Raw genomic sequence first — 71004 nt, 5'->3', positions numbered from 1 at the left:
CCTGATTACCCCTACAAAAGTGATTTTTCCTCCTGCTGATAATAGCCCACTTTAATTGAATTGTCCCATTAGAATTTGTAAGGCAACCCCCATCTTTTTATGTACTCTGTATATATTTCTTCCTACTGTATTTTCCACTCCACGCATCTGATGAAGTGGGTTTTAGCCCACAAAAGTTTATGTCCAAATAAATGTGTTAGTCTCTAAGGTGCCACAAGAACTCCTCATTGTTTTTTCTCTTCCTCCTGCTTCTCATCATCTGCATTGTGACCGTGGCTGGGAACGTCCTCATCGTTGTGCTAGTTGTGGCTGATCAGCAGCTTCACGCCCCCATGTACTTCTTCCTGGCAAATTGTCCTGCTTGGAGACCTGCTACACCCTGGGCAGGAGGGTTGAGATGCTGGCCAGTCTCCTGACTGGGGACAGGACCATTTCTGTTAGCGGCTGCCTCACACAATATTATTTCTTTGGTTTCCTGGCAGTTGCAGAGTGTTCTCTCCTGGCAGTGATATCCTACGATTGGTATTTAGCGATATGCAAACCACAGCATTATGAAGCCCTTATGAATGGCAGATCCTGCCTCCAGCTAGCAGTTGGCACTTGGATAAGTCATTCTCTGGCTGCTGACATTAACTTTATGTGGCCCTAATGAAATTGACCATTTCTTCTGTGACTTCATCCCAGTAATAAAACTCTCCTGCAGTGACACACGTATGATGGAGCTTGTCACTACCATGCTGGCTGCTATATGCACTCTCTCGCCATTTCTATGAAGGCTGGCAACACACATCTGTATCCTCACCACCATCCTGCAAATGCCTTCCACCACTGAGTGGCAAAAGGCCTTTTCTACCTGCTCCTCTCACCTTATCGTGGTGTCAATTTTCTATGGGACCATAATGATTGTCTACATGCTACCAAAAACTGATACACTGAGAGACCTGAACAAAGTGTTCTCCGTTTTCTACACAGTCCTGACTCCCATGGTCAACCCCCTCATATACAACCTGGGGAACAGAGAGGTCAAAGAGATCCTGGGAAAGGCTGTCACTAAATTCTCTGCTGTCAAAAGGGTTCAGATTGTCCTACCGTAGTTTGTTCAGTGCCTGTGAAAGGGAAATAAGCTGGTTTGCTGTAATGAGTCTGAGTCACTTCTCTCACTGGCCATCTGGCTTTTTAGGTGAGGTCAGCGGCTGCTATAGCTTGCACTCAATGTTGGGACAGATACTTCCGCTGTTTTGGCTTAGGGATGCAGGTCTTTGTGGTTTGATTAGTCTGATATTTATCACTGCTGTGGTGGGTTGCTCTAAAACACCTCATCAATGAGGCACCAAGGCCGAGAGATGCCATTCTCTGTGTCTCCATTACGATAGTCTGTAATTACGTGAGCACACGCTGTGTTTTGTACCAGGCCCCTTTACCGTGGATTGCACCAGATACTAAATATTTCTTTTCGTCTAACTCCTTCAATGTGCAATGGTAATGTAAGATGTGAATCAGGTCTCAGGGCCCCATAACTCTGTAAGAACAGGAGCCCTGAGGTGGGACAGTGAAGAAAGGTCAGTACTGTGATAGTGGCACAGAGACACCGGACTTCTATTCCCTGTTTTGTTTCTGGCCGACTTCACCTCTCTGGATCTGTTTCCTCATTTGTACAATGGCGTTTCTTGGGACCCCTGTGTGAATGGCTGCTTTGATCCCTTATTGCTTGGGGTACCCTTGTTTTGCAGATTTCCAAATACCAGCACTCTGAAGTCTGATTTCTCAATTATAGAAAGCAGAGAAAGCATATAGTGTCCACTCCTACAGGGTGCTGGGCATTTCCTGTGAAATGCTGAGTGCCCAGTGGAACAGGTGCTGGACTCTCCATGGAGATGCTCGGAGGGCTCAAGGGTTGGAGTGTGCCTATCGCTAACCAGTAGATTGACAGCAGGGCCTGCATAGGCCTAGAAGGAGTGCTTATATTAACCATGGCCGGCGGAGTTGGGAAGCTGACCCCCAATAGACACAGACGAGACTTCCTCTCTAGGCAGGTGGTAATGGGGGTGCTGCACTGCCCTGGGTACCCCCGGGAAGCATCACTGCTATTGAGGGTTAACTTAGGAACTCCAGGTCAGTGCAGCAGTAAAGCAGGCCCAAGAGAGTGAAATATGCATGGGCAGCAAGACGAAGGGTCTGTTGACAGCCAGACGTTTGTGAGCAATCTGCTGTCCCAGGAAGCAATGGCTGAAGGTGACACACGACGGTCGTTGAACCGAAGTTACACCCACACACTGAGTTTGAGCCCTGTTGTCCTTGGCAGTTCTCGGAGAATGGGCCCTGGGCAAGGTCCCTGCATTCTGAAGGGTTCCTTCAGGAAGTTCTGCCCTGAAACCAAAATTTCTGGTTTTACAGCATTATTTCAAAGAGCTCTAGAATCCACATACAGGCTCTGATTTTACTTTAGCAGCATTGTCAAGTATGTTAGCCTTGATTAAACAGATGGAAATTGAATAACTTTATTAACCAGTTAGTAATTCAACCATGCTGAGCAATGGAACCAAGTGTAAACTGACAAACCAGTTGCAGGGTCATTTGGTGAAGGGGTTTCTGACGTACCCTGCCTCTAAGGTGAGCTGCTCTTTGCATTTCCAGATCCTTATTTTGGGTGCAGAGCTAGGAAATATGGGAGGGCGAAGAATGAGGGAGACTATGTGGTGGGAGGGGGAATAGGAGAGGGGTTTGGGGCTGCGGCAAGGGGAGGGGGAATGAGGGAGATAATGTTGTGCCAATAGTCTAAAAAGGCAAGCAGGGTGATTGAATAACTATAGGCCGGTTGTCCTGACATCAATCCCGGGCAAAACACTAGAAAAGTTGTTACAGGGTTCAGCTGCTAAAGAATGAAAGGATAGGAACATACTTAATGCCAGTCAGCCTGGTTTTATGGAAAACAGATCCTGTCAAACTAAGCTGATTTCATTCCTTGAGATTACAAGTCTGGTTGGTAAAGGTAACTGCATAGACGTGATCAACTTAGACTTGTGCAAGGCGTTTGATTTTAGTACCGAGTGACATTCTGATTAAACCAAAAAGGACGCTAGTCAGTATCGGTGAAGAATATCTGCTGAGAATGGCAGAACAAGAACCAATGGCTGGAAGTTGAAGCCAGAGAAATTCAAAGTAGAAATAAGGCCCACATGTTTTTAACAATGGGGGGTAATTTACCATTAGAACAAAATCCCCAAGACAGTGTGGGATTCTCCATCTCTTGATGTCTTCAGACCCAGCCTGGCTGCCATTCTGAAAGCTGTATTAGCCAGACATGAGTGATTGGGTTCAAAACACAGGTAACCGGGTGAAATGTAAGGGCTATGCAGGAGTCAGACTGGAGGACCTGATGGTCTCTTCTGTCCTTAAACTCTGTGAATTGCTGATAATTGGGGATGGGTGGTAGGGGAGAGGATTGAGGGTGGGAAGAGTGTTCCGGGGGGTGGGGCGTGTCAGGCCAGGGGGAGGGGAGAAACACTGGAAGGGGATCATGGGTATGGATGGAAGGGGGAGTGGGGGCTAAGGAGGTGGGGATTGTCAGCTCCACATTCCCCTCTCGTTTGAAGACACCACCCCTTTCCCTTCCCTTCCCCTACTCCTGTCTAGCCTGGGTGGTAGTCGGGGCGGGGGGGAGGAGAGCTGCCTCTTATTCACAGCCCCATTGCTCAGGGCAATGGCTGGGAGACAGAGAGGGACACACCTCAGACAAAGGCGGGAAGGGGGTGTCAGCAGCCCCAGCCCCAGTCAGGATCTGGGGGACCCTGCTCCTCTGGGGGGTTTTCTGCCCTCCCCCCCCCCATGCATGAGCCTGGTCCGCACACTTTCACTGACACCACCGACAGGACTCGGTGCTGAAATGCGGTGTCCTTGATCTCTTAAAGTGCAGCTGCACCTATCCTTCTATCACAGCGACAGCTCTGATCAAACTGTTCCAGCTAATCCCCTACCATAAACAGAGGTGGATCAGATTGCGAGTTTAGTAGGTTAAAAAAAAAATCTGTAGGGTTATTATTTAAATTAGAAATGGAGAGAAAGCTGGCAGGGAGAGAAGTCAATCAATGCATGTTAGAAAGGGTGAAGATAGCTGATAAGTGGCTGAGCTGCTAACAAAATATATAGTCTATATTGCACTATATGACTGGAGAGGAGCAAATAGAGACAGCTGCTTGGGAATTTTCCATCAACATGTTTTTTGACAGAAAATGCAGTTTTGTCAGAATCAATTTTTCACAGGAGTTTCAGCCAAACATTTTCAATTTTTTTCCTGATGGAAAATTGGAATGAAATATTTTGTCCTGGATCAGGATGATTTGAAATGAAAATATCAGCTTGTCAAATCCAGTCAAAATATTCAATTTCAGGGCAGTTGGATGCACCCAACTGAACAGCCATGATACTTCGTGGGAGCTGTGGGCTGGACTACATCTCCCTTGATGCACTGAGGACTCCCTTCTGCTTGAACCATTCAAAAATTCATAGATTTGAAGGCCAGAAGGGACCACTAATCCTCTAGTCTGACCTCCTGTATAACACAGGCCATAAAACTTCCCTGAAATAATTCCTATTTGAATTAGAGCAGATCTTTTTTAATAAAAATATCAATCTTGATTTAAAAACGTCAGTGATGGAGAATCCACCACGACGCTTGATTACTTGTTCCAATGGTTAATTACCCTCACTGTTAAAAATGTATGCATTATTTCCAGTCTGAATTTCTTCAGCTTCAATTTTCAGCCATTTGATCTTGTTATACCTTTCTTTGCTAGGTTGAAGAGTCCATTATCAAATATTTGTTCCCAATGTAGGTACTCATAGACTGTAATCAAGTCACCCATTAACCTTCGTTGTTAAGCTAAATAGATTGGGCTCTTTGAATCTATCACTATAAGACGTGCTTTCTAATCCTTTGGTCATTCTTGTGTCTCTTCTCTGAGCCCTCTCCAATTTATCAACATCCTTCATGAATTGTGGTCACCAGAACTGGACACAGGATTCCAGCAGCTGATGCACCAGTTCCAAATATAGAGGTAAAATAACCTCTCTACGCCTAGTCGATATTCCCCTGTTTATGCCTCCATTGCAGTCCATCAGATGAGATGTAATCCAGCCAGGGAGTCCAGCTCAGAGAGGAAAACAGGACCATGAAGCACCCACACTGCAACACCCATGGATCGCTGAAGCAGCTCAGGGGGAGAGAGTTTAACGTCTAACCTACCCCAAATGAAATGTTTCAGTTTGGTTAAAAACAAAAACCAAAATGTATCAATCTGAGAATTTTCATCATTAGGGGAATTCTCTGATGGACTTTTGATTTCCCTATTCTGCATCTGCCATGGCTTGTATCGAGTGGAACCAAACAAACTCTGCCGTGTAATGAGCAGAACACAGAATTAAATGTTAATACATTGGCACCACTTAATTCTAGACTTGTTCTAAAACCTGCCTCCTCCTTTTGGCCAGCAGTGTAAGGACTAGCTGGAGAATCCAGACCAGGGCTTCAAACTGGATTTGATATTTTGGAAAGTGGATTAGATTCTACTTCAGGTAAAATGATAATCATAGAACCATGCACTCCAGCCTAAACCCTAAGAAATATTGAAATCCTAGGCATGAAATAAAACCAGTATAAACCTCTCTTCTCCGCCATCTTTTCATGCACAGTTTGGGACATTGCAATCCTAATCCGCATCCCCATCCTCCGCCACCCTAGATTGCCCTGCAAGTTAAGCATGTGCTCAAGTATTGTGGGGAATTGGGGTCTAAATTGCTAGCAGTCTCCTGGGGGCAGCTACCATTTTGTGCTCACTTCTAAAACAAAATTACTGAGGCGATACACACACTGTGCTCTCTGTCATGGATACTTTATTTTTATTCCTTCTGTTGCTGTTTGCCTTTAATATAAAATAAAAAAAGTCATTGAGGCTGAGATTTTCAAAGCTGTCTAAGGAATTCAGTCATCCAATTCACAATAAAACTAGTGGGAACGGTGTGTTCAAATCCCCTAGACAGCTTTAAAAGGCTCAGCTGGAAAGTATATGCTTACTCTTTGTGTATGGGAAACAAAAGAAGTCAAAGTCTTAGACAGAACTTCAAGATCACAGGTCAAGGCAGGGGAATTAGGGGCAGGATTGCTGCTGTGGTTGGTGAGCTTTGGGAAATGTTTTTAATTATGATTTTAGTTTTGTCTTTTATATATCTTTACAACAGACAGTAGCTTCATGGAGCAGTGGAACATGTTCTGCTTTGTGGACAAGTAGTTGATAAATTGAAGAGGTTCAGAGAAGAGCCACAAGAATGATTAAAGGATTAGAAAACCTGCCTTATAGTGATAGACTCAAGGAGCTCAATCGATTTATCTTAACAAAGAGAAGGTGAAGGGGTGACTTCCATACAGTCTGAGTACCTATATGGGAACCAATATTTAATAATGGGCTCTTCAATCTGGCAGAGAAAGGTACAACATGGTCCAATGGCTGGAAGTTGAAGCTAGACAAATTCAGACTGGAAATAAGGCATACATTTGTAACAGTGAGGGTGATTACCCATAGAACAATTTACCAAGGGTCATGGTGGATTCTCCCTCACTGACAATTTATAAATCAAGATTCAATATTTTTCTAAAAGTTCTGCTGTAGGAATTATTTTGGGGGAAGTTCTCTGGCTTGTGTTATACAGGAGGTCAGACTAGATGATCACCATGGTCCCTTCCGACCTTGGAATCTATGAAACCTGAGAGGTGGCAGATCTCTGTTCAAATCCTTTCTCCCCCTGAGCCAGAAGGGGGACTTGAACCAGTCTTATCCTACACCCCAACTACATAGCCTAACCACTGGGTTAAAAGTTATGAGGGAGGTCCTCCTCTTGCCCCAATTCCAGCCATCCTTGCTTTGCATAAGATCGCCTAAAAGGGCCCAATCTGGTAGGTGAGCTCTGACCATGTTTACCAAATTGGGCCCCATAGACAAATGAGGCAGAGGACTGGTTATCTCCTCCCAGCTCGTACATCGCTCTGGGGCTCAGGTGTCTGGTTGGCGTTGGGCTGCGGAGCACATGCCCAGAGGCACCTTGGGAACTTTTACTGCAAAAAAGCAGGAGCCCAGACAGCGTCTGACAGCAGCTCAGCAGCAGTTTTGTGAATCCCAGAGGGGGCCTGACTCTGGGATCTTCAGGGGCCTAAAGTGGTAGTTAGGTACCCAAGTTCCTTTGTGGATCTGGGCCTTTTGGATTTTGGCCCTTCCCTGTTTAGGCGATTTTGAAATTCCACATGGGACCTCTCTGCATCTTTAGGCTCTGAAATACCTTTGAAAAGCTGCCCCCTGTCTCTGGGTGTGTCTGCTCCCTGTTTGCAATATGGGGATCACAGCGCTGCCTACATCACAGGGGAGTTGTGAGGCTAAAGAAATTGTGTGAGGCGCTTACTCCAATGTAGGCCATAGAAGTACCTCAGAGAGAGCGAAATAATGAGGTTCCTCATGGGTAATAAGTTCAAAATCAGCGATTTAAGGACTTTAGTCCCATTTTCAAAAAGTTTTGGGGATTCCTGTCTTCCAAAGCAGACACTTCTGTCTTCCATTGGAAACCCAGTTTTTTAGTGAAAAAAGTTTTGATGGAAAATTTTCCACCATCCCTTGTTCAAAACAGCTGTCCCTGGAAACTTTGACCCTGACTATCAAGCTGTATATTCTCCACCCCAAAGAGAGAAGAAAAAGTCTTTGTCTCATCTATGAGTCCCTTACATTGCAAGGATTCAATGCATCAGGGAACCTGTCTCAATGGAGGCATAAAAGAACTTAAATACTCAGACTCCTCAAGGTGTGGCTTCTTCAGAGTTGCTCAACACGCTGCTCGCAAGCTTTAAAGCACATGATTATATTAGATTAAAATATTTTTTTTAAAGTCAATGTTTTTTCTACACGTTATTGCTTTTTAACCAAGCACATCGGTGCATATCTTTAGCTTGGTCCTTTTTCTCCACTGCTTTGTACCTTTGTGTAGTCATTTCTATGTGAGCAATGTGAGTGGTGACTGGGTATGGAAACACTCCTGCTAGTACAAGTGGGTAATTCTGATATGGAGTCATTTTGCACTCACCTTGCATCGGTATAAATGACTACACATGGTACAAGGGAGCAGGGAGTCAGCCGCTGGTGTGTTGTTCCTCTCCCCTTACCATTTTGCTATACTAAGGAATAATTTATAATTTATAGCTGGAATTTCCAGTGGAACCTAAGGGAGTTACCCACCCAACTCCCCTGAACTTCGAGTTCTGTGCCTGAAAAAAATGTAATCAGGATCTTGGCTGCTAAGTACAGTCTTACTGGGTCTCTAGGAAAGTGATTCATAGATACTAAGGTCAGAAGGGACCATTATGATCATCTAGTCCGACCTCCTGCACAAGGCAGGCCACAGAATCTCACCCCCCACTCCTGCGAAAAACCTCTCACCTGTGTCTGCGCTATTGAAGTCCTCAAATCATAGATGGATGGATGGATGGATGCAGTGTTTGTCGAAGCCATGTCAGTCCCAGGATATGAGAGAGTCAAGGCGGGTGAGGTAATATTTTTTATTGGACCAACTTCTGTGGCAAGAGAGACAAGCTTCTGAGCGTCCACGGAGCTGCTCTTGATGGCTGGGAAATGAACGGAGGCTGGGTCTGCGCTACGGACCTCACAGCGGCGCAGCCGTGCCGCTAAAGCTGTGCCGCAGCAAGGTCTCCCGCCCAGCCGCTCTTCTGCCGGCAAAATCAAACCACCCGAACAAGCGGCGGCCGCTTCGGCGGCAGGAGAGTGTCTCCCGCCGACATAGCGCTGTTCACACGGGCGCTCCGTAAAACTTTTGTCCGTCAGGCCTGGATATTGTTTTCACACCCCGACCGACAAAAGTGCTAATGTAGACAAAGCCAGAGAGTGTCACAGATAAATACAAAGGGGAACAGATTGTTCGGCATAAGCAGTTAACACACATTTCAAGGGACCATTCAAAGTGAAGTGGCTCGTTACTACCCCTCCAGTCACAGGGAGGAAAGGAATGGGGTGGAAAAAAGCAGCTGGGGGGGTGGTGGTTAGTGGGGGTCACAGATTGTTGTAATAAGCCATAAATCTAGTGTCTCTGTTCAGTCCATGATTTTTAGTGTCTAGTAAAGTTATGAATTTAAGCTCCCAGGATTGTCTTTTGAAAGTGTTGTGCAGGTTTCCTTTGAGGATGAGGACTGATAGCTTAGACACAGAGTGATCACTTTGTGAAAAGTGTTCTCCCACAGGGGATGGGGTGGTTTTGTCTTTGATCATTTTTGTCTTGACTTCATTAAATCACTAAATGCTCCATAGCGATCACTGTGCTCTCAGATGAGCTCTCACAGGAAAATGGTAGCAGGTGCGGCTGGAGCTCAGGATATGAAGTCTAGTGAGGTGGGTGGGCTAAGTCTGCTGACCCGGGCTGGGAGACTCACTCCTGCTTGCTCCAAAATGCTGTGTAGACACATCCAATGTGGTCTGGCTGGTATCAGAGCCAGGGATATCAACCTCTGTAACCTGACCTGGGGAACAGGAAATAAAGCCTAGTCTACTTGGTGAGACAGAGCAATCCTCTCCTCGTTTTACAGAGCAGGGAGATTCAGGCTGACGTTCTCAAAACGGGCCACGTGCTTTAGATGCCTCCTGTTTTGGATGTCCAAGTTGTGACACATTGAGCCTGGCTTTCCAACTGAAGTCACTGGGAGCTGTGGGATCTTAGTGCCACTGCACATAAAGTACGAGATGTCCTACACTGGGCATCCACAAATGAAAACACCACTGAAAATTTGTTGTATCAGAGATTATGTATATATGCATATAAATTTCTTATACGATTCACCAATGTCACAGTGCGGGACTCACCCTGTGTCATTTCCTGCTGGTTGTCCTTGGGAATTAGCTCTTCCAGCCTCCGGAGCGCCCTCTGCAGGCCAGGGTCCTGCTTGCCGCTGGCCCCCGTGTCCCTCCCGGACCACGGTGCCCCTTTACCCGGGGTGCTGCCCCCTGCAGTACCCTGCAGATTTGGGTCTCCCCTCCCCAGGGAACCCCCACCCTCTATCCCCACCTCACCTCCCCAGCTCCTCTGGCCTTTCCCCAGCCCTGCTCCACCTCAGGTACTGTGGTATGCTCCCCAGCAGCCAGGCCCGTCTCTCTCTACAGCTAGAGGAGACTCTCTGCTCCTGGCCTACTGCCCTCTTATAAGGGCCAGCTGAGCCCTGATTGGGGTGTGGCCACAGCTGAGCCTGCTTCCCCCAATCAGCCTGGGAACTGCTTGCTCCCAGCCACAGTCCTGGGCTGTTTTAAGCCCTTTAAGGCTGGAGCAGGTGACCACCCCGCTACAACCCAACTTAACCAGTTAATGAACCAACCTGATAGCTTTCTTTGACAGGGTAACAAGCCTTGTGGATAGGGGGGAAGCGATAGCTGTGGTATATCTTGGATTTTGTAAGGCTTTTGATACTGTCTCACGTGACCTTCTCATAAACAAACTAGGGAAATACAATCTAGATGGAGCTACTATAAGGTGGGTGCATAACTAGTTGAAAGACCATTCCCAGAGAGTAGTTATCCGTGGTTCACAGTCATGCTGGAGGTGCATAATGAGTGGGGTCCCACAGGGATTGGTTCTGGGTTGGGTTCTGTTCAATATCTTCATCAGTGATTTAGATAACGGTATAGAGAGTACTCTTATAAAGTTTGCGGACCACACCAAGATGAGAGTGGTTGCAAGTGCTTTGGAGGATAGGATTAAAATTCAAAATGATCTGGACAAACTGGAGAAATGATCTGAAGTAAATAGAATGAAATTCAATAATGACAAATGCAAAGTACTCCACTTAGGAAGGAACAATCAGTTGCACACATACAAAATGGGAAATGACTGCCTAGGAAGGAGCACTACGGAAAGGGATCTGGGGGCTCATAGTGGATCACAAACTAGATATGAGTCAACAGTGTAACACTGTTCCAAAAAAAAGCAAACCTCATTCTAGGATGTCTTAGCAGAAGTGTTGTAAGCAAGACATGAGAAGTAATTCTTCCACTCTACTCCCAACTGATCAGACCTCAACTGGAGTATTCTGTTCAGTTCTGGGCGCCACATTTCAGGAAAGAAGTGGACAAATTGGAGAAAGTCCAGCGAAGAGCAAGAAAAATGATCAACGGTCTAGAAAACATGACCTATGAGGGAAGATTAAAAAAAATTGGGTTTGTTTAGTCTGGAGAAGAGAAGACTGATAGGGGACATAAAAGGTTGTTAAAAGGAGGAGGGAGGAAAACTGTTCTCCTTAACCTCTGAGGATAGGACAAGAAGCAATGAGCTTAAATTGCAGCAAGGGTGGTTTAGGCTGGACATTAGGAAAAACTTCCTAACTGTCAGGGTGCTTAAGCATGGAATAAATTGCCTAGGGAGTTATGGAATCTCCATCATTGGAGATTTTTAAGAGCAGGTTAGACAAACACCTGTCAGGGATGGTCTAGATAATATTTAGTCCTGCCATGAGTGCAGGGGACTGGACTAGATGACCTCTCGAGGTCCCTTCCAGTCCTATGCCTCTGTGATTTTATTATCTCCACAGATAGAAAACAACTGTAGGACATGGCTAGCAGGAACCACACAGTTGTGATACAGTTCTTCTTTGTGGCTTTTTCCAACATCCTGGAGCTCCAAGTTTCACTTTTTTTTTCTGGTGCTGCTGTTGTACCTCATCACCATGGTGGGCAACATCCTCCTCATTATGATCACGGTGGTGGACCCTGCCCTTCAGTCCCCCATGTATTTCTTCCTTTGGAATTTGTCCTTTCTGGAAATGGGTTATACTTCGTCCACTACCCCCAAGATGCTGGTGAACTTATTCTCCGAGGACAAGAGTATTTCCTTCCTGGGCTGTGCCACACAGATGTATTTCTTCTCCTTCCTGGGGATCACTGAGTGTTGCCTGCTGGCTGCCATGGCATATGACTGTTACACGGCCATATGTCACCCACTGCGCTACACGACCATGATGATCAGAGGTGTGTGTCTCCAGCTCTCAAGTGTGTCCTGGCTCATCAGGGTGCTGGTGGGAGTCGGGCAGACAACTTTCATATTCCCTCTGCCCTACTGTGGACCTATTAGCATCAACCACTTCTTCTGCAACCTGCCCCCGCTGCTGAAGTTGGCCTGCACGGATACCTACAGGAATGAAATAGCTGTTTACACCATCTCTGCCACCTTCATCATGGTCCCCTTCCTGCTCATCCTTGTATCCTACATCCGTATCCTCCACGCTATCCTCACTATTCCGTCAGTCGCGGGCAGGAGCAAAACTTTCTCCACCTGCTCCTCCCACCTCATCGTGGTGACCTTGTTTTTTGGGTCTGGCATCGTGAATATCTGAAGCCCAAATCCAGCTACTCACTCGGCAGCGACAAACTGCTTTCCCTGTTCTACTCAGTGGTGTCTCCAATGCTGAACCCTTTGATCTACAGCCTGAGGAACAAGGAGGTAAAGGAAGCCCTGAGAAGGGTGATGGCCAGAAAAATATTTATTTGAAAAGTGGGGGGAAAAATATTATTTTAATAGTCTTGTGATGGATTTGGAGTTGCCTGTTGTAGCCTGATCTATGAATCGTATATTAATTATATTGATTACTTAAGAATTCCCAGTTTTCACTCTGAGGTATTGAAGGTTCTTGTCCCAGTATCAGGCCCAGTGTTATTAAAGTTACTGTTCAGTTGGGAACCCCGATGTCCACGGTTGCAACACTCACACTTTAGGAACCCTTCTGTCTTTGTAATCATTTATTAATACGTTCAGCAAAGTCACAAACACTCTAACCCAGCAAGGTAGACTGAAATAATACATACTGTACATGTGAACATCCATATACTCCCACCATCCCTTGCAGAACAACCAGAAATGTTAGCCATTATCTTCCTCATCACCATCACCTTTCTCATTAGCACCAGTGGCCATCATCCTGGCACCTCCCAAGGGCTACATCTCTCTCTCCCCCTGCACACAGTCTGGGATACAACTTTTATAATATGTTATGTCAGGGGTAGTCAATAGGTGGACTGTGGGCCAAATCCGGACTGCCAGATGTTTTTGAATGGACTTCAAAATCTTTTAAATTACTTGTTGTTTTTATTATTGTTACTATGGTGTGAAAAATGTTTCTCTGAAGTCTGGACCTTGACTATACCTTGACTAAGAAATTTGGACCTTGACAAAAAATAATTAACAACCCCAGTCTTACAGGATACAGGCCTGTAGGTTCATTGCATTACTGCTGAATAAAATAAATGCTAAAGCGAGCTCTATGGGCTACACTGTAGAAGTCTGTGAATACTGTATGATGCTTGTCTGAATATTGTACAGATGTTTTTGTATGCACCTATTGGGTTAATTCAACAGCCGGGTGTCCAGGAAACGACCTAGGAAGATGGACAATAGCTCAGAGAAGAGCTCCTCTGCAAACACCAAGGACAATTAACCGTGACATGCTACCTCTGCCCACCCATGGTGGGCCTGCTAGCCCAGCTTTCCCAGGACTGCATCCCTCCTGAATAGAGGAGAGCCTGGTTTGTTGAGATGGTTTAGAGGGTGCAATTGCCTCCTGACCTCCAGAGGCTGGGGGGTTCTTCGAGGAAGCATAGCCTGCCTTGTCTCTTGCTGTGCTGTGTTCCTACTGTTAAGATTAAACAACACTGTTTTAAGAAGGCTGTTTTGGGTCACTGTTATCACCGCAGGTCACGGGTCCCCAGGTGGACATGCACTTGTACCGAGTGCAGTCAGACCTGCTGAGTAATGCTGGATGATTTTAAATTTGGTTTAGAAAGAGCTCAGCAGACCATGGCTTGCCAGACCTCACCCACTGATTGTCAAATTTCTCAGATTTACTGTAAAAGAAAAATAATAATGCAGCCAGCTCTTGGGGCGGGGGAGGGGGAGTGGGGAGAGCAGCTTTGGGGGATGCCACAAAATGAGAGAATGATTTTGCAAGGTTTTGAGAAAGACGTGGCTGAACAGAGATCAGCTTTCAGAAGAGCAAGGGAACCTGCCAAGGAGCGAGGGCTCAAATATTTGATAAAGTTTCCAGCTCAGTTTCATGTCAGGGCTCGTGAGGAAGTGCATCAGTTCCAAAAGCCACAAGGCTCGGAACATTTTGTAACTAGCCTAAAATGAATCAAGTCCCTGTTCTGTTCTAAACCACGTTTACTTGGCCTCCGTTGATGATATTGCAATCTTCAGAAATGCATGGGCAGGGCATAAGGCTCACAGAGAAATTGTGCTGAAGAGACTCAAAGGGTTTGTCCACTGCAAAGAAAAACCCACGGCTGGCCCATGCCAGCTGACTCAGGCTCGCAGGGCTCGGCTTGTGGGGCTGTTTCATTGCAGTGTAGACTTCTGGGCTCGGGCTGGAGTCCAAGCTCTGGGACCCTCCAATCTTGCCGGGTCCTAGAGCCTGTGTTCTAGCCTGAGCCTGGAAGTCTACACTGCAATGAAACAGCCTCACAAGCCCGAGTCGGCTGGCATGGGCCAGCTGCGGGTGTCTAATTGCTGTATAGACATACCCAAAGGTGCCGGTCTCACAGTAAAAGTGTCAAAATGCAAGATAGGGCGAAAGTCCCTTATCCAGGCCATTGGCAGGATGGGGCCAGATTTGCCAGAAACCCTTACAAGTGGACTCCATTGTTAACTGGCCTGTACCCTGAACCAAAAAGCAAATTCAGTCTTTTAGAGGCTTGCCGAATTATTACCAAAGACTCGTGGAAGGTTTCAGCAACATTGCGACTGTGATGACAATGTCTGCAAAAAGACACAGCCTGCCAAGGTGGTTTTGACTACAGCCTGTCAGGAGGGCTTTGCTCAAGTGAAAAGACTTCTGTCAGTGACACTGGCTCCAGCCGGTCCAAATTTCGATAAAATGTTTGAACTCTGCACAGATTCATCAAGTATAGGCCTGGGAGCCGCACTGATGCAAGCAGGCAAGGGCAATAAGAAGCGTCCTATTGCTTTTTTTAAGTAAACAACTGACCCATCACTGAACAAAATTACTCAGTCATCAAAAGGAAATATGCAGTTGTGGGGCAACTAAGGCTATAGCTACTGCCCAGGAAGTTCAGAGTCCTAACAGACCATTCTCCACTGGCAGGGCTTCACGGAACAGAAGGTACCAGCTCCAGACTGCAACGCTGGAGTCCAGACATTCATGAGTACAGTATGGAAACTGCACACGTGAAGGGCAAGGAAAATGTGTGACAGAAGCACTGTCCAGGCACGAGGGTTCTGAGGCAACGCATGTGGATTAGCCAGTGGCTAACCCTACTGCCTCAGTGAGAGTGGGGGAGGTGTGAGCCAGGAATCCCATGGTGCCAAGCGGCAGAGGGGTTGCCTAGGGTTTTATGGGAAGCCCCTGAGTTGGATATCTGCATAACTCTTCACTCAATGGTGGCATGTGAGGTCTCTACCAAGAGCCGGCAGCCCACTAGGCATCCTAATCGGTGTGAAATGTGGGTGTGGATAATATTGAAGGAGTCGTGTGTCCATACTCAAAACAATGTCTTTAAGGTCTTGGCCTTAAGGCAGGTCATGTGGGTTGGAGGTGTTCCTACCAGGCAGGGGGTAACTGTGACCTTAAGAGCCCCTGAGTCAGCAAAGGGCCCTCTAGACTGTAACTCGCAACAGGCCTGACACACTCACTACACCCAACACACTGTTGACGTCATGTGTATCTAAGCGGTGTCACGTTAGGTATCGTATGCAAAACGGTGACGCTGCTCCTGAAAATCCTTGTGTTCTGTGTGTACGGGTTGTGTATAGCAAATTATGTATATGTGCGGGAAATATGTTCTTAAAATGGCATTTGGAGGCCGTACATTATCCAGGTCTGCCCTAGACAAAGGAATATGGATTTACCTGTCTGATCAGCTTAATTACAGGGAGAGGACAATAAAAGGACATTTCCATATAAGGTAAACAAAGCAATCAAGCTAATAAGTGATGGAGGAAACAATGTAGTGAGCACACTGGGGGTCCGAATCTGCACCTCAAGGAAATCTTTCTAACTTGTGAGACAGACAATGGACTTTGGAAAATACAAGCAGGAGCAAAAAGCCATTCTAGTTATCCCTCAGTCTGGGGACAAAGATAACAGCACCCTCTGATTCTGTGGAAGTTGGATCCCTGGCCTGGAGGGCTAAAGATGCTGGTAACTTGATGTGAGTGAGAAAACTGCTTAGGCAAAGATTGTAACTTATTAAGATTTAAGTTTTAGTCACTAGAAAGCATGGTTTGGTTTGGTTTGTTTGTAACCAGACCTGTATCTTTTTCTCTTGCTTAGTATCATTTACATTTCTGTTCTTTGTTAATAAACTTATCCTTAGTTTTACTATAAACCAATTCAGTGCTGTGATCTTGAAGTGAAGTGCGAGTCTTCAGCTAAACTAACAGTCTGGTGTGTGCGCTGCCTCTTTGGAATCAGTGAACTCCATAATTTCTGAGTGTGCAGTGACAGGGACTAGACACTGCAGGGATATGTCTTTGGGGAACTCAGGAACTGGAGGTCAGTGATGGCTACCTGCAAGGCAAGGTTAAGATTGGCAGAATCTCGAGGAGTTTACTATGAAGCAGTCAGATGGGTGTGGGAGGGAGCAACACACAGTCTAACCTCCAGCAAAGCTCACTCTTGCTAAAGCGGAGGGGTGACACAGTGGCTTATGGTTCTGAGTTCCCTGAGCAGACCCTTATCTCCCTGTCTGGACAGGCAGGCATTGTGTATTGTACGCCTCTTGGTGTAGGCCTATTTGCATACTGAGCCAGATGCAAATTGAGAGAGTGCAAAATCTACAAAGTAAATCTGCAGGGTGAAACAAAGAGTGGAGGGGGTGTCCTGTTTGTGAATAGGATCAAAGGATTGGGCTGGTGTATCAGGGAGTGCAAAGAAACTCACTGAGTCCTTCCCCTGGGAGAAAAAGTGACCGCTCATTTATTTCATGAAAGCAGGGTCCCAGCCAGCCTGACTGTAAAGCGCTGCAAGGATCCAGGGTGAGAAATACTCTACAAGACACAAGAGTATCTTGGGAATTAAGTCTAGGCTCTAGAATGTATGTTATGTATATAACCCTTTATTTCCATTACTTCTACTTTCTGCTATTTGGATCTCTGTGCTTTGTTCAATTAACATCTACTTGTTTAAACTATAAACGTATCTAAGTGCTGTGTGTTAAGCGGAGCGGTGCTCTAAGGTAGAACTGATAACCTGGGCTTCACTGATCCTTTGGGAGCAGCCAATCTGTGACTACCGCAAGTGTCCAGTGGACAAGGGGCTGGATGCTCCAGGGAGATGCTCGGGGGTTGGAGAGTGTCTATCACTAACCTGCAGAGTGACAGTGGGGCCTGCATAGGCCTAGGGGGAGTGCATGTGTTGCCCTTGGTCGGTGGAGATGGGGCGTTGACCCCCGGCAGGCACAGTCAGGGTCAAGAGGTTGTGTCAGTTTTATTACGGTAGCACCTTGAAACTCTATTCACCCAAAATGACTTGCCCAAATTGTGGGAGTTGTGAAAAGAACTCAGTGCTGTACAGTGCAAGGTACCATCAGCAAGGATACTGGACGGTAGCACACTTTTTTTCTCCCCAACATTCTTCTCAAGGCCGCCTGCACCTCTTTGTTCCTCAGGCTGTAGATAACGGGGTTCAGCACAGGCATGAGGACAATGTACACCAGGCCGAATGGCCTGTCTCTGCCCCCTCCATAACTTGACTTGGGTCAGAAATTGATAACACTCACGGATCCATAGAATACAGTCACCACCACGAGGTGTGAGGAGCAGGTGGAGAAGGCTTTGCGCCTTCCCTCAGCAGAAGACATCTTGAGGATGATGTGGGCATAAGACACAAGGATCAGCAGGCCAGGGGCCATGACCGCCAACACGACCACCACAAATATCTCCACCTTGTTCTGGTAGATGTCGGCGCAGGCCAGCTTCAGAAGAGGGGAGATGCACCACAAGAAGTGATGAATCTCAAATCACTAACATCTGGGTCAGAGGAGCAATGGGTCAGAGGAGACTTAAGTGTATAAAATAATGACTGGTGTAGAGGCGGTAGATTAGGTTCTTCTGTTCTCCCTGTCTCATAACACAAGAACAAGGGGACTGTGACCCAGGAACCCCCTTGGTGCCAAGTGGCAGAGGGCATAGGTTTTTACAGCGATCCATTGGGTTGGATATCTGCATAATGCCAAAGGGTGACATGTGAGATTACGAAGAGCCAGCTGCCCACTGGTCATCATAATCACTGCAAAATGTATGTACGGATAATATTTAAGGAGTTATGGTATCTATACTAGGCAAAGAAAAAACACTAAATCCTTCACTTGGGAGGCAACTGACAGTGTATTTGCTTCAGGAAACCTGGGTCATGGCCAAGGCTAGCTGTAATGCTCTGCAAGCATTTTAGGGTGAGCAATATTCTGCAAGACGTGAGAGTCTCCTGTTAATCAAGTCTGGGCTCCAGAACGCAGGGTATGATTTTGTTTTATATGTAACCATTTGTTCCCAATACTTTTACTTGCTGCTACTTGACTCTCTGTGGTTTGGTAAATAACGTCAGACTTCTTTTGACTGTAACCATATCTTAGTGCTGTGTGTCAAGCAGAGCCATGATCTGAGGTGGACCTGGCTCGGGTGTTGGAGCGAGCCTGTCGCTAACCTGTACAGTAACAGTGGGGCCTGCATAGGCCTAGAAGGGAGTGCTTGTGTCACCCATGACCAGTGGATTTGGGGAGCTGACCCCCGGCAGGCACAGACTTGGCTTCCCCACGCTAAGGGCAGGTGGCAGTGGGTACCGCACAACCCCAGGCACCCACAAGAAACATCACAGGGACATACAATAAAATTAAAAGATGGCAAATTCTGAACCAATAAATACCTTTTCCTACGATGTGTGATTAGACTGTAATCATGAAAGCGGGACTGGACATTTGTATGGCTAACAAGAATAGCCAGAGTTATCATATGTAATGATGATAATTCCTATTACTCTAAGCAGCAGGTTGTTTTTCTCTAGGGCCCAGACAGAGACTCTCAGCTCTTCTGCTGCAAAAACAAGACAACCCTGAGTAGAGGCTGAGGACATTAGGTTTGAAACCGCTCCACACACAATGTGTATCCCCAAATCGGGTAAAGACTGTGTATCGTTACCCCTTTTTGACCAGAGTGGCAAGGCAAAGTTTGGAGCCATGGGGATGTCCCCACTGGAAGTAGAAATTGATGGAGTCTGGTATTTTCTTTGATCTCATTTATTGACAAGGAATGTACAAAGTCCAACTTCTCTGAATGCATGAGAAACCAAGAACAAAAGGAGCAGCTTCTTTGCTTACTGCCCCAAGTCTCGTTAGCCACCTCATTAGATCCAAACACTCACTTTTTCCAGGCTCGCCCTGGGCTACTGCTTGGCTTTTTTCCCCTCTTGCTCTCTCTCTCTCTCTCTCTCTCTTTCAGCAAAGCCCTTCTGCCCACTCAGTCCAAATTCCTGGGCAGGTTCACACACCTCTTTATCTTAGGCGGGGGAGGGGGCTTCTGCTTAACTCATCCTGACAGGTATGTGACTAGAAGGGTGTGTTCACACATCAGTTAGAATACGTTTTTTAACTCAACCATAACGAGGTTTCGTCCAGCTCATTAGAACATCCCCCACCTCAGCGGAGGCTCAGGCTAGTCACCCAGGCTTGGCCCCACCCTACAATGTTCACCCAGCTATTTTTAGCACGCTAGCACAAGCCCTGCTAGGACGAGTCTGCCTGCCTAGGCTGGGAGGCTCACCTTCAGCTGCCGTGTAGACGTACCCTCAATGGTTCAACTACTGTCATGCCTTCAATTAGTTCCTGTGTATTAATTTGAATCGGAGTCCTAAGAATTCAAGTACTACTCAATGGGTAGAATTTTCAAAAGCGCCCAAGTGACCTCAGAGCCTGCGTTCCCCTTTCAGAAGGCCCTAAGGACTGGGGAATCTGTGTCTCATTGAAAGTCAATGTGATTTATGCTTCTAAGTCAGCTAGGCACTTTTGGAAATTTTACCCCATGTGCTTCAGGATGAAAGATGCTGGCACTTGTCAGATATGTCATGACTAGCATTTCCTCCACGCCTAACTGCTGTTTTTTTTACTTGACATTGGTTTTGTTGTTTGTTGCTGCTGCTGTAGCAAAGAGGTTGTGTCAACAAAAATCATTCACATAATTTATTTTACTTTGTTAGCCATTAATCTGTTTAGGGTCTGATGCACTGGGTCTTAGGGAATGTCTACACTGCAAAGTAAGCCCAAACTCAGACTCAGGCTTGAGGATTTCAGTCTGACAAACGCACATTCAACCGCCATTCTACACCTACTGAGAATATAATTAAACCTTCTTTTGCCAGGGCCTCTGTGATCAGGATCCTGTTTCATAAGCCCAGGCAAAAGGGGGTACATGGGATCCCCTAGAATAACCGTGGGAACAATGACTCCATTTATGACATTGTCATTTGGAAAAGTGTTTCGGCCTGTCCGTGAAGGTAGACACCTGGCTGACGGAAAACCCTGGCATCATGAACTTTTCCCGTGCAGCCCACGTTGGCGTCCATAAATTGCCCTCTGTGGTCCCCAAGGGCCTGCATGCCCATGGAGTAGTACCCTTTGCAGTGTATGTACTCCTGCTCCTTGAGGAGGGCAAGCAGTGGGCTCATGAGTCCCATCAGTGGCCCCAGTGCAGTGGGGAAACCCCATTCTCTCCAAGCCTGCAGTTTATGCCCCCACCTTTGGATAACCCACACACCTGATCGCCTCAGAAACCTCGGCCACCACTTTACCGTCCAGTCAACTTTCCAACCCCAAACTGGTTAGCAACGGACCTGTAGGACTCTGGGGTGTAGAAACCCACTTTTGAACAGGAATGGCTTCCTTCGCATATATGTCATGGTGCTGAAGGGTCTGGGCAAGCTGCTCACAAGGCTCCAGAAATCTAGCTTTCTTCATGAGCAAGTTCTAATCATCCCAGATCCGCATGACTATGGGGTCCCACTGGTCTGTGCTTGTGGCCCTGCTCCAGAAGCGCCGGTCTACACAGGGGGCATCAGCAGCTCTCCCGAGAGCTGTGAGCACCATCAGCCAGTTTGAGTCTGACAGGTCTGTTTCACCCCCCCGTCCCCGACAGATGCCTTCTTCAGCAGGTCAGAAAATGCCCCCGAAACGTCCACCAGCACTTCATGGACTCTCTGCCCATTGCATGAAACAGGAGTGAAAGCACAAGCAAGACAAGTGCTTCAAACGCTAACTCCTCCCTGTTGCTGGCTCCAGCCGTCGGGCACGTGTAGACTCAAAAGACAACTCGGCCAGATGCCTTGGCAGGATGCAACAGCTTCCGGTAAAGTGCCACGGGATGGACAGTCAAGTTTTCCCACAGGGCATCACAAAGGGCTAGAACGGCTACCGCTGGGGAGGGTGCTAGGAAACCTGGCACAGGCTGGTTTGACTTAGGTTTGCGTAGTGCAGCACAGATGCCTGAGCATTGGCGTGAGGCCCGGGTCCAGAAATTCTAAACCTAAGCTTAATATGCAGTGTGACGAAGTGGGACTGTTCTCAGTGTTTCCTCTGAATAGTGTGGGGTGCCTCAGTTTCCCCTATGCAGTTCTTAAGTATCTAGATGGCGGGATAAGGGTGTATGATCGTTGCAGAGCCCTAGAGGGCAGGTGTGTGCAGGGGTCTGGACACGGAGAATGGCCAACACCCTGTTTCCTGGCAACTGATGGACGGGCCCTTCCCGCCCCCCCCCCCAAGGTGAGAGCTAAAGGGTTGGAGAACAAAGGAATCAGGTGACCTCCTGGCCCAGGAAAGGAACAAAGCCCAGAGGAGGAGGGGCTGGAGGGAGTTTCAGTTTGGGGCTGCTGGGGAGTGGAGTGAAGTGCAGACGTGGTTGTCTGGCTCACTGACCCCCAGAATGGACCCAGCTGAGGGGTCCTGTTCTCTGCACCTACAAGCTCTGTTTTGGACCATGTTCCTGTCATCTAATAAACCTTCTGTTTTACTGGCTGGCTGAGAGTCATGTCTGACTGCGGAGTTGGGATGCAGGACCCTCTGGCTTCCCCAGGACAACGCCTGGGCGGACTCGCTGTGAGAAGCGCACGGAGGGGCAGGGGATGCTGAATGCTCCGAGGTCAGACCCAGGAAGGTGGAAGCTGTGTGAGCTGCGTGTCCTGCAGACAGTCTGCTCCCAGAAAGGAGACTTCCCCAGAGTCCTGACTGGCTTCGTAGGGAGCAGTTCCAGAGCATCGCCCGGGGACTCCGTGACACCCTGTCCAAGGGATGGACCCCTTTCTCCAAGACCAGGGAGGTGGCAGAGCACAGACTGGTTTATGACATATACGAAACCTTTGCTGGTCAGCCCTGAACTCTGAATTCCATGATTCATCTTCTTCTGACACTTAATAGCTTTTCTATTTTAGCTGTAGCGATTCTTCAGACGCTCGGGCAAAAGGCAATCCCGCTTCCACATGGCATGTCAATTTCTCACTCTCTAAAGTGGGGATAATCCTGACCCACATTCAGAAAGTGGTTGATCTTCTCTCTTTCTTCCCAAGTCCCTGCCCTCCTTGCCCAGCCCCGGCCTCTGTCCTGTTCCCCAAACTTCCATGCCCATGTGAGTGCTTGTCTCACCCCCCTCCTCAACCTGCAAGGTCTCCTGCCAGCAAAGGAAAGGTGCATTCTGCAGATCTGGAGCTGCATTCGCATGTCCTGAGGGCTGTCCTGCACCATGGTCACCATGAGCAGGTAGGTCATCAACCTCCATCTGTGCCCCAGGTGCAGGCTGGCCTCTGGTTCCTGCTCCCTCAGGCACCTGGAGATGCTGAAATAGGGCTGGGGTTGGCGGAGCAGGAGAACACCCCATGAGGTTAAGAAAAGGCAGTGAGAGCCTTTTCCCTCCCTGGGAGATTACGGTGTCCCTCTGTGGGGACTCCCTTCCTGGCAGATACTGTGCTTTCGTTCCTCGACACTGCCAGGAGGCTCAGCTCCCAACCCTAGCAGCTTGGCTGTTCCATTCCCTACTGCGTACCGAAACTGCCTTTAAAGGACTATCCGAGCCCCTCCCAGGCCTGTTCCCATTGCGGGTCTCTCTCCTGGCTGAGCACAGGCTGTCCTTATATCACCCACCAGGCATGGATCCTAGTTCCATGATGCTCCTTCTCATGTGACCCCTGCACTTATTCCCTTCACCTGGGGATAGGTTCAGTTGAGCTACTACCCCTTTCATGGCCATCTCCCCCTGGGACAGCCTGAAACTGGAAACCTGTGCTCCAACAGTAACTGTTTGCTAGGAAAGGTGCTGAAGACACAATGGAAGAGGAAATCCTTTGGACTGGATTGAAATTATATCAAAGGAAAGTGAATGAGAGAAAATGACCAGCATTATCCTCCGAGCGAAAGAAATAATTGAAAGTCAGAAAGGACCATTCTGTCCATCTTCTGTGTAACACAGGTCTTAGAACGGCACCGAGTGCTTCCTCCAGAAAACCCATGACATGGAACTGAGCCAGAGCACATCTTCTGGAAAGACATCGACATGCATTAGAACCAGCTGGTCAGAAACAATCTTTCTTCTGCAGCGATGTGAAGTTAAAGGGCAGGGAGAAGAAGAAAACCTCGACTCGGGTTGTTACTGGAGCTGAAGCAGAGAGGCCAGGACAAACACGGCTAGGGCCCAGGACTGACTATCAGAAGATCTGCCGTTTTCTCTTCCTGGCTCTTTGACCATGAGCAAAACTCTTTGCTTCTGTGTGCCTCAGTTTCCACAACTATAAATAAAGCTACTCAAGGTTATGGTTTTTTCCCTCCTGTTTTGCAAGCTGGGGCACTTAGATACATTTGGGGCCTGCTATGGTACCAGTCTAGAGTGTATCTCTATGCTGATGACCCCCACATGTAGATCAGACCCGATGGATAACACAAGCTCCTAATGACAGGCTTCAGAGTAGCAGCCATGTTAGTCTGTATTCGCAAAAAGAAAAGGAGTACTTGTGGCACCTTAGAGACTAACCAATTTATTTGAGCATAAGCTTTCGTGAGCTACAGATCACTTCATCGGATGCATAAAGTGAGCTGTAGCTCATGAAAGCTTATGCTCAAATAAATTGGTTCGTCTCTAAGGTGCCAAAAGTACTCCTTTTCTTTTTACAAGCTCCTAAGTTTGTTCTGTGCTTAGCCCCAGGGGAGCAGTTGGGCTGGGTGGCCTTTTCTCGCTGTGCTATGTGGAGCAGGTTCTGGGCACTAGGGATATAAAGAGATTCTCAGGGACTAATTCTTGAAAATAAATATCAATCAACAGCACCCCAGTATAAAATCACTGCTGCTAACATTGGTGGGTGATAAAATAGTAGCAGAGTGGTAATTAATGATGAGGAGAGGGCAGTGACACAGAGCAATCGGATCCCTTGATAAGCTGGACCCATTCAAAGACAACAAGTTTGAAAAGAACCAATTGAAGGGTCCTATACCTACCAACAAAGCATGCAGGCCACACCTACAGAAGGGGGAAGTGTATCCAGGAAAGCACTGACTGTGAAGAGGATTTCGGGGCCATGCTGGGCAAGCCATTCAACATGAGCACCCAGGGGGATACTGTGGTGGACAGGGCTAAAGCCATCATTAGATGTATGAAAAGAGCAGTGAGGAGCATAGGGAGGTGACACACTATGAGGAAGACTGATCATGGAGTCCTGCATCCAGTCTTGGCATCCACCTTTGAAAAAAAATTTTGAAATATTGGAGTTGGGGCAGCAAAAAGCAATGAAACATTTTGAGGGCTGGAGAAAAATGCCTGCCAGTGAGCTATTGAAAGAGCTCAGCCTGTTTAGATGATAAAAAAGATCGGGAGGTGACGTCATTGAAGTGTTGAAGTGACTTCATGGAGAGAAAATATCGGGTATTAAAGGGCTCATTAATCTAGCCAAGAAAAGCACAACAAGACCCAGTGGCTGGAAACTTAAGAGACCAATTTGTATTCGAAAGAGGGCACACATATTCAACGGTGAGGATGAATCACCAAAGGAACAAACTAGAAAGGGATGTGGTGGGAATTCCCCACCTCTTGATGTCTTCTAATGAAGACGAGATACCTTTCTGGAACGTCTGCAGTCAAAAACTAGCTACTATGCTCTCCAGAAAGCATGTGATATGCAGGGGGTCAGATGACATGCTCTAATTGTCTCTTCTGTCCATAAAGTCTGCTCATTTATGAAAAACTGAGCGTAGCATGGGGAGAAGCCTCTGATGTTTACTGTGTTCGGCTTGAGCCCCGAACAATGAACGTTCATTGCGTGGGGTGATCCAGGGGAAGCGGCTGAAACATCCAGTGTGGCTGTACAGGGGCAGGACATCAGCACTGCAGGGGAGGGGTGGGTTTGGCATTGACATCACAAGGGCCTTTGGCAGGACCTCAGCCTATTGGACAAAGGTGGTGGGGAGGCGATGATCTCACAGAGAGATCTTGACATCAGCCAGGCAGGACAGGGGTGCAGGACAGGGGCAACCTCGGAGATCCCTGTGGCTTTGCTTCAGCACGTCTCCTTCTCGAGGTCTCTCCTGGAGGACTGAGAGAGCATTCACTTGCACGTTCGTGAGCGCAAGGAGGACCCTCTTCGGAGTTTTCTCCTTTTCTTTTAGTGGTTTTGCTCGAAAACAGACGTCCCTGTATAGAAGGTAAGAGCCTCGGAGATGTTTGGAACCTGTTCAGTCTTATCCATCAAGAGCCGGCTGACTTTTAGGAAAGGAAAACACTAGATTGTGGGGGCAGCATTTTATTTCCGACCTAGGACTTTGTTCCTTCCAGTTACTGGGACCATTGGGGTTTCTCCTTTTTGTTTTCTCTTTTCCTCTGTCCCTCCTACCTTTCTCTTCTTGCTTCCTTTGTGCTTTTCCTCTGCTCTCCTCCCACCACCAGGAGCTCTGTGTGTGGAGCGGGGACTGGGGCGGGGGGGGGGAAGCGGGTTGTGGGAGGCCCACACAGAGGGGTGAGACTGGAATAGTGCTCCTAGAGTGATCCCCTCGGTGTTAACCAGGGCCATTCTTTGGGCTATTTGATGAGAACCCTTAGCCTCCCACCCCTCAAAGTCTCGCAAAAAGAACAGGAGGACTTGTGGCACCTTTAGAGACTAACCAATTTATTTGAGCATAAGCTTTCGTGAGCTACAGCTGTCATGAGCTACAGATGCATCCGATGAAGTGAGCTGGAGCTCACAAAAGCTTATGCTCAAATAAATTCGTTAGTCTCTAAGGTGCCACAAGTACTCCCTTTTCTTTTTGCTAGATCATAGTGTCTCCCCTTTGTGAATGACGAGACAGTTAAATGCACTGTGACAAACAGGAGATGCTCTTGTTTTGCAAGCAAATATTTTTGCAAAGAATTTTCATCCTACTTCTTATGATTTCAAGAAAGAAAGTGGTTTCGTCTGAATGGATTCTCTGACAGAAAACGGTTTCCATGAAAATGTTCACACCTGATTTCCTGGCCTTTATCCCTGCCTCCGGGGGGTTGTTGTCTGTTAGTTCGAACAGGAGTCAGGACTGTTGTCTTCTCTTTCTGGCTCCGTCACCGCTTTGCTGTGTGACACCTTGGGTAGGTCCAATGGGAATAGGGTCAATTCTCAAACTCCAGGCAGCAGGGAGCCTGGGTGAGATAAGGGATGTTAAGGCCGTCTGCGAAGGAGAAAGGGATGTTTCCAGGTGTTGAATGTCAAGAATTCTAAACTTTGCTAAAATGGCTAGTCTCGAGAAACAAGAACTAGTTGGGGCCAAACTTTAACCATTGTCTTTTTTAAAGCCCATTCAGGGATGTGAGTCCCAGAGAGCCATAGAGAGGGGGAGCAACTTGCCCAAAGTCCCACAGATCAATAGGCAGCAATGGAAGCAGGAGTGACACTCCCTCTCAAAGGCAGGGGGAGCAGACATTAGGGCCTGGTTGCAATTGCCAGCTGTGGGAGGGAGTGTGCGGCAGTGGTTAGTGAAGGGGTCCATCCATGGCTCTGACACTCAGTGTGACCCTGAGCTAGTAGCTGAGGTCCGTTTGCCATCAGTAGGGTTGGGGTCCCATGGCTACAGCCCAGTGGGTTTGGGAGGCTCCAGGAAGGTGTGTAAAGTGCTGGGATGTCAGGATCCTGGAGGCGCTGTCACCTCCGCCCTAGGGCCGTGTTCTGCACCCCCCTGCTGCTGGCTGAGTTTCTCCATCCCTTGGCAATAAGACAGACTCTTGTTTTCACAGCCAGTCGATCGCCCTCGTGTCATCACCCTGCCTGCTGGCTGGGCAGGGTAACTCCTGAGGTCACCATCCTCTCCAGCCTGCCTTGGGCTTGGAGAGTGAGGAGGAGGGCAAGGGACGTCTGCTGACCCTGAACATCCGCCATCCATTATCCCATCACTGAGAGCAAGTGAGTGGCATTCGGGTTCCTCGGTGGCTTCCCCTGTCTGTCTGGGGAGAGGCAGAAATGGGGAGAGACTATCTCCAAAGGGGGATTTCCTTTGCAAACAGCCCCCAAGAGCCCCTCACTCTTAGGCCAGGCAGGGGCTTCTCCAGAGCCGTCTCCAGTGTGTTTGGAAAGGTTCCAGCAATGGGGCTCCCAGCCCTTCCCTTGTGGGACACTGTTCCCCAGGCTGAGAGTCTCGGAGCTGGGCCAGACCCTGTCAGCTGCTGAGCCTGGAAATCAATGGGGGACGAGCAGGGCCCTGGTCTTCCTGTGCCTAGGCTCTTTGTGACTTTGACGTGGGGAATGGTTTCCCAGGAGAAGTCCAGACTCCTGGGTTCTCTTCCTTCTTTAGCCGGGTGGGAGAGTGGCCTGGGACGACAGGAGGGGGCTGCTTGTCCAGAGGAACCGGTGGTGTTTGGGACTGACCCCACTGCTCGAAAAGGATGAGAGTTCCTGGATATTGCAGCAGCAGGGATTATGAGGGGGAACGTTGGGAGCAGATCATGCAATGAACTCCTGCCCGTGTGTGTAGATGGCACTCCCTGCACTCCTGTAGGGGCAGAGGGGGCTGCTGTGGTTGGAGCAGGGAGGAGGAGGGAAGGAAAAGGCCCAGGAGTGAAAGGCTGCCTTGAGCCCAGTCTCACCCCTGCTCCCGCTCGGTTCCAGGATGGCCAGGCTCCTGCGGATGTTCAGGAGGAAGGCTCTGCAGGTGGCCCCAGAGCCTGAGGGAAGCAGCTGCCGACTTCCCAAGGGGCAGAGCAAGCCCTGCGTCCCCGCTGGCGGGGAAGCAGCTCCCATCCAGGCCAGACGGCGGAAGTGCCCGGCCTTCTGGAAAAGGACCCCGGCTCCCGGCGCAGGCGCCGAGCTGGGAGAGGCCCCGACCAGGCCCCAGTGGAGCTGGCCCAGGCTGCGGTTTGGCAGACAGGACCCAGCCCAGGAGGGGCGCCGGGCAGGGTGGCTCTGGGGCTTGTTGTGTGGGCAGCAGCGGCCCCAGGAGCCCAGCCCTCCTTCCCATCAGGAGGCATAGCCCTGCCCGGTCTCTGAGGACCTTCCAGCCCCCGCTGGCCAGGAGGGGGAAGGTCCCTGTCCCAGCACCGGCAGCTCAGCATGGGACAGCGGCAGCACCTGGGCCTCTGGCAGCAGCCAGGCTGATGGAGGCCACTGCTTTGTTCCAGGTGAGGAGCCAGGCTGGGCTGAGGGAGGGGTGAGGACGGGGATGTGAACACCCTGGGCCCAGACACTCTCCCAGTGATATGGGGGGGGGGGGTCCCCATCCCAGGTGTCTGGCCTGAGCCACGGGAACCCCACGGACAGCAGCAGCAGTCACACAGCTGCCCCTTCCGCACGGGGACCTGGGGGTGGGGGCGTGAAGAGCTGCTGCCACTTTGGTCCTTGCTGCTCCGGGGCCGGGGGAACAGGCACCTGCTCTGGAGTCCTGGCCAGTGGAAGGGGGCTCTGCTCTGGGCTTCTGTTGGGGGCTGAAGGCATCCCTGAGAGGGAGGTTTGGGGCCCGATCTGCCCTGGGTGCCTGAGGTGGGAAGGGGGGTCTGGAATCCTGCTCTGCCCACCACGCCCCTGTCCTTCCCTCCCTGGTGCAGGGACGCCCCTGGATTCGGAGCAGGAGGAAGGGGTGCACATGGCCAAAGATGAAGCTGCTCTCAAGCTCATCCGAGAGCAGCTCCAGTGCAGAGATAAGGTAGAAATGTTCCCCACCTGGGCTGGAACCAAGATTGCCCTGTCCCTTCCCAGCATCCCCACCCCCTGCCGAGGGTCTTGTCCCTCCTGATCCACCACCCCTAATGGGGCCCTTTTACATCCATGATGTGGGACCCCCAAGATGGGGGTGTTTGTCCCACAACAGCCCAGGTCGTCTCCCCCCACAGGCACTGTCCCACTTCCTGATCCTGCTTGTGTAGGAGTGGTGGGGGATTTGGACAGTAGGCGTGTCCCCACAATCCCCCATTGAAGCCTGAGCCCTGGAGCTGGTTTGGGTGGTGCAGGAAGGTCCCTAGCTAACAGGTTCTCTCTCACTATACCCCACGCCCGGTGGGTCCAGGACGAGGGGCAGCAGCTCCTGTTCCTTCAGGCCATCTACCCCGCATGTCTGGCTGCACGGGAGAGAGGGGAGGACACGCTAGAGCCGCGCTGCTGCAAGGCGGCTGTGGTGAAGAGGATCGTGGTGAGTGAGACACGCCATACGGCAGCTGGAGGGAGGAGGGAGACATGGGATTGGCAGGGGTATGGCCGGGCTCATGGGTGGGGGCTGGGTGGTGTTGGAGGGGGCAGCAGAGGACAAGGATTGCTGGGGCTGAAGACTTGGGAGAAGAGAAGGGAGAAATTGTGAGATTGGTCAGTAGTGGGCAGGGGGGGAATTGTGGGGCTGGAAGGCAGCTGAGAGTTGGGGAGAAGGAATCACATGGTTCCAGCTCGGTCGTCGGGATGGGGCTGAATGGGGGCAGTTTTGACAGGGAGGAGGAGAGAAGGGGATTGGGAGTGAGCTGGGCAGGAATCCGGGAAGGGGGACAAGTCTTATGGGCAGGAAGGAATCGGAGGAGTGGGATGTGGTGGGGGATCCTGCTGGCCATGTGGGGCACTGGCTGTGTCATCTCCTCACTGGGAGGTGTCAGTCGGGCCTGAATCTCACATGCTCCATTGTCTCCTTCGCCTCTCACAGGAGCTCATCGAGGAGCTTCCCGATGACTCGTCACCCAGCGCTGTCCTCGCTCACTCCCTGGCTGCAGTGGGCTACCTCTGGTACCGAGACAGCCCCACCCCCCACCCCGCCAGCTCCCCTCACCCCAGTGCTGCTCAGGCCCAAGGCTGGGAGTCACCGTCACTGTCCCTCCGAAGTCACCTCCCAAGAGTGGCGCCTCTGGCAGAGATGGTGGGGTGGGAAGGGTCACTCTCTCCATGACAGGGGCCTTGGAGAGGGGCTCACTCCTGGGCTCAGATACAGGAGGGGCAGCAGGCTCCAGGGAACAGGAGCTATTCCTGTCCTGCCACTGTCTGTCTGGGACGCCTTGGTCTTGTCATTCCCTAGCTAAGTGCCTCAGTTTCCATTCTCGCCAGCCTGTGCCTCTATCCCTGTGGCTTGGTGTCCGTGTTGGCGACAGTCCCACCCCTGTACTGCACAGTCTAATACCAGCTCCTCCCTCTTGCCAGCACCATGAAACCTGCCCTGGAGCCAGCCCTAGAGACCCACCTCTTGCGAGCTGCCCTTCACTCCGTCTTCACCCTGGGCACGGAAAAGGACGCCACCGGCATCCAGGTACCTCCTCGTCCTCCATCCTCCTCCTCTTCCCGTGTAGTCCTTGGTCCCTGCTCCCTTGATTTGCTGGAGCTCCACCTTTAGGGGTGGGGTAGCGGAGATGGAACAAGCTGCAGGGTTGGATCCTTCCCTCCAGCAGGGAAGAGATTACCCCTCCCTGGGGGATTTTTCTTTCTTTCTTTCTTTCTTTCTTTCTTTCTTTCTTTCTTTCTTTCTTTCTTTCTTTCTTTCTTTCTTTCTTTCTTGCTTTCTTAAGCCGTGTTTTGCCCAGCAGCCCAGCTTCCATCATAGCAACTTGGCTGTTTCATACTCTTCTGCCTACAAGGCCCTCTGCAGAGACCTGCTAAGCTCATGGATCAAAGGTCCAGAGGTCATCAATTCTTGCAAATTGCCTGCAGTGCGATGTGAAGGAGAGAGGCCGGGAGATGTTTTTGGGAGTCTCCCCAGTGCTTCCCAGAGACCCCTCTTCCCATCCTGTGGCAGGTGTAGGCCCAGGTTCCCTAACTCTGACCCATGCTTTGCAGGCTCTGCACAAAGTCATCCCAGAGGTCCTGGATGCCATGCTGGGGAACCTGCTGGCAGAGTCCCCAGACACAGACAGGCTCCACTTCATCTTGGAGGTGAGCCCCATTTTACTGTAACTCTTTGGGGGACTGGTAAGGAGAGACTGGAAGATGCATTTTCTACTCTGTCTTCCCAGCTGGGTCCCCAGGGGGCCGTCCTTGGTTGGGGAGGTCAGTGCAATGTAGTGTCAGGTCCTTCCTTCTTGAGGGACAGAGGAGAGAGCTGGGACTTCAAGCCAGAGCTCTGCCTGGTTCTGCTGAGCACTAAGCACCGGGCTCCTGGCTGTCTTGGGGAGTGAGAGTCTGAAAACCCACCCTTCCCCCACCCCTCCAACACAGAGCCCATGAGATTCGGGAGATGGTTCTCAGAGCAGAGGCACATGCTCCTTCCTAGAGAAACAGGAGGAGCCCAGGGAATCAGCCCTTCCCTCTGATCTGCTCTGAAATTCCTGGGAGGATTGTGCTCTCAATCACTCCCTACATCCCCCCAAGGATTTGCATAGCAGGGAATGGCTGAGGGTTCAGTCTCCTTTCTGGTGAACTGTTCAGGAATCAGAAGTTCTGGGAGGATGGGACCAGCCCTGACCCCGAACATTGTCCCAATCTAGAGAGACGCTGAGAAGTTGTGACCTGAAGGGTACAAGCTGCGTCCTGGGGGAAAGAATCCCCTTCTAAAGCTCTGCCATCAATGACTCAGCTATTCCCCCCTGCGCAGAATGTCTCAGGACCCTGGGGCTGGGGGCATGGGGCTCATTTGCAAAGCAGGTGCAGCTGGTCACTGTGTCTGACCTGCCTCCTTTCCCCACAGCATGTCAACCTCTGGGTCGTGTCCAGGGTGTCCCAGGAGCGAGCCAGGGCTATCAGGAGCAGCACAGCCCTGCTGAGATACACAGTCACCCTTCCTGAGTTTGACGTAAGTGAGCTCCGAGCCCAGCTTGCTGGCTCCAGGCGGAGGCGGGCTGGCTCCAATGGGCTGCAGGATCTGCTGCTGCTGCTGCCGGGGCTGTGGGTTAGGAGGGTTCTTCATGGGGAGGCAGAGTCAGAGCAGGACTGAGCTAGCTTGAGTCAAGTTCTTCTTGTCCTGGTTCAGTGTTGTCCCTGGGCCTTTAAGGGGACCATGCTCCAGCCCCTGCTTGGCATCCCAAAGCAGCTGCGGGCTCCCTTGGCAGCAGAGCAAATGAAGGGTCGATCTCAAGCTCCTGTCCACCAGCACCTCCTGCAGAGGGGCTAAAAGGAAGGAGCCCTCTGGCCCAATGGGGACAGGGAGCTGAGAGGAAAATGCTGATGGAGTCCCCTCTGCTCTCCCTTCCATTAGATCTCAGCCGAGTTCCCTCGGATGGGTCACCATGTGGCCCAGCTGGCTCTATTTGTCAGCGATCCAGACAAGGACATCAGCCAGCAGGCCAGGGAGGGGACTTACCGGCTCTACCAACTGCTGCTCCAACAGAGGGGTAAGGAACCCAGCTGGGAGACGGAACCCAATAGGGGACTAAGAGTGACCACAGGTTGATCATGGGACCCCAGACCATTTCTCTCAGACTGACCCCAGCTGGAGGACAAGTCTCTCTCTGCCTCTGTTCTTCTCCACTCCACTGTGCAGCCACCAATGGGCTTGGAAGGACACAGAAACTGCAACCAGAATGAGGAGAAAAGTCTCTCTCTCTCTCTCTCTCTCTCTCTTCCAGGCCTGACCATACATGAGGCGGAAGATCTCTGGTGCTATGACTGGCACCAGGACAGCAGGCTGTTGGGCTACAAGAACACAGCCAGAGTGGGGGAGGTAAGGGCACTGTGCCAGGGCATGACACAGCTCAGGGAGTGTGGCTTGGCTGGGTTCCCTGTAGTGGATGCCTCCTAGAGACAGGAAAAGAGCCCACTCCTTATTTCCAGCTCAGAGTTCCTCATCCAGCAACCAGTGGGACAGGCTGGTGCTAAAGGCCCCACATTGGAACCTCGCTAGTTGCCGTGATTTGAGGAGAATCCCCCGTGGGTGAGTTAAGATAGGATTATGGCTCTGGGTGTCTCTCTGCTCCTTGTCCCCCTGGCTGATCCCCAAGTGTCTGAGAGGAGAGCACTGGCTCAGCCAGTCACGATTGCTTGATCAGACCCTTGTTGAATTCCCTGCACCCTGTAGAAGCAGAGAAAGGAGGTGGGCTTTGCCCAATTCCATTGCTGGTCAGGAAGCAGAATGCCCCAACCTGGGAACTGGGTAGGGGACATAGTGAGCTCCAGAGCCAATATGGACCACATGGGCCCCCCTCATGTCTCCAGACCCGGCCAGGGAATGGCAGAGTATCTGGACCTCAGCCACTGTTCCAAAGAAGCACATTGTCACTGAGCCAAGTTGCGGCTACTTGCTGCACAAGTAGAAAATCAAAGACACCCCCCGCCCCCGTCTCACAACTGTGGTGAGAATATCCAAACCTTTGAACACACTGGAACACAGTGCCCCCAGACTGGAGTCAAAGGTGAAATGGGTGATTTCCACAACATCACAGAGGAGGCCTTGGAATGGCTCCTGGATGGACAAGGGCATCTACAGAATGCTCCTCCACAGACGCCCCATGAGAGAGACTGTGTGAGCTTGTCCCGCCTCCCACAAGCTGAATTGCTGCAGCGGAAGAAAAGTCTCTGAGGAGCGTCTGGGACAGGGACTGGGCCATGAGTCTCCTTGTCCTTGTCAGGCTGCAGGTTGGAATCCCCTTGAAGAAACCAGGGAGTTGCAGAGGCCATAGCCAGCAACTAGAGAAATTACTTAGCTGGGGGAAGAGACCTCTGGTCTGTCAGCTCCAACCCCCTCCCCCCACAACAGCACACACAAACTCCTCTAGCTGCTGAGGTGCAGGAGATCTCTCTGCTGGAAGCAAGACGGGGTCCCCTGTCATCTCTGTGCCCTGCACAGCAGAGTGGGCCTGCTCACACACATTAGAGATCCATTTCCAGCCCATCCTGGCCCCTGCCATAAATTGCCTTCCCGAAAGAGCCACTGGAGGCTTTGGTCCCTCAGCATCTGCGACCTTTTAATAAAGGGGCTTCCCTGGACCCTGGGACCCTGAAAGCCTCCTGGGGAATGAAGTGCCTTGGCCACAGCAGCTCTCTTCCCCGCCCTTTGGGGCACTAGACACCATTGTACTGCCAGGACTTGGAGGCTGGCTCTGGGCAATCTGCTTGATCCTCGTGTCCTCTTGGTTTTAGGTCTTTGGAAATTTTTTCTCCGTCGAGCAGAGAAGATCCTTCCTGCGGAGAGCAATGCTGGCCATCCACGACCCCCTGCTGCGTGTCAGCCAGGCTGGGCTGGTGCTCGTCTACTCCCTCCTGGGGGAAGCCCAGCAACTGATGGGGGACATAGTAAGCAGCTGCAATCGACTGAGGAGCTTGGGGTGGGGCCCAGGGCCCCATTCCCATCCTATTGGCATTGGCTGGTCTGGTAGCAAGGAGCCTAGTCAGGACTTCTGGACTTCATGGACTTCTGTTCTTAGGCTGTGGTGCTCTGCTATCACTCCTGGGAAGGACAGGAGAGTTCCCTAAGTGCCCTCTGTGAACCTTTCCTGCCCCACAGAGCTGCACCCATTTCCCCATGGCCTAGTGTCCATGTCACCCAAGCCACCATCGAGAGTTGCTCCCATCCCTGGCAGCCTGGGAGGCCAAGGACTGACTGGTGATGGCAACTGAGCAGGAAGAGCTGAGGCACATGGGCGTGGGAAGCTGGTCTTGCTGCTGGTAGGGCTGGACCCACTCTCAAGAGATTGGGAGGATTCAGTCAGCAGGGGCTGCTGACCTGCCCCGTTCACCAGGGCTGCCATCAGCTTTTGTCACTGGGGTGACTTGGGGAAAGGTCTCAAGCTCTCCCCATCCCACCTCACTGCTGCCAGAATCCCTCCCGCCCCCCGCCACACTTCTAGAGCCCCCTCTCTGCCCTACCTGGGTGGGGATGGAGGTGGGGGTGGAGGAGAGGGTACTCTGAATTTGAGCGGTGTCCCCAGGTGGGTTGGAGGTGGAACAGCTGTCAGGGGCACTGATGGGGAGGTGGCAAGAGCTCACCCGACAAGGAGGGGGGTTGGCACTGGAGGTCACTAGAGAGGAGAGCAAGCCTCCATCCTGGGGGTCAGGAGGGTGAATCCACCACTCAGACATGAGCAGGTGCTGGGTGGAAATGATGGCGCTGCTTCCAGGTGCCCTTCATCCTCCCTGATTCCTGGGGAGTGTCTCAGTCTCTGACAAGTTCTCGTTCCCCTGCAGCACGAGGATGTCACAGCCAAGGTCATGGGCCAGCTTCACATCATCCGGCACTTGCACCAGATGCCCGAGGCGCTGCAAGGGCTGTGGCTCATCTGATGCTCTTCAAGGTTCCCCTCCCTGTTCAGCAAGTCCCGCTCCCTGCTGCAGGTACTGCTCTGTCTCACTGTAAATGGGGAGCTAGTGGAAGCGGAAATGGAGGCCCCTGGCACTCACAGAAACTCTCTCCCCTCTCTGTGGAGCTGGGTCCTTCCCTCGGCCCCCCAGATACCTTCATCTGGGGCAGGAGCTCTTTCCCTCACACCCACATCCCTCCCCTCTTTCCTTGATCTCACCCCCATCCCATTCCCCGTGCTCCCAGGCAGAGATCTTCCTGCCCCATATAGTGCAGAAGGACCTTTGTGTCAGGGCTACAGACTGTCTGCCCAACTGAAGCTCAGGAAGCTCCACATTTGAGGAGGTGAGGATGGGACAGAGGCTCCGGGCTAGCTTCATCTCCTGCCCTTTATTCTTCCTTTGGCCCTTCTCTGGGCTCTCAGAGTCTGACATGAAGAGGAGCCTCCTCCCACCCATGTCTTCTAGGCCCTGGGGTGTGTGACAGCCTCCCAGATGGGTGCAGTCAGAAGCTGAGCCACCTCAGGGAGCAGTGGGGACAGGTCCCTTGTCCTAGGAAACCAAGCAGTGGTAGTTCTCAAAGAGGCTGAGAGGGAAGAGCCCGCTCCCTCATGGAGGTAAGAGCCATTGACTTCTTTGGGCATCTGGATTTCTTGGGGGAGAAATGGGATCCCTGCTGCATAGCCTGGCTGGGAGCTTCCCCCATCCCTGGGACAGAGACATCTCCATCAATGTGCCACCCTTGTTTTTTTCCTAGCAAGAGGCTTCCAGAGAACTCCTCCTCAAACCTGTTCTCTTGGGAGCGTTTCTGGGAGGAGGCTCCCGTCCTTCAGTCTCCAACTCCATCATGCAGTCTCTTTCACCTAACATCTCCGCTCTCCAGCTCCACTTTCCGCAGCAGGACAAACGGACCTTCAGCTCCTAGAGAACAGACTCTGACCTCCTTCTGATCACCAATGGGGTTTCACCATCCCCTCAGCCAACCTGTTAGCTGGGCTGGACCGGATTTGAAGGAGGAGGGTATCTAACAGGGTGACTTGGCCTATGGCTGCCTAGCCTGGGGCTAGGCCAAATTGATGACCACAAGTGAGACCCACCTGAGAGGAAACAAGGGAAAACAGCAGCAAAAGTACAGAAGCAGAGCGAGCTGTTCAGTAGACGGCCTTGGTCCAAACCCTGGAGTCCAGGGTAGGACTGGCTTCTCTCACCGTCCCTAAGGAAGGGGACATAAAAGACCCTAGAAACCCAAGAAGGGCAGGCCCAACCAAAATCAGGCTGAGGAAGAACTCCCCACGAGGGTGGAAGGCCTTGTTTCTGTTCAAGACATTTTTGGACTTTATTTGCAAGGAGCACGATACAGGAAGGAGTGGAGTAAAGGACAGTCACCTGGTTGGAGGGCTGAGTTCCCAGACAACAAACTGCAAGAGTGAGTATCAGCGGGGTTGCTAGCCCAGTTAGAAAGCGGTGACACGAGGCCTGGCCAGCATCTAGCGGTGAGTGAACTCTTGTACACACCCAAAGTGGCTGTGTCTGGAGCCCTGTGTAGCCTCTTCTGTGGGAAGTTCCCATGGGTCAGTGGGGCAGGAATATCTCCTGCTCCTTTGGTCTCTTTGTGCTTGACACGAGACGTCTGGTGAACTGCCCTTGAACTCTGGTCCCAGCACCGGTCATAAATTATTTGCTACCTTCAGAGAGACAGGGCACAGCTCAGCCTGTTGGGTAGGCTGGAGACTCAAACTTCACTCGAACACACAACACTGAGGTGGTTCGGGAAGCATAGTGACAAAGAAGAGATTTAAGTGATACTAAGCAAGAGAAAGAGACAAATTTCAAACAGACAAACAAAACACAACACACTTTGTAGTGACTAAAACTGAATCTTAACAAGTCACAATCTTTGCCTTAGCAGTTTCCAGATGAACGTCTCAGCTTTCCAAACAGACCTTCTTTGATGTCCCTGTAGGGTAGAAAACTTCTCTGTCGAATCCGCTGATTTGATTGCTTCGTCTTCTGGTTTCAGACCCTCTGTTCTCCTTCTGGGGTGCCTGGACCCTGATTGTAACATCTCTCTGGCCCAGCCTCTTACACAGATGTGTGCTGCAGCCAGCCCAGCGCAGGGAGCAGTGGGGGCAGATGATCTCCTCCTGTCAGACCAAGCAACAAGGGTCCCATTGAGGCTTAGATGGAAGATCCCAGGCATCTCCTGGAGGTAAGAACCGTCTACTCTTCTGGGCACTTGGGGCTGTTGCAAGAAAGAGGGGGCTCCTGTTCCATAGCCTATTTGTCCTCATGACTGTGTTTTTTATTCTCAGAGGATGCGCCCGGGACCCTGGAGACTGTTTTGTGCAGGAGGTTTGAGCGGGGAGAGATCACTCACTGTCCTGACCCCTGGGTCATTAACCCGGGTCTGCAGGGTTCCTGGGAGCAGCCAGCCTCCCACACGCCACCTGGAAGCCTACGAAAAACTGCTTACCTCAGACTTACGAAGTCCAGACCCAGTTTGAGGCTCCTATTGGCAGAGTCCCAGAGCAGCTTATCGGCCCCCCGGGACCTCCTTAAACCAGCAGCAGGAACAAGAAGCTGTCTGAACAGCTGAGCTCCTCCCCGGCTCTGGACCGTGTGTTGGCTGTTCCTGCTCCCACTCCCCAGGCTTGATTTCCTGGCATCCGGACTCGGGGTGACTCATCTGACTTGAGATTCTGAACACAATTTGGTCTTTTGCTTCTGACCACTAGGTATGGCTTCCCATGACCCAGCCATGACACTGACTTTTCTTCAATTCCTTCAGTGCCTTTTCTGCTCTCCAGCTCTGCTCTCCCAGCAAGACACACCGATCCCTTGGCTCCCAGAGTCCTGCTTGCCTGCTAGTCAAGGGCTCAGGGGGAATGCTTGTCTTGCCCCCACCACAGCTTCTTTTCCTCGGGGGCTCTCCTTAGTGCAGAGGAGAATCCGTCCTGGCAGCAATTCAGGAAGTCACAGAAGGGACGGTCTGCTCAGCTCCCTCTGCAATGCCACTGCCCGAGACCATTAGGAGTGGGTGCCCAGTGACTGCGCCGGCAGCTCCTTGAGAGACTCCTGGGGGCAGGGTAGTTGTGTTTCACGGTGACCGCGGGAAGCCAAGCAAAGAGTGCGGCACTGAGGAGACTCTTCTGCTGTCCCAAATGGTTTCTCTTCTCCTGCACGGTCAGACCGTGGGGCCGGGTGGCAGAATGTGGAAGAGCTGTTTGGTGAGGAGTCGGAGGATTTACCATACAGGTGCAACAGCTGCAGATCCTGGAGTCCCTGTGGTAGGGTTACCATGCGTCCAGATTTTCCCAGACATGTCCGGCTTTTTGGGTTTTCAATCGCCCTCAGGGAGGAATTTGTCAAACTCTCCAAAGGTCCAGGATTTCCCTCCCAATGCAGCACTCTGGAGGCCGGGGGCGGGGAGCTGCGTGCTCTGCAGGGGAGCGCGGCACTGTGTCTGGCTCCACACCCCAGACACAGTGCTCTGAGCAGCAGGCTAAGGGGGCCGGAGGGCTGGAGAAGGGGCATGGGATCCCAAGGGACAGTCAGGGGACAGGGAGCACAAGGGGTTGGATGGGTCAGGGGTTCTCGGGGGAGCCTGTCAGGGGGTGGGCATAGGGAGCAGGTTCGGGGGAGTCAAGGGACACGGAGCAGGGGGGGTTGGATGAGGCGGAGGTTTGGGGAGGAAGTCAGGGGCAGGGAGGAGGGAGGGTTAGATGGATCAGGGGTTCTGCGGGGGCAGTCAGGAAACAGGGAGTGGTTGGATAGGTGTGGGAGACCTGGGGGTCTGTCAGGGGGTGGGGGTGCGGATAGGGGGCAGGGCAGTAAGGGGACAGGTAGGGGGTGGACTTCTGGGGGGGCAGTTAGGGTGGAGGGGTCTAAGGAGGGGGCAGCTGGAGACAGGGAGAAGGAAGGCTTAGATAGAGGGCAGAGTCCTGGGAGGGGGCGATCAGGGGAAAAGGAGCATGGGGGGTTGGATGGGTTGGCAGTTCTGTGGGGGGTAGTCAGGGGGCAGGAAGTGGTAGGGAGGAGATTGGGGGCAGGGCTACCACTCCCCCCCCCCTCATTGGAGTGTCCTCTTTTTTGAAAGTTCAAATATGGTAACCCTACCCTATGGGCCCAGCCTCCACTCCTGAGATTTCAGGCAAACCTCCCCCTGTTCTCAGGGAGTCTTTGGCTTTGGCGGCTGGGCCTGCCTGCCGAGACAGAGGACTCAGTGTTTCCATCTGGCTGCTCAGTTGCAAATGCAGCCGTCCAAAGACGTGAAGAATGGAAACGAAAGAGCAAAGCTGGACCATCTGCTGAGCTCCTGCAATCAAGTGAGCCCAACCTGGGAGAGATGAGGGAAAGCGGCCAAGGTGGCTGGTGGCTGCAGGGAGCCAGGGGAGGAGAAATAAATAGTTCATGATGAATCCTACGGGCTTTGTCTTGTGTGGTGAAGGGTTTAAAATGGGTCTAGTTACTATGACATTCAACTTTACAATCGCTGTGTGTGATTGAAGGGCAGGTCTGGAAAGGTCAGAGGTCCCTCGAGGAGCTTCAGTCTCAGATTCTGTCCCTATTGCCTGCTTTGACCAGTTGATCTCAACCCAACACATCCCTCAGGTGGTAGCAGTGGTGAGCTCTTTCCCTCTTTTTCTGGATTAGCCGCCAGCATGGGGACAGGATACATGTGGCCAAGGAAATGGAGAGGCATGGGGGTCACGTGCAGAGGCATGCAGAAAACTTGCAGAGTTGCCTGTTAATGCAGCTCCCATGTGGGAAGCACGGTAGGGTACCCTGCACTCCGGGGCACCATTTCCAATTCTGGTGATGGCGGGGAGGATAATTTCACCATGATTCCAGGGGCTACTTAGGCACCTGAAAACTTTAGTGTTTTGGCAGATAACTTAGCAATGAGCTGACAGGAACACTTGCCAGACTCTTTTCCAGGGAAGACAGCTATAAGAATGGATACAGGGAATGGCTCTGTATCTCTGAGCTGTTTGGACACTTTCAGGGAACATTCCCAATGCAAGACAGAGATCCCCAAAGTTATCCTGGGTAACCCTGAGAGACTTATGGAAAACTAGCAGATCCCACATCTCTGCTGTCACTTTGCACGGACAAACTTGGACTGTCCCAACCTGTTCATGTATTTTACCTGCTTTAACCTCTCAAGAACTTTCATATATAAAAGAAAGAAAATTAAATAAATGACGTAGTACACCGATATAGGGCCGTAGCGTAAACCCGACCTCAGAGTTGTCCCATTGAAATGGAATTATTCACAGCACTAATTAAATGTAAGTGTAACTAATGTAAGTGTTAAGCCGAGATTAAGGCCACAGCTTATGAGAGGTGCAGACGCGAGAAGAGAAGAGCTGTGCAAAGACTGAAATACCACTTGGAACTTGCCCCAAACAATGCATCATGAAAAATAAACTCATCCTGTTATACAGAAATAGAGCTGGTTCAAAAGGGTTTTACACTGACAATGCAACCTTTGAACTAAAAATGCCACTTTGGATTACATTGATCATTTGAAAAAAGTTCCCTTTTAAAAAAAAAAACATTTTGGATTTCTCTGCCCACTTGAGAGAGAAGGTGGAGTTTTTCCCACCAAAACTAAACAAAAATTTGATCATTAAAAACATTTGCAAATAAGTTTGAAGAATATGGCGGGGGGGAGGGGGGAGTGGTTTCTTCTTCAATTTTCATGAACCTCTCCACCCTTGCTATTTTTGACCAGTTCTAATTATGAATAAATGTCTGTATGTACATGAATGATAAATATGTCTGCTACTGAAACATTTACAAACAATGGCTCTCATCAGGAGCACTAAGGTCACATTATGTAGAGAAACACTCAGGCCTGCAGGGCTCACATTCTCAAAGACATAAACCGCCCCAGGACGGGAATGTCACACACAACACAACCTGACTGGCCCGGATAGGTTAGGTGCGTGGTTTTTTGCTGGCAAATTGTGCTTTTTTGAGGTCGGGGGGAGGTGGGGGAGGTTATATTTGAAAGGAGTTATTCATCCTCTCCCACTCTCCTCCAGGGGTGCCGGAACAGGGGGGACCAGGGCCCACCACTTTTTACTGGCCATAAGTGTGAGCGACTGGATGAGTGGGGAGAGAAGGGAGCTGGGGGGGGAGGGGCGGGGTTTTGGAGGTAAGGGGCGGCGTGAAGTGGGAGCTCAGGGACCAGGTGCTGGTTCCATGTGCCCTTAATCCTCCCTGATTCCTGGGGAGTGTCTCAGTCTCTGACATGTTCTCGTTCCCCTTCAGCAGGAGGATGTCACAGCCAAGGTCATGTGCCAGCTTCACATCATCCTGCACTTGCACCAGATGCCCGAGGCGCTGCAAGGGCTGTGGCTCATCTGATGCTCTTAAAAGTTCCCCTCCCTGTTCAGCAAGTCCCGCTCCCTGCTGCAGGTACTGCTCTGTCTCACTGTAAATGGGGGGCTAGTGGAAGCGGAAATGGAGGCCCCTGGCACTCACAGAAACTCTCTCCCCTCTCTGTAGACCTTGGTCCTTCCCTCGGCCCCCCAAATTCCTTCATCTGAGGCAGGAGCTCTTTCCTTCACACCCATACCCCTCCCCTCTTTCCTTGATCTCACCCCCATCCCATTCCCTGTGCTCCCAGGCAGAGATCTTCCTGCCCCATATGGTGCAGAAGGACCTTTGTGTCAGGGCTACAGACTGTCTGCCCAACTGAATCTCAGGAAGCTCCACATCTAAGGAGGTGAGGATGGGAGAGAGGCTCCAGGCTAGCTTCATCTCCTGCCCTTTATTCTTCCTTTGGCCCTTCTCTGGGCTCTCAGAGTCTGACATGAAGAGGAGCTTCCTCCCCCCATGTCTTCTAGGCCCCGGGGTGTGTGACAGCCTCCCAGATGGGTGCAGTCAGAAGCTGAGCCACCTCAGGGAGCAGTGGGGACACTTCACCTTTTCCTATGAAACCAAGCAGCGGTAGTTCTCAAAGAGGCTGAGAGGGAAGAGCCCGCTCTCTCATGGAGGTAAGAGCCATTGACTTCTTTGGGCATATGGGTTTCTTGGGGGAGAAATGGGATCCCTGCTGCATAGCCTGGCTGGGAGCTTCCCCCATCCCTAGGACAGAGACATCTCCATCAATGAGCCACCCTTGTTTTTTTCCTCGCAAGAGCCTCCCCAGAGATGTCCTCAACCTGATCTCCTGGGAGCATTTCTGGGAGGAGGCTCCCGTCCGTCAGTCTCCAACTCCATCATGCAGTCTCATTCACATAACATCTCCGCTCTCCAGCTCCATTTCCCGCAGCAGGACAAATGAACCTTCAGCTCTTAGAAAATGGACTCTGACCTCCTTTTGATCAGCAATGGGGTTTTACTATCCTCTCAACAAACCTGTCAGCCTCTGAATGATGAAGGGCCTGAATGTCAGAATCACCAGAACCAAGAAAATTCCAACTGCAGCCAGTCGAGCCTTTGTGAACTTAGCCCGTCTGGAAACCAGGTCTGAAGTGGAGAGGTCTGAACTCATGGACTCATAGATTTTAAGGTCAGAAGGGACCATTATGATCATCTAGTCTGACCTCCCGCACAATCCAGGCCTCAGAATCTCACCCATCCGCACTTGGAATAAACCCCTAACCTGTGTCTGAACTATTGAAGTCCTCAAATAATGGTTTAAAGACTTTAAGATGCAGAGAATCCTCCAGCAAGTGAACCATGCCCTATACTGCAGAGGAAGGTGAAACCCCCCCAGGGACTCTGCCAACCTGCCCTGGAGGAAAATTTCTTCCCCAGCCCATATATGGCCATCAGCTAAACACTGAGTATGTGGGCAAGACTCACCCCCTCAACCCAATAAGAGCAGGGCTGGGCAGAGCAGGTGTGTAACAGGGAAAGGAGAATGCTTTCCCCTGGGCTGCAGAGCCTGGGGCTTAGCTCAACTGATTACAGAATGAGTCCTATCTCAGAGGGACCATGTATTGGTCCCAAAAGAACCAGAGTTCAGCAGTGATAAAGCTCAGCTGGGCTATGAACTGGAATGAGAACTAGGTAGGAAGTTGAAAGCCGCAAGGAAAGCTGAGAAGGGAACTTGAGAAGAGAGGTAGGATGTGCCCAGGGAAACCTACAGCAAAGAGAAAAGAGCAGACCTAGCTGTTGAGTACAGAGGCCTGGGCTGCTACCTGTGTCAAGGTGGGAGAGGGTTCCTCTACTGGCCCCGAAGAAGGGGGCATACATGCACCCAGAGAGGGTTACCAAGCCCAGCAAGGGCGCTGCAGGCTGAGGCAGAGCCCCAATAATAATTCCCAACATGTTGTTCACTTTTTTTTTATTAGCGGTGCATGTTAAGCTGATGTTTTCACAGAACCTAGCCACGAGGACTCCAAGATCCCTTGCTTGCCAGCTAACAGCTAATTTAGATCCTGTCATTTTGTATGTATAATTGGGATTATATTTTGCCATTTGGATTACTTCACATTTATCAACACTGAATTTCATTTGCCATCGTGTTGCCCAGTTACCCAGTTTTGGGAGATTCCTTTCTAACTCTTTGCAGTCAGTCTTCGACTTCACTATCTTGTGTAATTTCATACCATCCACAAATATTGCCACCTCACTCTTTATCCCTTTTTCCAGATCATGGAGGAATATGCTGAACAGCATTGGTCCCCATCCAGGCCTTTCCTAACCTTTGTTTCCTATCTTTTAACTGGCCTGCCTGGCAATGCTTTCAGGATCATCCAATGATCCTTAATTGAATTGAATGACAAGCCTTTTGTGATCTTAATCACCCTGCCTCTGTTTATAAACAAACTCCCAGGCTCAAAGGGGGAAGCTGGGAGCAGCACAGAACTTATCACACTCAAGCTGTGCTGAAGCTAGGAGCTTTATCTGGGCCTAGGGCATGCCCTGTGAGCAGGCCTCTGGGCCAAAACATGGGGGCAAGAGTCCTCCCCTGCTCCTCCCTAAATGGTGCCCCTATGTGGCCTAGGCAGGAACCACATGTCTCCTAACCTGCACATCCTGAGGATCCAGAGACCTCTCTCCAGATCCTAGTGCTTCCAAAGACCCAGACAGCCTCTCTCCCTCCACCTCTTGCTAAGTCTACCCACAAGGGAGCTTTCCTGCTCCCTTTTAAATCCTCCCCCCAGGCTGTGCTTGCCCTGCAGGTGTGTTGGAGTGGGGCTGGCTGAGGCCAGAGCAGCTCCTTAACCCTTTGTTGCCCTGTTACAAGAGGTAAGGAATAAAGTCCTGCCTTCCCCAATTGCTCGGGGGAATCCTCTCAGAGCAATCAGTGTAGGGCTTTATGCCTCCCTACAAACTGATCACTTTACATGGTGTGTCAAGAAGCTGCACACCCCTCACCCGCTTTGTTTAGAGCAACATTAACTGCCAGAGGGACTTCTGCTCTCAATGCGCCAGCCCTGGGGTGACCAGATATAACAACTGTGAAAAAACGGGGCAGGGGGTGGGGGGTAATTGGCGCCTATATAAGAAAAAGTCCCCTGAAATGGGACTGTCCCGATAAAAACGGGGCATCTGGTCACCCTGGACAGCCCTGAGGGAAGGATTCTGCGTTTCCCTTGCTCCAGTCCGGGCTCTGCTGCTGCGGAGCTGATAGGGAAGGCTGGCGGGTTCCTGGAGAGCATGCTGCCGCCCCAGCAACCCGCTGCCGCCATGGCCATGGGGACAGGGGCGGCAAGTTGTATGGGCCCATGGTGCCTGGGCTCCAGTAACCTTGAGGGCCTGGGCTCCCGGATCCACCCAGATTCGGGGCCGGGTCTCTACCTCGGCCCTGCCTGCCGCCCCCATGTGCCTCCCCCGAGTGTCCCCTGGCCCCCACTTGCTGCTCCTGTGCACCTCCCCTCCCCAGCCCAGAGCATCCCTGTCTCTCCCATGCAGCTCCATGCTGCCTTCCTGCATCACCTGCCATCGCAGGGCCCTAGTGCCCCCCAGTTACCACTGCCAGGGCAGACTGACCCTGAGCTTGCTCTTCCCCCTCAGACCCTTTCATTTTCTGGCGGGACCCTCCACCAGCACAGGGGGTCCCCCCTCCTGCAGTCACCACTCCTGCTCCACGCTGGACAAAGGTAGCCCCACCCCCACCCAGGCTTTCCCCCCTCGGTGACACCCACCACGGGGGAGACGAGTGGGCTTCCTGTACCTGAGAGGGGCCCTAGGAGCAAGTGCAGTGACAGTGGTGTGAGGTGAGTGTGGTGCGGGAGGGGGATGTGGGGGGGAATGTAGGGGGCCCACCCCCAGAGCTCTTTGCTGCCTCCATGGAGAGGGCTGGGGGAATCCTTCTCTCTGGCCCTTGCCCCGGGGCACCCTGTCTGCACCCCAAACTCCTCATCCCCTTCCCTGTCCCACCCCAGAGCCTGCACCCCCCACCCCCCGTTAAGGTTCCTTCACCACTCTGAACTCTGGGGTACAGATGTGGGGACCCACATGAAAGCCCTCTAAGCTTATTTCTACCAGCTTAGGTTAAAACTTCCCCCAGGCACAAATTCTTTGCCCTGGGACAGTATGCTCCCAGCACCAAGTGATTTAACAAAGAATCAGGGAAAGGACCATTTGGAGTTCCTATTCCCCCCAAAATATCCTTTCCTGGGGAGGCTTGAGAACAATATCCTAACCAATTGGTTACAAAGTGAGTACAGACCCAAACCCCTGGGTTTTAGGACAAGGGAAAAATCAGTCAGGTTCTTAAAAGAAGGATTTTATTTAAAAACAAAAAGGTAAAAATTACCTCTGTAAAATTAGGATGGAAGATAACTTTACAGGGTAACAAAAGATTCAAAAACCCATCAGAACTTCCTCTAGGCTTAGTTTCAAAGTTACAAAAAACAGAAATAAACCTCCCTCCAGCCAAGAAAAAATGCACAAGCAAAAACAAAAGATAATCTAACATGCCTTGCCTGGCTTTTACTTACAATTTTTGTAATATGAGAGACTTTTTTTGGCGACTATAATGGAGGAGGGGTTTTCTGACCTGATGCTTCTCTGCTTCCCAAGAGAACACGCACACACACACACAAACACAAACAAAGCCTCTCCACCGCCCCCAGATTTGAAAGTATCCCTTCCTTCCCAGCTGCAGCTCTGTGGCTGCTTTGGCAAGGGAGAGCCCCCCGCCCCACCCCCCGTCCTTTCCAGCTGGAATTCAGGGGCTACTGTGGTGGGGGAGAGAACCCCACTTCTTCCCAACCCCAGTTTGGGGGCTGCTGCGGTGGTGGAGAGAGGGCACATCCATCGCATCAGAAAGTTTAAGATTATGGATATTAAAATATGAGTTGTGTGCTTTTATGTGTAGAACAAAAAAAGTTTTTATTATTATTAAGGGTTTTTTTTTATGTAGCACTGTGATGAAGCGAGACTGTTCTTTATGTTTTCACACTCCTCTTAGCATCTCCCAGGGGCTACCTTAGGTGCCTGCCTGCAGAGCACGCTGGCTTTTGTGATTCCCAGTCTTAGTCCTGTCGCTCCCCATTCATTGTCCAGGGAGCCTGAGTATCTGTCTCAGGCATTGTGAACCCCAAGGGTGTTTTCCTTGCTGCTGACAAACTTGGAGTTGCTCCACTCTACGTTCCTGTGTGAATCACAGAAATGCAGGGTGGGAAGGAACCTTGAGAGGTCCTCACTGCCCGGCGCAAGATGACCCCAGTGCCCTGCTATTGAAACAACCTAAATCAGTGGTTTTCAACCTGGGATCCGCACACTATGTCTAAGGTTTCCAAAGGGGTTTGCACCTCCATTCAAAATTTTTTAGAGGTCCGCAAATGAAAAAAAGCTTGAAAACCACTGACCTAAATGATTCTGTATTGGAATGGGTACTGACAGCAGTGAGATAGGATGTGAGAGTGGTCTGCGGCTTTAATGACGGGTAGGGAAAGTATGGGGTTAGTTGGTATCATGCATGCAACAGTGAAGGGATTGTTGTGACACAGGGGCCTCTTGGTGCCAACTGGCAAAGAGTTTGCTGTTTACAAGCAACTCCTGTCTCAGAACTGACAAACTCACTGCAACTAATAAATCTTTTTCAACGTGTTTATCCATAAAGGGTAGCATCCAAGGTGTCTACTGAAAGCTTGTAATGTACTGCTACTCAATTATTGCGAAGTGTACATATAGGGAATAATGTAGTTGTACGAAAAGTTTTGCCCTTATGGTCTTGGAGTAAGAGTTAGTCAGCAGGGAATCCTGTCTCGGTGATGGCCCATTTAACTGGGAGGGAGTTGTCATCCCTCCCTGGCTCATCTATTATGTAATGTTTCGCTCAATTGTCTACCAACCCAGAACAATCAACGGAAAGCCAAAGACACTATAAACATCAAAACCCCGTGGAAGCAAAAAAGACGAAATGACAGGGAGGGGACGGCCCTGTCTGGGAATAAAGACAAAAGACTGATTCCGTACATGACAGGAGAAAGAGACTGCACCCGTTCACTGAGGAGGTACCTAGCCGAGCAGGGGTGCTTTATGAAAGACCAGGTCCTAGCTCCGTGGGGCCTGCAATCCCTGTGACAGACTGAACTTTGGGGTGAGAATCTACTTTATTAGATAGGAAAGGTGACCATGAGTAAGCTTAGGCCCTAGTTTGTGCTTTATGATTTTGTTTTCTATGTAGCCATTTGCTTCTGTCACTCACTCTTGTTTCTGTGTGAATCTCTGTTCTTTCTTACTAAGTGAAACTAAGGAACCCAGCGATCGGGGTGGATGCCAGAAGGGGACATTTTGGAGGGACTCAGGAGCTGGGGTGCATCAACTGTGAGGCTGCAGGGCCGGTGGAGACCAAAGGAGAGCATCTGAGCAGCCAGTTGTGTCCGGAGCTCTCACTCAGCCAGCACAGGCAAGACTCCCTCGTGCTGGAGGCAGGGGGTAACAAGGTGACTCCCAGCCCTGGGCTCCCCGAGAAGCATCATAGTTGTAAAAGTCTGGTTACATTTTACAGGGCCTGGCTCAGCACTGAGGGCCAGGCAGCTGTAGATATACCCGTCCATTGCCGTCACAAGGCAGAGAGGCAGCGTGTGTATTATGGTCATGGGGGAGGGGCAGCACGCACTGAGGGCAGAGTTAAGGTGACTTGGGCTTTTACCTTACCTGAAGTTTGAGTTTTGCTGAAAGCAATGGTATGGAAGGGCACAAGCTTTCCCCTTAGCCGCTCGGTTGCTCTGTGATTCTGCAGTGTTCCTCCCCATACTTTGGTTATAGTGAAGTGGCTTTCAACCTTTATTCATTGCAGACTCCTAAAAAATTCCAAGGAAGGTATGCATCCCTGTGGAAATCTTACGCAGACTACGGACCCCCAAGGGGTCTGTGGACCACAGGCTGAAAACCACTGGTTTAGTACAATAGCAATGCCTCGCAATGTTTGCAGTTGCTACCAGGACTACCATGGCAAGTTTTAACACAATCTGCATAAGCATGTGAATTTTAGAGCACTTGGAGTCATCCACTTAACAAGAAGGGCTTCCCAACCTTGGCTAGGGCAGAGCTACCCTGGCACTCCATTACTGTATGAAGCAGGGGGAGAATGAAGGAGAGAGGATCCACCCATCTATCTGCAGCAGATTGGGCTCAGAGAGGTGGGAAGCGGCCCACTCATCTCCCTGAGAGGTTCTCAGCTGAAAGAGAACACCCAGGAGGGCTCAATACAGCCTGAAAGCACAGCTCTGAGGCACGCGAACTGCCCCTGTTCACTTTAGTGGGGGTTCCCCTCCCCCCACCCCAGGGCTGGAGAGTTTCTGGTGTGTCAAGCACCCCCCTTCTCAGCAGTGGGTCCTTGGTACATGCCCCAAACCTGCCTGTTCTCAGCTCCCCCATCCAGAGGTGCAAGGGCTCCCCTGATTCTGGCCCACAGAAAGGCTAGCTCCACCTGAACCTGATTCAGGTAGGAGGAGGCTAGAAGAAGGGGTCAGACCCCCATAGGCAGGCAGGCAGGGCCCAAAAAATACTGCAGAGCTGAGTGGGGACCATAAATTGGAGTGACCAGGACATCTCTGTAAATGCGCATGAGCTAGCCCTGACCTTAGTACAGACACACACAGACTTTCACTGCCATTCAGCTGGTTGTGGACATCCAAATCCCCTCGGCACTTCTGAAATCTCAGCCTGATCTCCCTGGGAAAGGAGTGACTCAACGCAGACACACCTCCTCCTAGCTCATCTGGGAATCAGTTCTCTCCCCATCTGGTGCCCTCTTCCATGAGTTGCTCACATTGTTACCCCTCCCTATAACTCAGGGTGCTCCCTTCTTGTGACTCAGCCCTCCGGCCAGGTCACTATGTGGCACCCCAGGGTAATGCAGTCCCAGCCGACAAGCTATCCATCTGCCTTCTCAGGCAGCTTCTGTCCCAACGCCAGGTCCTGGGCCACTTTGCCAGTGCGGGGACCCAGGCACCCTCTGACTTGCAAGCTAGGCCTGCTCAGTCTCAGACCCGGTTGCTGCAGCCCAGTGCTCTATCTCCTTGCCTTCCCCTGGGTTCACCCCTGGAGTTTCCTCCATGCCCCTTTGCTACTTCACTCCTCTAGATCTCTTGTCAGACTCCCTGGCTCAGGGCACAATTCCAGGGCTTCTTTATCCCCCTGGATCTCCTCCTTGTCCCAGGCCAACTCCCTTTCTCTCCAAGGAACAACTGCAGACATCTTGCCTCCCAGCAGCTCATTCCTGCATGGGCTTCCTGGCTTGATAATGCTCGCCCAGCTCCTCCCACAGCTGGGCTTCACCTGCCATTAGGCCCTATCAAGCCCTGGTTTCCCTCCAGGTGCAGCATCGAAGGTTAATTGGCCCCTCCCAGCCCACATTAACCCACTCAGGGCTTGTGTGGGGTGGACACCCCATCACACCCACATACCCAGTGCAATTTTCTTGAGTTCAAAGTCCTTACAAGAAAGAGAAGCATGGCTAACCCCCTCTTGCAGATGGGGAAACTGAGGCACGGAGGAGTCATGTGATTTGCTCAGGGTCACCCAGCTGGTCAGTGGTAGGCATGGAAATAGACAGCAGGTTCCCAGCTCCCCAGCTACTGCCTCCCAGGATATAAACACCAAGTTAGTGAAGAAAATGATAGAGCCCAGGATTGTCAAAGGGCCTCACAGGGGCCAGCTGAAATTCCAGAGGAGCTGGGCCTCTATCTCCCTCTCAAAGCCCCTTTAAAATCCAACCTTAATAGAGGGGATATTATGTCAATGTTTGGGTTTGGTTTTTTTTTGGTTTTTTTTTTTGCATGTGTTTATTCTCCTTGACATGAGACAGGAGAGATTCTCTTGCCGTGAGCACCCTGACAGTGCTATGAACTAAGGTGAATGGACGTTAACTAACAGAGATACATGTGTGATTAATTCAAAAGTTGACGTGGGAACATGCAGGTTTTTGGGGGGGGGTTTCCCAAGGTCAGACTGGCAGAGAGCCTGGGGGGTTTTTGCCTTCCTCTGCAGTGCGGGGCAGGGGTCACTTGCTGGCTTGAACTAGTGTAAATGGTGGATTGTCTGTCACTTGAGGTCTTTAAATCAAGATTTGAGGACTTCAGTAACTCAGCCAGAGGTTGGGGGTCTATTCCAGGAGTGGGTGAGGTTCTGTGGCCTGCGATGTGCAGGAGGGCAGACCAGATGATCATGATGGTCCCTACTAGCCTTAAAGTCAACGTGATCTCCGGGGGGAAGACAGAAGCAGCACCCAGCAAAGCCCCCCTCAGCTGCAAGGGGTGCTGCAGGAGGCGATGGTGACCTGCTGTACAGCCTGGATCCATTTCATTTGAAACACATTAATTTCACTGATGCTCTGCTTAGGACAAAAATATTTAAAAAAACAAACAGAAAAACAAACCAACCCAAAAGGCTGCTTCATTCTGTGCTCATTAAAACCATTCCTGTTAGCAAAGCTCCTTCTAAAAAGAACTCTCTCCAATTAGCCCTGCAGCGTCTGTGAGTGTACCAAGACCGACAGGAGGACACGCTGGTCATTACAACTTCGCTTGTCTTAATGAGCACTCGGAGAAGGGCTCAGCCCAGCACAGGGCTGGGCCCAGCCTGGCGAGCTGACAACCCTCTTGAGGAGTTATGGGCCAGCAGCAGAAACAAAGTTACTCGTTGCTTTAATGAGTCCCGCCGCGGGCCATTAGAATGGCAACACTGCCGGGAAATGCCAGTCTAGGTGGCAGTCTCGTGGGGCTGATTAGAACAGAAACTCAGAGGCATTGATTAAAGTTAGACAAAGGAAGGGACAGGCCTGTTCCTATGCAGATAGCCCTGATGGGTAAAGCCAAAGGAGTCAAGCCGTTCATTCCCAGTGCCTGTGACAGGTGATCCCCCCCTTCGTAAATTCCATCAGACCCTCAGGTAGTAAGGGAATGTGAGGGGCTTGCTGGGGGGTTGGGGGGTGCAGTGAAACAGACATGTAAACAAACCTCAGTTTCCCACGAGGTTAGCAAAGGTGTCACAGCCCAGGGGCATTGAGCAAAAGGCAATTCCAGGTTTCTAGGCCTCAGTGACTGACAGGCATTGCTGTCCTGCCCGCAACCCCTACCTTTGCCGATGTCTTCGGTCCTAACCCACAGCCCCCTTCTCCCCCACCCCGTTCCATCTCTGGGCTCACACACACACAGCTGTGCTGCTGCTCCTCCATCCCAACCCGCAGCCCCCTGCGGTCCCAGCCCTGACTCCCTGACAGCTCTGCTGAGGGATCTCAGCCCTGACTGACAATACCCCTGTTGTGCCCGTCCTGACGCTGCCCATACATCACAGCAAGGAGCTGTCATTGCTGCTCTGCCCCAAACACACAGCGCTGACAGTTCCCGTCCGTCCTGACCCTCTGCGATCCAAGTCCACCCCCCACCACAGCTCTGTCAATGCACCACAGTTGTGACCAGCAGCTCTCCTCCTTCACTGCTCCTGCCCTGTCCGCAGCACGCAGGCGAAGGAGCCTGGCCCAGGCCCTGCGTCCTCAGAGCTCTGGTATTTCTGTGGAGTTCTGAGCTCCGGCAGCCCCTGCCAGGCCAGGCCCAGGCCAGAACTGAGCTGTCTCCATGCCTCACAAAGCAGCTTGCACTTCTCCCCCCTCACCCACCCACTCTCACAGAACAAGTGTCCTTCCTTCCGAGAGGGCGCAGAAGGGAAATACGCACATCCCCCTACACCCGAGCGAGAGAAGAGGACAGCAGGGATGCACGCAGCTGCACCCACACACTGAGCAGGTCTCATTCCCTCCAGCAGGGGACAACAACAAAACACACACACACAAATACACAGGAGATCCCACAGCCTCCGGCAGGGGGAACACCCTCACATACATACTGTCCCAGATCCACAGGATCCGTGCTGCGCCCCCAGCTTTGGAACAGGCCCTTGGCGGATCCCCTTCGATGGGCCAGACCCCCAAAGGGTCTCACTCTCCCTTCAGGGGAGGCCACGTGGTCTCACCACCTCCTGGACTGACCCTCTGGGGCTCCAGCCCCCCTGCTTCATCCCGTGAGCTCTGTCCAGCGGAGCCAGACTCCTGAGAGAGACGTGTCCACTGTGCAGGGACCCGGGCGCCTCCCCCAGGATTTGCGGTGACATTCGGGCAGCGTGTGCAAAACAGCTGGGTTTATCAGTCACGTGGACACAGCCTAGGAAGCTCTTAGGTTAGCACAGAGAAATGAAAGTGAAAACGTCGTCCTTTCTGGTCAGCCCGGGGTCCCGCCCAGCCGCAGTGAACCCCATGTCCAGGCTGTGTCTGTGTGTCTGTCGAACCTCTGTAGTCAGTTCCCAGGAGAGAGCGCGTCTGGAAGTCACCTCTGACCCCCCAGCTCACCCCTTCCCAGTCCTCCGTTCTCCAGCTGGCAGGTGGGTGTCTTGGCTCAGCTTCCCTGCGAGAAGGGGGGTAATCCAGGCAGCGCTGGCATTGTTTCCCTGGCCCCCTTGTTCATCTGGGTCAGTTTCAACCAGTTCCTTAAAGACTCTTCGTGCCACCCAGACAGGGAGCTGACAGGCACACTCCTCTGTCTTTTAGCCTTTCCTGAAAACACACGGAGTCCTTTTCCCCGCACTGGGTAACCACGTGCCATAGAGGGGAAACCGAGGCACATAGTGAGGTCATAAAAATATAACCAAAAATTCCCCCTTCCTCACATATACACATACACACAGAGCAATATATCACCAAAAATGTTAAACTTCTGTTACAGTTCTGGGTCTTCATGGTGTGAATCAGAATTCACCCTCTGTGACTTAAGTGGGGCTAATGCACTGGAGCACCTGAGACCCTGATTTGTCTCCAGAGGTCAGTTTCTAACCTTGGTCTCACTGGTGTAAATTTGGAGAAGAAGAAGAATTCATAAGAATAGTTTGGAGCACGTGATGGGGATCCAGAGACCTTAATTTTAATATCGGAGCTGGCCCTGACTGTCTTTGCGACCTCAGCCAAATCACTTAGGCAAAAGTTTTCAAACTCAGGTGCCTAAAGTTAGCCAGCAAAAATCCCTACTAATCAAAGTGGCCAGACTTGTAGGTGTGTTGGGCACCTGCATTTCTCAGTGACCTCTCTGGGAGCCAGGGCTGCCCAGCAATCCTGAAAAAACACACCCAGACTAAAACAGAGATGTTAAGGCTAAGATTTTCAAACTGCCGAAGGGATCTGGATGCCCAATTTCTCTTCATTTCTAGGGGAGTTAGGCATCTAACTTCTTTAAGCACTTGTGAAAATTCCACAAAGCACCTAAATACCTTTAAAAACCCATCCCTCTGGATACTAGGATTAGATGCTTTGGAAAGTGTGACCCATCTCCTCCCTGTGCCTCAGTTTCGCCAAATGGGGCTGAGGTCTACGGTTGGGCCAGATGAGAGCGAAGTTTGGCACTTTGAAAGCAGCTTTATAGAAGCTAGATGTCCAAATCCCATTGAAATTCAGTCGGATTTAGGTGCCTAATTCCAGCCTAATTATTATTAATTTTAGGTCCCCCAATTTGAAAATGTTGGCCACAAATCAATCTTCCTAAAGCTGTTCATTTGGGAAAAGCAGAGGTTGCAATTTTCATTGAGGAGCAGGATGCTTAGTGCTAAACGATTCTTTTGAACAGCCACGGATCAGTTTCGCTAGGAGACGCAGAGGTTCCCAGCTGTTCCAAGGCTGGAAGGGACCCCTGCAATATAGTCTGTTCTGGGCATAGCACAGGCCAGAGACCCTCACCCACGGACCCCAGCATGGCGGTGACGGCTGAGCGTGTGTTGGAGGCATTGGACTGGCCCTCGGAACTCCCAGCTCAGTTCCTGGCTTTGCCCCAGACTCCCTGTGTGGCACTGAGCGCGTCGCGTAGGTTGATGTTTTCAAACTAAATGTGATGGGAATTGTGTGTCCAAATCACCTTGTCAGGATTGGAAAATATCAACCTTAAACTCTGGCTCCAGCTGAGGATCTGGCCCACAATCAGTCGTCGCTCCATTGGAGTCGCTGGGCAGATCCCCAGGTGGTGTGACCCGGCCGTAGCGACACGGGACTCATCTCATCCCTGTGTGTGCTCAGACACGACAGTGCTCAGAGGCATTTACCTACCTAGATAGACAGTGAGGGCAAAACCTGTCCTCACTGAGATCAAAGGCCAACCTCCCATTGGCCCTGTCTCACCAGGATTGGGGCCTACGTGCGTTCCCTGCTGGTGATTTAATACAAAGGCAAATCTCAGCGGGTGCCTGGGGCGCTGCGATCCCATCCACAGTCCAAGCGCCCCAACCAGCCCTTGCTGCTTAGGAGTTTTGACTGACAAATTGGAAGCATTTGGAAGCGAACCGGTAAAGAGAAAAGATGGAGAATACAGCAGATCTCCATGAAATTCTGGCTGCTTCATGCGGTCGCCAGAGGGCAGCAAAAGATAAGGAATGAGAGGGAAGCAGCATTATAGGGACTGGACGGGAAGGGATGACTCACTGGTCTCTTCTGGCCTTGGAAACTATGGGACCATCTCATCTTCCCTCGTGTGTAACACAGGCCCTAGCACTGGTCGCATTCTGGGCTGTATTAACAGGAGGGTCGTGTGTAAGACGAGGGAGGTAACCGTCCTGCTCTGCTCAGCCCTGGCGAGGCCGCAGCTGGGGTACTGTGTCCGGTTCTTGGCACCACACTTAAGGAAAGATGTGGACACACTGGAGAGAGTCCAGAGGAGAGCAACAAAAATGACCAAAGAGTTAGAAAACCTGACCTGTGAGGAAAGGTTAAAATACTGGGCATGCTTAGCCTTGAGACCAGAAGACTGAGGGGAACCTGCCAACAGCCTTCCAATAAGCAAAGGGCTGTTCTGAAGAGGACGGTGATCCATTTTTCTCCATTGCCACTGAAGGGAGGAGAAGCAGCAATGGGCTTAGTCTGCAGTAAGGGAGATTCAGGTTGGATATTAGGAAAAACTCTCTCTCTCTCTCAGGGTAATCGAGCTCTGGACCAGGCTTCCAAGAGAGGTTGTGGAATCCCCGTCACTGGAGGTTTTTAAAACCAGGTTGGACAAACACCTGTCAGGGATGGTCTAGGTTTACTCTCGCTGACTCAAAGATTAAAGGATTTATTCCAAGAGGAGGTGTGAAATATACATTTGATAAGTGAAGTTTCTTGCTCAGAACTATTTCTGCTGCAGTAACTGACCAAGATGTTACCCTTCATGTATCTACCCTAGGCATTATACCGCACCCAGCACTGTCGTATCTGACTCCCAAGTATTTTTCAAGTTATCCTCATAGCACAGCTGTAAGTGGGAATATCATCCTCATCCCTATTTTTCAAAGGGGAAACTGAGGCACAAAGCAATGAAGTGACTTACCCAAGGTCACGCTATAATTAGGTGATAGAGCTGAGAATTGAACTCAGCACCCATGTTCCCCAATCCAGTGCATCACTGGGATACTCTCTGCAGGCCAGTCTTAGATAGTGCACCCCATCAATATTTTGGTGACCACACTGTATTAAGTTTATGTATCATTGTGGGCCAGGAATTGTACATAACTCTATGGGGGAGGGCTATGCCAGCTCCTCCAGGAACCAAAAATACCAGGGGAGGGGTGAGTAAAGCAAAGCAACTCACCATCTATGTCTATACTGCACCCTATGCCCAGCTAACCAAGACCCAGGTCCAGCACTGTAAACCCAGGCTTCCAATGAAGCGTGGACACTCAAGCACGGGCTTGGAAACACCGAGTCCACAAGCCTGGGTTTACAATGCAGTGTAGACACCCCACCGCAGACTGATCCGCTCAACAGAAGTTCCACGCCCTCAGGGGGGTTCGCACACATTGGGTCAAGCTGGCTTTTCCAGAAACGAGGAAACAAACAAAGGACTTTTGCTCTGAAGGGATGAGCTTGAACTGACTCGGACCCATCTATGGACAGGACCTTCTGGGCTGGCGGAAGCATTGGAAAGACTCTGACCTGCTGGGGCCCCATAAGACTGACAGGTGACTCCTGCTATGCTCAGTGTGTTTACAACGGTTTCTTGTCTTTATTATGGTTTCTCTGTGATGCTTTTACCACAGTAGAAGCCAGAAGTCCTGAGTCCCAGTCCCCCCTACTCAACCCACTAGGCCACATTTGACTCCAGGAACCAAAACAGAACCCGGGAACGCCATGGGCCAGTCCCCTGCTCTAGTCGCTAGCATGCCAAGCCCAGCCAGAGCCAAGGAGAGGACCTCGGACCCAGGACCAGACAGGAATGGATGGGGCATTACAGGCTGGAGGGTTCATACATTAATGGGTGTGCTACAGTACGTGAGGCTGTTTATGGTCACATATGTGTGAGTACAGATGGTCGTATGCTTTTATTTTGTTATTCTGTGTGTGGATTTTCTATCTTTCTAAAGGCTCAGGTATACAGACTGGCTCTGCTTCAAAGTCCACTGGAGTCAGCTACAAGCTGGGATATCCAAAGGCGCCGAAGGGAGCTAGGCAATCAGCTGCTACCAACGGAGTTTATCTAAAGACCACTGGAAAGACTTACTCCGGCTGGAGTTTCAGAGAGAGCTGGGGAACAGCTCCCATTGAAAAGAGCCTTTCCTCTGACTTCATTGGGTTTGGAACAGGATAGTAGGTTGGGATTTTCAAAGAGGACAAATCCCCTGGAACAGGGTGCCTCAACCACTTCTTCCAAAATCCCAGCCACAGGGTTTAATTTGCAAAAGCCTCGTAATATGGGCTGAAATACTGTGCCCGTTGGAGTCGAAGACAAAACAGCCTTTGATTTCAATGGACCAGGATGTCACCGCTGGTATTGAAGTTCCACTATTCATAGCGGGAAGTGAGAATTAAGATCTCTGAATTCCGTCTGGCCTTTGGGGAAATCTCAGTCCCACGGCAGCATTCCTTCAGGCCTTAAGGCAATTAATCCATTACCTGGTATCTTAATCCTTCCCTGGAGTCGCTGCGCAATGTGGCTGTAAATTGAATTTATTGAGTTGCCTTCTCAGACACGGAAAGGCTGATATAGGGACACCACCCAGCACAGAGTCATATGCTGAAAGCTGTTCAAAGGAGGTCAGTGCTGGCTAACACGAAGTGGGAAAACTGTTTGCTTCTTCCGTATGTTTCTGCAGTTTCTTGATAAAAACAGCACTTTCTTTCCAGGGAATTAACCAGCTGAGTTCTTTCATTGTTTGCTTGAGTCCCAGGATGTCCTGAGAAGGGCCCGGTGCTGCCCAGGATGGACACAGCGTGAGCATTAACCGTCGAGATGGACGGTCAGGTTTTGAAGCATTTCTTCCTGTGGTAGAGAATTCAGCAGCTGGTGAACGGGGAGGGATTCACAACACGCAGCACGGGGCAAGCTTCCTCCATCTGCTGCCTGATTCCACCTTTCAGCCTTCACCACGGAATTGCACTTGCCAACACAGCACTGTTCAGCTGGAAAATGACTGACCAGCTCTAGTCTGGACCTAGGCAGAGAGGAAATGAAGAATTAAGCCAATCACTGTGCTCGTGTGTGCGTTCAGGATTGTCTAGCGAAGAGAAAACTGCCATTACGACAAAAGGAGGTCATGTTTGGACAAGCAAAGATCCTGTTGGTCTGGCTGGCTGTCCAGTAGCTGAACTCCGTGCAGATGGGACTAGGTTGACACTGGATGGCTCAGGCAGGGCGAGGTCAGTGCAACCACCTCTGGGGTGGGGGCCGGGGACTGTTTACAGAGGGACCCCTCAGTCATTTGTAAAAAGGGAAGAGATGTGCGACATTGATGCAGGCAATCCCGAGGACTCCCCCACAATGCAGAGAGGAGGCGGCGGCTGTGAGCAGCGTGGGGGTTACTCAAGAGTGGGTCAGAGTGGGGTGGAACCGGGGGGCAGCCATTGCTCCTCTTCAGCCAGTGGGAGGCAGATGCATCCGAACTGGTGGCAGAGATGGGATCCCAGCTGGGGGTTTGCTCCGGGCTGGGCACAGGCCGGCCAGGTGGGTCTGCACCCAGTGTCCCCGGCTGGCCCTCCGGCTCCCAGTTGGACGCCCAGGGTAGTTTGGGAAGTGGGTGCGGGGATCCTGGAGGGGGCTCAGAGCCCGAAGATGGCAGGGCCAACGCTGCAGCCCAGCAGGGCGTTGGCGGCTTCCAGGCACTCGCTCAGCTGGGCCCCTGAAATGAGAGGGGAGCACTGGAGAGACACCAGCCCGGGGAACGAGGGGAGGGCCTGGGGGCAAAGGGAACAGATCTCACAGCACGTGGGGGACTGGTGTGGGGGTTGGGAAGCTGGGAAGTAAAGGTGCTGGGGGGTGGGGCATGGAAACCCCGGAAGGGTGCTGGGATTGGGATGGGGAGAGGCTGGGGATGGGGGCTCTCGAGGGCTGGGCTGTGGGGCCCTGGGGGGCAGGAATCTCAGGAATGGGGACCCATGGGGCACAGGCTCTCAGGGCCCTGAAGGGGCTGGGCTATAGGACATGGGGGGCAGGCTCATGGCTCTGGGCCGTGAGGATGGAGGTTCCTGGGGCTCAGGCTCAGGGGCCCCATGGGGCAGGGACTTTCAGGGTCGAGACCTTGGACACTGTCCCTGCCCCCCACCCACCAGGCACCCTCTCACCTGCTCAGTCCTGCACCCAGACCACAGCCTTGGCCTCCAGCAGCTCGACTCATCACGCTACCCCACGGCCCAGTCGTGCAGCCGGACCATGGCCAGCACCGTGGCCCAGATGCTGGGGGTCACGTCCTGTGTGGGGCAGGATAGAGACAGCCTGAGTAAGTGCCCAGCCTGGCCCCCTCCCCTGACCTCCATCCCTCACCCAGCCCTCCCTCTTCCCTAGGGACCCCCTACTCCATCCCCCCACCCCGACCCGGAGGGTTCCTATAGCCCCCGCTCCAGCACTGTGGACCCTCTACCCAGATGCCCAGTGCCATGTCCAGGGAGTAGAGAGATGGCCTGAGACAGGGCCCAACTTGGGCGCCTCCATCTGGAACTGGGCCCCCTCGATCCAATGCTCCAATCCCGTTAGGGGGTTCCCAGCCCCCTGATCTGAGCCCGTCTCGCCCACTGGGCTCCAGGTTCAGGGGTCCTTTAATCCAGTCACCCTCAGACTCCCCCCCCAATGGGTCGCCACCAATCTCATCTGGGAGCAGAGAACAGGCCCAATCAATGGCACCTGCCCCAGATCTCTCCCCTCTCCTCTGCACCCCCGCTCACCTCACTGGGTATCCTCCCGCTGGCGTCGGTCTCGCTCACCCCCAGCACAGCAGCCAGCCAGGGGTCCAGGTTCCACAAGACGTCGGCATTTTGCAGAGACACCAGCCTCAGCAAGGGAGACTCCTCCGGTGCCCGCTCTGGGGAGAGACACAGGGAGATGGGGCTGGCACAGGGTTGTGGGTACAGAACAGCAACATGGCCTGTCCAGGCTGGGGGACAGACAACAGCCTTAACGGTCACCCTCTGTGTGGCCTTAACTCTGTCCCTCCATGGGTGTCCTTAACCTGCTCTTCTGCACCCTGAACCCCACCACAGTCATCCTTAACTCTGCCCCTTCTTGCACCCATGGGATGACAATTAACTTTCAATCCGAGATGGGCACCCAACTCCCTGTGACTGTTCCTGCCCAGGCATTAATTCCACAACCCCACGGTGTTTCTCAAACACAGTCTGACCCCGAAACCATCCCCCACTACAACCTGTGATACAGACCTACGTCCGCAGAGAGACACAAGAGTCTAAAGGGGTAGCGGGGGATGGGATGTTACAGAGTCTATATGATATTATAGCCATGCATCGGCCAGGGTTACGGGGCAGAGTTAACGTTATCTGGGCTACAGTCACTTTGTATTTCCAGACTCTCCAAATGCAGGTTTTAAGGTAACTTTAAAATTTCTGCTTTTCGTGGGTTTCTTCGAATATAAACCAGAAGGTGCCAAGAAAGACTTTTGCCCCTGAACTCGCCTGTACAAACCTCCAAGCTCAGACCCAGCTTCACAAGGCTTTTTTGCCTGGGAATTTCCCTCTAGCTTTATTTCAGAGAAAACTACTCAGAGACATTCCTATTATGAAAAACTACTGATCCCCGCCCCACACACACCCCCTTAGCTCACTGACACAAACTCACACCCCAAATTCCACCTTCACAGAGTTTTTTGCCTGGGGGTTTCCTTATTTTTTTATTCATTTTCTTTCGAGATAATTTGCTTCATGACACTAAAAAAAAAACAGCCAAGAATTCCCCCTCCCTCAGCGACACAAAGGTTTCTCACCCAGGAATTTCCTTCGTTTTCTATGTCGTTTTTAAAGACTTGCACAGCTCGGTGACCTTCAGGGCATATGGGTCTCTAACCCGATGAAGCGTCACCCTGGCGTTTGCCCACCCCCGGAGTCCTGACTCCCAGCCCCCTTCACCGTTCTGGGGTGCCGTCTCCGGTGGGGCCCCCTGATTGCAGGACTGTCTGCCCTTGTGTTGGGCCCCCCCGGCTGAGCTTTGGGAGGCCACGGAGCCAGGACAGACGCTTGTGAGGGAGGAGATGGCCGGCGCTGGACTTTGGGAGCTGCAGGCATGCGTGGCAGAGGTACTCACGTGCCGCAGCCAAGTCACGGGACAAGCGCCCGAAGACGCTGCGCTGGTTCGGTTCGTCCAGGCGCACTCCGCTCGCCGGCCGCTCGCAGATGGGGTCTATGAGACCCAGTCTATCACCTCCATATAGTCCATGATGAAATCGAAATTTAGCGAGTAGATGGACAGACACAGAGACAGACGGACACGAAAACAGACCCAGAGAAGCAAAGGGAGGGAAGAGAATTCCGTCCCCCCCGGACACTTAGAGCCAACGCACCGCTGGGACCCCTCCTCCATACCCCCCAGCCCCTTTCCCCGAGCTGGGACCCCCCCACACCCAGCCCCATCCTCCTCTCCCTGCAGCTCCATCACAGCCAGGATCTCCCAGCTCTTGCCCCTTCCCCCCTGGCTGTGACCCCCAGATCCAGTCCACAGAGCCCCATTCTTCTCCCCCCAGCCAGGACCCCTCCTCCAGCCCCAAGGGATGCAGGGGTGGGTGCTGCACTCCATGGATGAGGGCAGGATGCTGGGGGGCGAGAGGCCCCTACTAGCCAGGTCTGCTCATGACAGCAATGTGCCCGCCCCTCCTGTCCCTGCATCTGCCCGGGTCGGTCTGTCTGTCTGACTGGGTCTGTTTCTCTCTCTGCGTCTCTCCGTCCTGTCCCCGTCTGGGTCTGTCGGCTGATTCTCGGTCTCTGTCCCTGTCTGACTCTGGGTATCCGCATGCCTGTCTACTTCTGTCCATCTGTCTGGCACAGACCCCTCTCTTCCGGCTGTGGGGGGGGGCGGTGCTACTCCCCATCTCACCATGCTAGTGCCCCTGCTCTCCCCATGCCCCGGAGGTATGGGGATTGTGGTCGCCATCACCCTGGAGGAGGGAGGGGGCAGCACAGCCCCTGGGAGTCAGGGGGGCAGGGAGAGGGGCAAAGGGACATTACCCCATAAACATGATGCCCCCCCACATGCCCCTTCTGGGTCCCCCCCCTTACACTAGGATCCCCCTGTGCTGGGATCCCTCCCTGGCGCCAGCTTCCCCCCACCTCCTCGTACCGCCCCCAGTGCCAGGTTCCCCCTCCCACCTGAGTTCCCCCCACATGCTGGGTCCCCCCCTGGCGCCAGGAGCCCCAGCCCCTTTGAGGGTTACTTGCCAGCGGGACATCCCACCTCACCAGCTGCCCCCGCTCCATGTCCACCCCCACGTAGGCCGTGAGGGAGCAGACGACCCCCGAGCTCAGGCTGGCCTTCAGTGCCCGGCGCCCGTCCCCCTCCCACCCTGCGCCCACGGCCCCCTCCAGCTCCAGTAGCAGCGACTTGGCGGCCAGCCAGTGAACGGGCAGCCTGTGCCAGGGAGAGAGATTCACGGGGTCAGCCCTGGACGCCTGGGTTCCAGCCGCTACGGAGAGGGGAGCAGGGTCTAGCGGGATGGGGGTGGGTGGGTGCCAGGACTCCTGGGTTCTACCCTGGCCCCGGGAAGGGAGTGCGGTCTAGTGGTCACAGAAGAAGGGCTGGTCCCATCCTGTCTCTGTTCTGCTGGGGTGAGGATGTGGGGGGGCAGGACACAGCTGCCTGGGGTGGGGGATGGGAGCCAGGGGAGCATTGCTGTCACCTGTCTCCATCCTGTGGCTGCAGGGAGAACTGCAGCGTCTCCTTCTAGGTCTGGTCCTGGATGTGGTACTGCAGGGTGATGCCCCCCATGGGAATGTCTGGGGGCTGCGGGGAAAGAAAGGTGGTCAGAGGTGGAATGCAAGGGGGGAGAAGATGCCCTGGGACCCCTCAGACCCAGCTTACAGAACAAAGGGGGCAAACACACCCAATGAACACCAGTTGGGAGGCTGGCTTAGTAAGCCCAATGGCCGTCATTAGGGTCCAGAGATAACAATCCCCATTGAGCTCAATGGGGCTGGGGTAGCACAGAGACTTCCAGCCCAGTGGCTATCATTAGAGGTCAGAGTTATCGATCCCCACTGAGGTCTCGTTTACACTACATACTTTAGTAGAACTACGTCGCTCAGGGGCATGAAAAATCCACACCCATGAGTGGCGTAGTTACACTGACCTTAGCCCCCCGTGCAGACAGTGCTACGTCGGCAGGAGAGCTTCTCCCGTCGGCTTAGAGCGTCTTCACCAGACGTGCTACAGCGGTGCAGCTGCACCGATGAAAACTTATAGTGTAGACCTGCCCTGAGATCAATGCAGCCAGGCTGGTACAGAGACCCACAGCCCAATGGCCATTGGTAGGGGTCAGATTTATCAATTCCAACACAGATCAATTGGGCTGGGGTAACACAGAGAACCCTGGCCCAATGCCCATCGTTAGGGGTCAGAGTTAACAATCCCAACTGAAATCAATGAGGCTAGGGTAGCACAGAGACCTGCAGCCCAATGGCCATCGTTAGGGGTCGGAGTGAACTCTCCCCATTCAGAACAATGGGGTTGGGGTAGCACAGGGAGCTCCAGCCAATGGCCATCGTTAGGGGCCAGAGTTATCGCCCAGAAGGGGACTGTGGGGCTCCTGCCTCAGTCACTGACCCCGAGCCCTGGGGGCACCCCAGTTTGGGGGACCTCGCTCTTCCACCTGGGCTGCCCGCGGAGCTGGGCGTAGACAAGGCACCGCTGCCCAGCAAAGATCACCTCGGGGTCCTAGTGCAGCAGCTCCGCCTGGATCCCAGGGGGAAGATCCCAGCTCAGTGAGATCCCAGTCACCACCAGCTGCAGGGCCCACTTCAGAGACTGCGACACCTGGCGGGGGACCGGCACACACATGGTGGGCCAGGACTCCTGGGTCCTGTCCCCAGCTCTGGACGGGAGTGGGGTCTAGGTAGGCTAGAGTGGGGGAGCTGGGAGCCAGGATTGCTGGGTTCTCACCTTGGGCTGCACACGGTCCTGGCCGGTGATGAACTCGGCGCTGCCCCCGACTGCCCGAGCAATGCCTTTGATCAGAGCCGTGGAAGCCCCATCCCCGATGCCGAAGGAGAAGCACCTGGGGCGGAGGGGGGAGGGGGCAGAGACCAGAGGGGGAGGGGCAGAGCTGGTGGGGCCCATCTAGTGCTGGGTGGGGGCAGGGCAGTTGGAAAGGGGCCAGTAGGGCTGGCTGGACTGGGAGGGCTCCCCATGCTGGCGGGGCTGGGAGGCAGGGTGAGGCAAAGGGTTGGGCAGATGTTGGGCACTATGGTGGTGGGGGTCCACATGATGGCAATGCTAATGGGGGCAGGGCTGGGGGGGGTTAGGCACCCCCAGTTACCTGTGGGTCCTCTGCGATTATCTCCTGGGTGTTCTCTACCTCCCCGTCCGTAAACACGAACAGCTGAGCGGGGGAGAGACGCTGTCAGAGCCGGGGACCCCAACCCCCTCAGAGACACCCCCTCCCTGTTGGGAACGGGAGCAGCCCCCTGGAGATTCTGCCCCACTGACCTTCCCAGAGACCCCCCAGCCCCATCCCTCCCCTCCCAGAGATCTCCCCTGAGGGGCTGACAGACGGGGACTGCTGACCTCCCCTATCTCTGTGACCCCCAACCCCGAGGCATGACCCCAAACCATCACCTGTTCACCGGCCCCTGGAGACAAGAACCCACCGACTGCTGTGGCCACTTTTCCAGGAGCTCCCTCCTGACCCCCCACCAGTGACCTCCCTGCCCCTCCCGGCTGCAGGGCACCCCCCAGAGCTGGGCACAGCACAAAGCGCTGCCCCTCCCAGCTCTATACAGAGGTACCTCCCCCCTGGGGTTGCTACGTGCCACGCCCTGCTCACACCCCCAGGGGCAGTGGCCCCCCATCTGGCCCAGAGCCCCAGGCCCACTCCAAGCAACCCCTTGGCCCCGCTCGGCTGCCCCCCAGGGCCCCCAGCCCCTCTCCGATCCCCTCTCCCAGGATCTCCCCCTTGAACAGCCTCTGAGGGGAGTGTGGGGGGGAAGGTGGGCAAAGAGGGGTCTGTAATGTCGTATGGCCCACAGCGACAGCTGGGAGGAAACACCCCATGGGCGGCAGCGGGGCACTGGGAGTGGGGGGACGCTCAGAGTTATTGCAGAGAATCCTTCCCAGGGGGCTGGCTGGGGGGGTCTCGCACCCATCCTCCGGGCAAGCTGACTCCCACGTTTGGGGTGGGGAAGGGATTTTCCCCTGGCTCAGACTGGCAGAGACCCGAGGGGGTTGGTCTCCCTCGGCAGCCTGGGGCACTCACTGGTTTGAACCGGAGCAACTGGGGGGAGTCGCTGTGATCTGAAGCCTGTAACTCAGGGTTTGGGGGTGCCGGTGACTCAGCCTGAGGGGTGGGGCTGTCCCCGGGGGGAGCGAGGAGCTGGGGCCTGATGAGATGATCAGGACGGTCCCTTCTGTCCTGAAAGTCTGTGAGTCTGTCCCCGCAGGCCCGCATCCCTCTCTGAGACCCCCCCCCCCGTCATTCCTCGGCCCCACAATCACCCTCCAGGCCCGCCCCAGGATGCCCCTCCGGCTGGCCCCAGCGCCCCGGTCCCTGGCGTGGGTGCCCGTCCCGGCAGGGGCTGCGGTAAACGGCTCGTAGCGGCTCCAAGATCTCGGTGCCCCCCAGGTTAGCCTGGAGCAGCTGGAGGCTCTGCAGGGACTCGGCCTTGGTCTGCTGGGTATTCTCCACGCTCTGCCTGCGGGGGGCGCCGACAGGTCTGGGGCTGGGACAGCCGGAGCCAGGGACACCCTGCCCCCAGCCAGCCCTGCCCCCTCACCCACCGACACCCCCTGCCCCCCACAAACAGACACACCCTGACCCCAACCCACAGACACACCCTGACCCCTAACCAAGAGACACCCTCTGTCAGCTAACCAGCCTTGCCCCCTAACCCAGACAGCCCCCTCCCTGCCCTTCGGACTCACGGGTAGAAGGACTCGAATTCAGACCCAAAGCCACAGATGTTGAAATAACAGCCCAGGGGCAAACTCTTCAACAGCAGGACCAGGGTCTCCTGGGGACAGACAGACAGATGGAGAGTCAGCCCCACGGGCCCAGCCAGCCTGGGCTGCTCCCCCGGCACGGCCCCACGGGCCCATCTAGCGCAGCCTCCCGCCTGGCCGTCCCTTGGTGCTGTTGATGTGCTGGCGGGACAGGTCTCTGCCGTCCATGGGGCAGGCCGTGCTGCCGGAGCGGCCCAGCAGGAGGACGAACTCCCCGGCTGGCTCTGGGCCGGCACCACCTCGGGCACTCTGGGCAGCAGGGTCATCATCACGGCCGGGTCGCCCATCAGGGAGCCTGCGGGGAGATGGGGGCCAGCCCCCAAATAGGGTGGGCATGGGGTCGAGACCCTGTGAGCCACCCCCTCAGAGCCCCATGACTGTCCCCAGAGACCCACCCGCACTGCTCTGTCCCTCCCCCACCCCCTCTCCCCTTAAATCCCCCCCACCCCCGTACCCAGCTCCCCAGGGCCTGCTCTCCCATCCCCAGTTCTCCCCCATGCCTCCCAAACCTGCAGTGCTCCCCAGTGCCCGCCTGCTCCCAGACACCTCGCCCTGCCAACGCCAGCTCTGCCAAGACCCCCCGCTCCTGTCCCCCCACCCTCACCTGCCTCCAGATTTCCCCAGCACCCACCTACAGCAGCCCTAGGACTCCCCATTCCCCCATCATCCCCCTCATTGCACCATGCCCCCCCCGATCCTATGTCACCGCTCAGCACCTACCTCACCCTCCCCAGATTCCCACCCTATGGATCCCCCTCTGCGCCCCCGCCCAGGGGTAGTAGGGTTCAGGATCCCCTCCCACACCTGGCTCGGCTCCGGGCAGCCCGGCCTCCAGCACCGCGCTGGGTTTGGGTGGCTCCGTGTAATACACCAGCAGCTCCAACTCCCTGTCCCACGGGGGGGCCAGGGCCAGCGACACCTGGGGGGCGACAGACATACAGTCACGTCCACACGATTCCAGGGGGAGGCAAGGTCCCGCTGGGTCTCGCGCCCGGCTCGGCACCCCCCAATGGAGACGGGGTGAGGGGCAGACCCTGGGAACGCTGGCTGGGCCACCCGGGTTAGGTGGAGAAAAGAGAAGAAAAAACAACCCCAAAGGCCAATGTGGGAACTTGGCTTTTCCTGGTGAAAAATTGCAAAAGTTTGACATTTTGGGGAGTCTAAATCTTTCCAATTTGGGGGTGACATTTTCCTGGTCCCCCCACCTCCATTTACTTCCATTGAGAAACAAGGAGAGGGAAAATCCCAGACACTAAAGACTTACAGAGCCCAGCAACTGCCAGGGATTTCATCCCCAAACTGGCAGATTTCTGGGAAATTCCCCAGATCCGTTGCTGTCACTCGATCCCCCACCCCCTCAATCACCCAAAGAGTCTGGCCCATGCTCCCCCTTTCGGGACCCACCCCGCGCCCTACACCACATCTCTCACCCCCGGGACCTTCCCCCCACCCACAGCCCTGTTCCCTGGAACCCACCCCTCAGCCCAGAACCCTCCCCCTGCCCCACCCCCAGCACCCTCCTCCCAGCAGGGATGGCTGGGACCCAGGTGTCCAGGTGAGCCCTTACCTAGGCAGTGGTTAAGTTCCCGGCTGTATAGCTCAGGGGGGTGAGGGGGCAGTTGGAGAGCACATGGTCGATGCCATGGGGCGACTGCAACATGGCGCTTCGGCTCAGGGTGTAGGGCAGCTCCCCCTGGAGGACCCGTGGGACCTCCTGGGTTCTCCCCATCCTACCCTGCAGAGAGAGACACGGGGTGAGGGCCAGGGGGCTGGGAGAGTGGGGGGAAGATGGGGGGTATGAGTTTTTTGGGGGGTATTGGGCTTGAATATCAGGGAATTTCAGGATGGCTGGGGTGGGTCATATACCCTGGGGCGGTGACTGCAGACCCGGGGGAGGGGGCGCACTTACCGCAGGGAACACAGTAGTGGCCTATGGGGCATTATGGGGGCTATATGGGTCTTTCACTGTGGGGTATGTAGAAGGGGCTATGGAGGTTTCAGGGGGTACAGGCTGGGGGGGTCACTCACAGTGGGGTGTGTAGCTGGGGTTCTGGGGGCTATGTGGTACAGGGAGCTATGTGGGATCTAGGGCACCTAAAGGTCTGGTCTCAACATGGGGCATGTAAAAGGGGTGCAGCATGGTTGGAAGCACACAGCTGGGGTACAGGAGGGTCTCACCATGGGGCGTGTGCGGGGGGGACGGGGGTCTGTTGGTGTCACAGTGATGGGGGTAGGGGATCTGTGGGTCTCACTGGAGGGCGCGGAGTGGGGACAGGGGGATCGTGGGTCTCACAGTGGGGCATGTAGCAGAGGCGCAGGGGGATCTGTGGGTCTCACTGTGGGGCGTGTAGCGAGTGTGTAGCATGGTCAGCAGCACGTAGCGGGTGGCCCCGTCCCCGTACAGCTCCTGTGCCTGCCGGGAGAGACAGGGTCACCCCGAGATCCCTGTCCCCCAAGATCCCCTGCCCCCCCCGACCAGCACATCCCTGTACAGCTCATGCACCTGCTGGGAGAGATGGGGTCACCCCGAGATCCCCTCAGCCCGGTCCCCTCCTCTCTCCCCCCCGGGACCCCCGCCCCCAGCACCTGTCTCTTCTCCTGGAGCTGGGCCTGGATGCAGGCCCCCGCAGCCGGGCCTAGAAGGCGTCGACAGCCGCCTCGGCGTCCACAGGGAATTTGAACACGGCCTCCACGGGCCCCAGCTCCTCATTCCTGCAGAGCAGCTGGCAGCCCATGTCCGCCACAAAGCCTCGGATCAACACCGACACCGAGCTGTGGTGCAGGGGCACTGGGGGGAGGGGGACATCAGCCACAGGCCCCCCACGGGCACCGGGGGGAGGAGCCACGTCAGCCATGGGGCCACCCTCCCCCTCAATGCACCGTCCCCCGCAGCCCTGACTCACCCGGCTCCTTGGAGCTGGTCAGGAGGCCGCAACTCATCATCTCGGCTCCAGGGTCGGGGATCTGTGTGAGGGGAAGGTCGGGGGGTGAGATACAGGGTTCCCATGGAAACTGATGGGCACAGGGTGCCCTGACACCTCCCCACACACACACACACACTCGGCGATGGCTCTGAGACCCCAGCCCCACCCCTCTGCTCAGCCAGGTCCTGTGGCAGGGAGTCCCACAGGCCCAAGCTCCTGAGATCAGAGTCACGGCTCTGCTCCAACTCTGCCAGCCCCCCGCAGGGAGGGGCAGGCAGGGACTGGGGTACAGCTGGCAGTTGGGGGATGGAGAGAGAAACATAGGAGGATGTATGGGGATGGATGGACAGATGGAAGGAAGGAGAGGTGCAGGGGTCAGACGGACAGATGGAATGAAGGGGGATGGGGGACTCGTGCGGTAGAATGAGGGGGCTGGGAGCCAGGACTGCTGGGTTTTTCCCCAGCCCCTGGGAGGGGGGCCCTGGAACAGCGACAGGGGTTGCAGGGGACTCGGCTCGGTCACAGGGGGGTTGTTAACCCGGCTAGGCCCTTCTCCCCACTGTCGCCCTGCAGAGAAGCAGAGGTTTGTGGAGCAGGCTCCAGCTCCTGGCCGTTCTTGGCAGGGACATGGCCCTGCTATTTACTCATCTTTCACCCCAGGCTGGAGCAGTCGCCATAGACCCCCCCGCCCCAACGGGGGTGAAATGCGGCCCTTGGCCATGCCCAGGGGCTCCCGGCATTCTTGTTCCACGCCCCCGAGCCGTTTGGCCTGGGTCTTGGATTTGCTGCCTTACGACGGGGTAAGAGGGCGGCAGCCGGTTGATTTCTCCCGCAGCAGAAATCTGGCTCTGAGGCGTGCAGGGAGTCTCCGCGGAGGAGCGGGGAGCTGAGGGTGGGATGGGGGCGAGGAACGCCAGAGCTGCCGTGAGCGAGAGGGGCTCCCAACCCCACTCTCCGAGCCTCGTTTCTGCTCGCCACCACTCCAGCCCCCTGGAGAATTCCCAGCTGGAAGGTGGGACGGGGAGACTGGGATCACCTGGGGGGCCGGGGGGGGTGGGAACGTAGGCAGATTAATAGACAAACCTCCTGCCCGGCTCCACAGATGGCCCAGGATGGAGAATCCACCGGAGCCCCGGGGAGTTGGGCCAGCAGCTAATTCCCGCCCCCTCCCCGCCAGACAGGTGAGCCTCCCTCCTCGCCTGAATTCATCTGCCTGCAACTCCCAGCCACAGGACAGGCCACGTTCCCCCCGCAGGTATTTACCGCCTCTCTGGGCTGCGCTCCCTAGGCTGGGAAAGGGCTGAGGCCAGGGCAGGGCTCCAGCGGGGCGCGGGGGCGGGTCGGTTGGTCCCGGCACTGAACTCTGATGCCTAATTCCCCGCCCGGAGGAAGGGAGTCGGCGTGAAACTTCGGCCGATTCACAGGCGGCGGCTCCTGCTGCAGCAGCTGCTTCTTGGGGTGCGAGGGAGCCGCAGGGCGGGGTGGGCGGGGGTGGGGAGCTCCGACCCCTCATGGGACCCAGCGGACCCCAGGAGCC

At 53.0% G+C, this 71004-nt stretch overlaps 1 protein-coding gene and 1 pseudogene across 1 annotated transcript; one reads left to right on the top strand and one right to left on the bottom strand.

Moving 5' to 3' along the window:
* The first annotated feature begins 11637 nt into the window (after positions 1 to 11637).
* LOC144275002 (olfactory receptor 10C1-like) lies at positions 11638 to 12573 on the top strand. The gene is given in 3 exon segments (XM_077834082.1): positions 11638 to 11718; positions 11720 to 12407; positions 12410 to 12573. Coding segments are annotated over 3 exon segments (933 nt in total).
* A 5219-nt stretch (positions 12574 to 17792) lies between these two features.
* Positions 17793 to 69486, bottom strand: LOC144275001 (von Willebrand factor A domain-containing protein 5A-like; annotated as a pseudogene).
* Positions 69487 to 71004: the final 1518 nt, after the last annotated feature.

Source organism: Eretmochelys imbricata, chromosome 14 (genome assembly GCF_965152235.1).
Source record: "Eretmochelys imbricata isolate rEreImb1 chromosome 14, rEreImb1.hap1, whole genome shotgun sequence".
Taxonomy (NCBI): Eukaryota; Metazoa; Chordata; order Testudines; family Cheloniidae; genus Eretmochelys; species Eretmochelys imbricata.
Note: the sequence above shows the minus strand (reverse complement) of the source record. Positions and strands in the feature narration are given on the sequence as shown.